Below are 51,084 nucleotides of genomic sequence, written 5' to 3' on the forward strand. Positions count from 1 at the left end.
AAACCAAGGAAAGATGGAAAGATAGGTATGCTATTTTGATTAACATTCAACTCGAATCAGGCGGATAATTGTACAAATCTCCCCTACATTACATAAGTGCATGGCGGAAATTGTAATCACACTTGTAGAATTAGATCAACATAAGTAAAGGACATCATGAAAAGAATATGAGAATTAGAAAAGCATATAGTAAAGATGGTATCTCCCAAGGTACTTGAAAATGTCATTTAGGGGCTGGATTAGAATACTTATCGAGCTACTTAATGCTATATTAAAAAGTGGAATGACTAATTTAGCGGCAAAAGAATACATTGACTCCAATATATAAGAACAAATGAGATATTTAAATTTTGTGAACTATCGTGTCATTAAATTTATCAGCCAATTATTATTAAAAATATCATTTTGAAATATATATCCTTGCACACACAGTATAATAATATATCATCCTTGTTGATAACTTTATTTTCCTTCCACACTTTTCCCCTTTGGTGTGAGTGGATGATCCTTATTAATTGTGAAACCCTTGCTAATTCATTACCAGGAATAGAATTGATCCAAATCCATTGATCCATCTAAATACAGTGTTCATTCCTATGGTTCAACACCTGCGATCAAAATCTTTACCTTTTTGGTAATTTGTCACAATAAATTGTGATGTCAATGAATCCTACTAAACGAACCGTATCAAATAGTTATTTAATCATTGCGACAATCCATTGTACATCCCAAATATTGAAGATACAATTCAAATTACCATTGAGACTTTCCATCATTCTAAATCTTGCAGATACACAATTCATAAGTTAACCTCCTCTGCTCCCCTTCTTTAAATCCCTTTGTTGAGCATATCTATTGCTTCTCTAAATTCCTTAAAAAAAGTTCAAGTAGTATACACTTTCATAGCAAGAATATAATGTCTTCATCAATAAATGTTTCAATTCTTGCAACATTTCTTTTGGCATCCTTGTTACTCTCACTACCACAAACCAATGCTACATTAGAGCCAATTTCTCCTAAACTTCTCAAGAATGCTTGTAGTAGTGGTTACAGAGAAGGTTGGAGTTCGTCTTTTTGTTTGCACATTTTAAAGTCAAATCCTAAAGTCGTATTAGCACAGGATCTGCTGCACCTAACACTATCAATCATCGAGACAGGACTTATAAACGCGACAAGAACACAAATATACATAGAAGAAAAGCTGAAGGGTAATATTCAAGACTCAAGGCCAGCTCTCAATCAATGTCGCAACTTGTATGATCAAATAATAGTTTTGTACAAAGGTGCTTTGATTCACGTTGAAAAACAAAAGTTATATGATATAGCGGGTGCGGAATTTTCAATGGCAGCTAATAATGCTGAGTATTGTGAAAATTGGCTAGCTCTTTCTGGGGTTAATGATACTGATATATCAAGTGGTAACAAAATTATCGAGTATCTTAGTTTATCTGGATTTAATGTTGTGACTCATCTTATGATCACAGATTGGGTTTCCAAGAGGAATTAGCTAGGTAATTCTTCTTGGTCCCTCTTGATATTTACCATTTTTGAAAAGAAATTGTTAGTTTTATCGAATATATTATTTTCTCTTCCCTCCTCTCTCTCTTTCTGTATATATACGGGCAAAAAAAATTAAAAATTATTTATTTCCACTTGTTCTTAGTTTTATCATATTTTTGAAATCCTTATAATTCATGTTATTCTCAGTATATTGTATGAGTACTAATGTCTATTTATGTAGTTGTGCGACAGAGTATTACTTGAATTGATCAATATTGCAGTGTTGACTTAGTTGTATATACAGAGGCCTGATGCAGATGCTGCTACTGCTTTTTTTTTTTTCTTCTTCTTCTTCTTCTCATTTCTAATGTAACGAAGGACAAATCTAAGAATTTCAGTTTTTCACTATAAAGAGATTCAAAAATAGGCAGCAAAGTGGTGCTAATAGGCCATGGAAAAAAAAAAAAAAAAAACCTTACACAAATCTTAAACCTTCCTGACAATTAATTTAATCCAGAAGCATTCCTGTAAAAAAAAAAAAAAAAAAACAACAACAACAACTTTTATGCATTGATCTTGATAGTCGTCACAAGGTCGATCCATGTGAATTCATACATGAACTTCCAATACTAAAAAAGGAATTTTTACTGTCAACTGATGAAATTGCTGAAAAAAATAATCCTTAACAAAGAAAGGTAACTAGGATGTCTCTTTAGATTAATGTATATCCTTTATGTGTTTTCTTAATTTTTTCTTTTGTGATGACTTTGATAGTCGCCACTAAACATAAAGGTTTTCGCCGTAACAAGCTTTGTGACAAGCAGAAACATCTTTGGCGATAATAACCAAACCGAAATTTGATAAACCGAAGGCCGAAAACCGAACGCCCACCCCTACTGTCAACTGATGAAATTGCTTAATTTTTTCTTTTGTGATGAAATTTCTTGACAAAGATCTAGCTGAAATTTCTTACAAGATCTCGCCAACAAAATCAATTGCTTAAAGTGTTCAAATTGGGATATAGTTAGGATTTTGCTAAAGGAATTACTAACACCTAAATTAATCCCTAGCTAATCTCTCCATCTTGTAGTTGTCTATAAAAATAAAGTAAATGGGAAGGGCCAAGTCAAAATGTTTAAGACTCAAGCATCTGGACACAGACTCAAAAGCAAAATCATTCTTTTTTGTTGCAAATATGGATTCATTGCACATATTCACAATTCAATATCACCTGTTTTGTGCTTTCCTTTTGCTTTCTCCTTTGTATTCAAATGCTGCTGCTCCAGTTCTAAAACCCAACAATACAAATAATGCAAATAACGCACTTTTCGACAAGGTTTGCTCAGGTACCGACAAACTATTCTGCATGAACTTCCTTAAAAGCAATCCAAAGGTAATGTCAGCTGCAACATCAAAGCCCTTAGACTTTGCACTTGCAATTATTCAGGCAGGTGCTGATGAAGCAAAAAAAGCACATGCATATCTGTTCCAACCCAAAGGAAAACTCAGCCCACAAGCTATTCAGGCTTATAATGATTGCAAAACCTTTTGGGCAAATTTGGCTAGTGGATTGGGAAGGAGTGTCAGGATTATTAAAGAAGAACAAGGCTATGCTTATGACACAACAGATTATGATCTTAAGGTGAATCTTGACAAAGCCAGTAATTGTGGAAGAGCGCTAGATTCTGCAAGGATTCAAGATAATGTTATTGCTGAAGGGGTTAAAAAGGTGACACTGGCTGTTATGGGTGCAGATGCCATTCTTGTTGGGGTAAAACCTCCCAAAAAGCTGGACTAGTACTTTTGAGTTCTAAGGATGATAACAAGTCACCAAGATAAAAATTAATAAACATAAGGATGATAACTGTCTTACTTAACAGAAGTGTGAGAGCTCTATAAGAAATCATTTTGAATATATTACACGCGCGGATTCGTGCATGAGTGCTTAAATATACGTATAGCGGTCAAAACGACCTGGCCTAACCCATCTAGGCTAGCCCATGCGGCTTTGATATTTGACGGGCCAGATCGGGATGGCTCTTTTTTTTTTTTTTGTCGGCCTTAAAACAGCCAGCCTAACCAAGCACTACGTGGGCCTGGCTGGGCCAACCCACCTTTTTAAAAAAAAATATTTTTGATAATTCTTTTAATTTAAATTCATGTTTAAAATGCTAACATAAATATTTACAACACAAAATCACTGATGTAACAAAGTCTTACACAGTCTTCTCAAAGGTGTTTTGGGGCGAGTCCCAAGCGAGTCTGGGGTGGGGCGCACCAAAATGTTCTAGGGCGCAAATGAAAGGCGTAGATCGATAGGGCGTACGTCCTAGAGTTTGAGGCATAAGTCCTGAGCTCAAAAGCATAAGCTTCGGGCATAAAAGTTTACGCCCCGGGCGTTAAATTTAATGTTATTGTTTTAAAAGTATTATGCTATAGATCATGTTTTTAATTATTGGTGTAATGTTATTTATACCCAGTGTCGCTCAAATCCACGAGCCATCGAGCTTTTTTAGGCCGGGCTAAAAAGCCTTGTTCTTAAATGGGCTCCAAAAATCTTAATCCAACCCTGCAAAATCGGGGGGGGGGGGATTGGCCTCGGCTAGGGCCTAGCCCCATATTGATGGCTCTGAGTCTATACGGGTGTATGAAGGATCTAGTATGGGTACGTCAAAGTTCTTGCTATTTTTACTGTACCTTGAAACATTTACATGAAGCGGGATATTTTTTGCACTAATTTAAATTTAATCGAGCCTCAATATGAATAACGAATGCTGAATACCAGATGAGAAACCAAATAATGAAGTGGTGGAGCATGCAGTGTGACCACATTTAGGTGGATTTTAGTGTTAACATATCATGGTAAAGGCAAAATTTTCTAGAAAAAACATTGCAGAAATCTTAAACCTTGAGTGACTTGACGATTATATATTATAGAGACATCCTTGGTGTCTAAAAATTCTCTTTTTATGAATGTTATTGTAAATAGATTCACATATGAACTTCCAATTATATCTCACAAGCCTAGCACTCCTTTTATTTAAGTGTATGACAAGCTGGATTCGTGCTTGTGAGAACATATATACTCCTAAACTCTTATTCAACCATGATAATTCTTACCATCAAAAAATCAAGTCAACCTAAATCTTTTAAATAGAAGAATGAACTAATACATAACAGACGAATGTTACAACATATGATCAAACTCCACACATGAATCTGACAAGAGAATTTGGAGTTAGATAATCATATTATGTCTAAAAATTCTCTTTTTATGAATGTTATTGTAAATAGATTCACATATGAACTTTCAATTATATCTCACAAGCCTAGCACTCCTTTTATTTTTGTTAAGTGTATGACAAGCATGATTCGTGATTTTGAGAACATATATACTCCTAAACTCTTATTCAACCATGATAATTCTTACCATCAAAGAATCAAGTCAACCTAAGTCTTTAAATAGAAGAATGAATTAATACACAACGCACGAATGTTACATATACACAACGCACGAATGTTACAACATATGATCAGACTCCACACATGAATCTGACAAGAGAATTTGGAGTTAGGTAATCATATTAGGATATAGCTAGGATTTGCTAAAGAAATTACTAAAACCTAAATTAATACCTAGCTAATCACTCCATCTTGTAGTTGTTGACTATAAATAAGGTAAATGGGCAGGGCCAAGTCAAAATGGTTAAGACTTTAGCATCTGGTCGCAATGACACAAACAAAATCAATTTCTCTTAATTCTACTATCTTTGAAAATATGCATTCTTTGCACTTGTCATTCTACAGTCAGCAGTAGGGGGATCTTACTTGAAATGAGCATACTAGATTAGTAAGTGTTCCATCTTTTAAATCCTAAAAAAACAGGTTTTATGAAACGTAATTGAACAACTTATCATTTTAATTGATTCTTCAAATAGGAGTAATACATCGAGCCTTTACATGTCTATCTTTCATTTTTTCACATTTAACACATAATACAGGACCAATAGTATAGCGCCCTAACTCATTATAAATACCATATTACCCTTTATTTTACATATTCAAACATCAATCTGATCTTCATTTTTTATAGTTTTACGATTTTGTATTTGTGTTCTGTTAACAAATAGGAAGTCTACTTAATTGGGATATGAACAGAATTCTCATCAACTAGAAAGAGAATATACTATGTTTCATAGTCATCAATCTGATATGTCAACTTTCTATTCCACTTGAAATTCTTAGTACATATGATGTCCTCTCTCAAGCAAAAACATTGCTGAATGTAAAAAAGGGATTTGTCACAATTTCTATGACTACTTTATCTGGGAAATCGTCTAATTTGCACTACCATTATGAACTTCTCCTCATCAATCAGTTCAAAGCGGCAAATATCTCCTACACGCACATCATTGTCGCACAAAAATTTGCTCATCCCTTTCCGAAAATCAAGTTTATCACCACTGCGAACTCTAACCTGCCAGCTATCACTACCAGTTCGGAGAGTAGCAAAATTCTCTTCCCCCCTTTTCATAAATCTGTTGCCAAATGCAGCTGGAATAGTCTGCATGAAGTATGCAACAGTCACTAAAATGCCCAAACAGAACACACATTTAAGAATCAAGTAATTGGCATCAAATGCTAAGAATTGAAAGAAAAAAACTACAACTAGCACACTGCTTTCCATCATGATTCGAAGTATATTTGACTACTTCAAAGAATACCATTTGACCAATCTGTACAATTCACTTAGCTGATGTATTGTGAACCCTAGCACGAAAAGTAGATAATGATGAAATGACAGTTATTTTCTGCAAATCATAATATATCTGCACTATGAGTGAAATATTTACTGCTTTTAGAGGTAAAACATTTTTCTCCTCATCAAATACCAAGGTCAAAGAAACAACGAATCGAAGAGGATATCTTTCACAAATTCTCATATATATTTTGATAATCGTGATGTTCGGCCAACATGCACACACCTCGACTAATTCCACAGAATACTTGCTACCTCCCACTAGCACAAGTACCAGATAACTCAAATATTACACTCCTCTAAACTCTAAAGTGCAGGATAATTAAAAATTGCACTACATTTCATACAATTCCATCTTCCTAAGAAATGACAATTTAAGGATTTATGTACAGATGCAAAATATTAGCAACTAATAAACTTACCAATTTCGTGAAGTAAGATTTCTTCATGACGAGTTCAAATGAAGCGGGAGGAGGAGCTGCACATATAGTTGTACCAGTTGCTTTTCGTAAGTAGACTAATTTGGATTTGACTCTAAACATTAAGCATGGAGACTGACATTTTGCATCAAACTAGCTAAAAATTGAATATGCTCAGTGTTGAAGAAACTTACCATGCACATTTTCTTGGTCCTGCTTTAAGCAGCCATCTTTTCCATATAATCTAACATAAAATTTTGAGTTTCCAGCATAGCAAAATGTTAGAAAATCTCCATACTCTAAATTATTCTTCTTCACAAAGTCTGGCCAACCTCTTCTGAAAAAGAAATCGCCCTCAATCTGTTCCACACCAACCTGCCAAGATATCCCTGCAGGACCTTCCAGCACAAAGTGCACAGGAGTCTGCCCATTGAAGACCTTGAGAAATCCTCGTGGAATTTTCTAAGCGAAGGAGACACAAAAGGAAAATGACTTGACTTGATTTCCGATGAAAGAAAGTTGTACAAAAGATAAAATAAGACTCCTAAAGTCTTCATCAACTGCTATTTCTTGAGTATATTGTTTGATATTGTCCAATAATCTTTGCGAATGTAGGACCATAACCACTCTCAGATCATTTTTTAATATCAATCCACTGTTTGGTCAATAAGAAAGTACATGTAGTAAATTGTTATCCCAATCACAGATGCAGCTTTAGCCCTTCTTTGAACATTTATGTAACATATCTATTCCTAGTTCCTCTGCAATCAGATGAGTAAATACTGCTAACACAAATTTAGGATAATAAAAACAACCTTACCTTACAAGAGTTGCAAGAACATAACAAGTGATAAATATTTTCAAGTTTTTACTATTATTTCCATTAACTATTAAAAGCAAAAAAAAACCAGATTCACATCAACCATCTCATCCCTAATAATAGTCATAATCTAAAAGCCCCCGTTATGAACTTTGATCATTTTCAGCCAAGAACCAAAATTATAAGAAAACATATCTTCATGAAATGGCTTTATCTCTCAAATAATTGATAGAGAACAGCAAGAAACTTGAATTAAGTAAAAAGTTTTATCAGTTTTAGGCTCTTTAGCTTCATCTAAACTATGTAAATGTTAATCTAACAGGACACACTAATACATATTATTCCATAAGAGCAAAAAATTAGGGAAAAAGCTGCAATATCATAGAAAAGAGTAAGACACGAGAAGAAAGACCCTTTCCATTTTGGGCCAAAGTTAAAACTTTGAAAATCTTTTTTCTGAAGATAATATGTAAAAAAGAAATTACCGTGTGTGGATAGCATAGAAAGAACTCAGGGAGAACATCAAGGATAAATGCTTCATCCATCTTTTTTTTTTTTTTTTTTTCCTTTCACCTTTTCTTCTATGGCTAAATCTCAATACCTTAAATAGTGGCTCAACTACAAAACAATGGAGACAAAACAGAGAAAAAGATCAGTACTTGAAACAAAACAAAAAAAAAAATCATATATGCACACAATATAAGAACTATAAGAAGAGATTTACAAACAAGCATTGAAGAAAAAATGAATCCCACCTTTAACTGCAGTACACTATTGTTGTCTTGTTCTTGATATGGGGAAAAAGACATCATTTTACTCTGTAGGACTGATGATTTTAAAAACATGATTTCATGTAAAAGGGAGGTGAGAGAGAAAGATGAAGAAAGAGAAGTAAACATGAATAGGGAAGCGTAGGTATCAGGTGGCAGTGTAGCAGCCGCCTGTGATGTGTACAGAGGAAGGCTGATGCATTTTTTTTGTGAAAGGGAAGAGTAAGAAAACAGGCTTGCGCAGAAGTCCCAATTTATAACCATTGCTTAAAATGAACCTTAATAAATAAGGTGGATAATTTATAGTCAAGTGGAGTAAATATTACTAGTACTCCTAAAGGTTACATTATTGGTCCTCATTTATGGATAAAGGGATCTATGTTATGAGACAATGAGAATTAAGCAATGATAAAAAAAAGAAGAACACATAATTTTAACGTGGAAATTGGAGAAAAAAATCACGATCGTCAATAACTCTTTTTTCTCAATGAAAGATGTATTTACATGATACATAATTATGAATGAAACCCATGTATATATAAGCTGTGAAAGATTCTAAACCCAGTAGAAATCGATGTCCTCCAAATCGGTTTCCAAGTAGGAAACGGACCACTTCAGCCTCTTGCCTAATCCATCGCAGGGGGCTGCACTCTCGCAGTTGATTAGGACCACAAACATAACAATCAAAAACACTTATTTCAATTAATTGAAGGTTAAATGGACTTTGTTGAGCATTATTAAGATAAACATCAGAATTACCAATAACCGAGAGACTAAGTACGGTTTGAATTAGCTGATTGTAAATGTAGCTAATAAGCTTTAAGTATTACAAAGCATTTTTAAATACTAAAATTAATTTATAAATAAACAGTTACATGGTTGGATAAAATAAACATAGTAATGTGTTGTTATGCCCTTGGAATATTTGAGTTGGAAAACAAAAATAGTTACGCTGAAGTTGAAAAAGATTGTGATAATATGTGGTTTCATATGATTTTAATATGTGGTTTCATATGATTTTTATGATGTAAAAAAGTTAATGAAAACTAAAAAATATGAGTGAAAATTAATATTTTACCTTAAATTCACATGGAAAGTTGAAACCAGTATGAAGTAGTATTTCATTTAAAATTCAATAATGTTAAATTGGTCACATTTGTTTGAATATTGCTAACTATTCATAACCGTGACTATACTGCACAAAAAGGTAACTGTACTTCTGCATTAAAAAGACAGACTGGATCAATATTGATTCTGGACTTTAAAGTTCAGATTTCCTTGCTTGGACAAATTTGGAAAAATATCTTTTGGAAAACTTTGAAGAAAAGGCTTGGGCAGAAGTATTAGAATAGTTATAGTAGCTTAATTTAAAAAGAACTGCAAGTGTAATACTTCTTAAAACCAGTTTTTAAAATATGAAAAGCAGTTTGTTGGAATTAAAAAATGCAACAATCTGATAGCTCATTAAAGAACAAAAGAAGTTACAGTAACACATAAAAGATTGTGTCTTGGAAATTGAGTTGAAAAAAAAAATCAAATGAAAAAAAGAAAAAAAAACTTGAAAAGAATGATAATATGGGTTTGATATGAGAAAGCCTTTAAAAAAAAGTTGAAACTAAAAAAGATGAGTGAAAATTAATATTTTACCTTAAATTCACATTGAAAGTTGAAACCAGTATGAAATAGTATTTCATTTAAAATTCAATAATGTTAAATTATCACATTTGTTTGAATATTGCTAACTATTCATAACCGTGACTATGAACTGCACAAAAAAAATGTAATTTGCATTAAAAAAGACACACTAGAGATCAATGTTGATTCTGGACTTTTAAAGTTCAACAAAACAGGTTTAAAATGTGCTTGGACAAATTTGGAAAAATATCTTTTGGATCCTTCAAGATAAGGATTGGGAGAACATGTCTAGAATAATTTAAAAAGAACTGCAAGTGTAATACCTTGAAACCAGTTTTTAAAATATGAAAAGCAGTTTGTTTCTTTAAAAAATTCAACATTAATCTGATATTCAATTATAATAGCGAAAAGTTATTATTTTTAACACATAAAAGATTGTGTCTTATAAGAATTAAAATGAATAAAAAATCAAATGAAAAAAAAAAGAAGAAGAGAGAATCATAACCTATGGAGTAGTTGATTGGAAAGAAAGCCTTTAAAGGCCAAGTTGAGTCACTACGCAAGACTTGAGACAAACAGGTTTTTACATTTACTCCCTCGGTCCCAAATTAACAGGCACTTTAGCTATATAAAAATGTATTAAAAACCATAACCAAACAAGTAAAATAATCACCGGTTTTATTATTGCAGCTTGGTCGGTTTAAATTTCGCTTTTTCACTTTGAATTGGAGAAAAAAAATTAATTTAAGAGTAAATGACAAGTTGAGCATACTAGAGATTAGTGAGTATTCCATCTTTTTAATCCTCAACAAAACAGGTTTAAAATGTAATTGAACAACTTATAATTTTAATTGATCCTTCAAATAATATTTCGAGACTTTACATGTCTATCTTTCATTTTTCACGTCTAAGCCATAATCCATAACCAATAGTATAGAACCCTAACTCATTATAAATACCATATTTCCCTTTCTTTTACATATTCAAGCATTAATCTGATAAAAATATTCAATTATATATAGTTTTACGATTTTGTAATTATTTTTCCTACCAAAAAGAAAGTCTAGTTAATTGGGATAAGAACGGAACTCTTATCTACTAATATATCACTTTCATCACTCCGTTCATCATTAGTGTTCTTTGTCATAGCCATCAATACCATTTATTCTAAGCCAAAAGGCATAAGTTAGTAATTATGGCTTTTGGCTTATTTTTGTTGTTTAGGCTTAAAAACAAGTGCTTAAGCACTTTTTATTTTAACTAAACACTATAAAAGTAGTTAAAAGCTATTTTAGCTTAAACACACCTAAAATAAGCTAATCCAAACAGGCTCATATGTTTCAAAAACAACAATCTGACACATCAACTTTCTATTCCACAGTGCAATGCTTAGTACTACATATATTATATTCTCTAAAGCAGAAACATTGCTAAACGTAACAAAAGGGATTTGCCACTATTTCTATGATTACTTTATCTGGGAAATCGTCTAATGTGAACCACCATTATGAACTCCTCCTCATCAATAAGTTCAAAGCGGCAAGCGTCTCCTACACGCAAATTGTTGTCGCACATAAATTTGCCAATCCCTTTCCGAAGTAAAAATCTATCATCACGGCAAACTTTAACCTGCCAGCTATCACTACCAGTTCGCAGAGTAGCAATTTTCTCTTCCCCCCTTTTCATAAATCTATTGCCAAATACAGCTGGTATAGTCTGCATAAAGAATACAATAGTCACAAATAGAACACACATTTAAGAATCAAGTGATTGGCATCAAATGCTATGAATAAAAAGAAATACAACTAGCAGGCTACTTTCCATCATGATTCGAAGTATAATTGACTACTTCAAAGAATACCATTTGACCAATACGATTCACTTAGCTGATGTTATTGTGAAACAACACATGCAGTTATTTTCTTCAAATCATATCATATCTGAACTATGAGTGAAAATTTACTGTTTTTGGAGGTACAACATCTTTCTCCTTATCAGATACCAAGGTCAAAGAAATAACAAATCAAAGAGGATATATCTTTCACATATTATCAGGTATATAATTTGATAATCGTGATATTTGACCAACTTGCCCACACCTCGACTAATTCCACGGAGTATTTGCTACCTCACACCATTACAAGTACCGGGTAACACATATATTACACTCCCCTAAACTCTAAAGTGAAAGGTAGTTAAAAGTTGCACGACATTTCATACAATTCCATCTTTCAAAGAAATGACAATTTAAGGATTTATGTATAGATGCAAAAATATTAATAGCAACTAATAAACTTACCAAACGCTTTCTCTTCAAACAATATTCATTCATGACGAGTTCGAATAAAGTGATTGAGACATTAGAGTTTCCTGACTCGTTAGCTGCTTGATCAGTGGGAGCAGGAGGAGAAGGAGCTGCACATATAGTTGTACCAGTTGCTTTTTGTAAGTGGACTAATTTTGATTTGACTCGCAGATTAAGCATGGAGACTGACATTATGCATCAAAGTAGCTAAAAATTGAAAATTTCGAAGTAACTTACCATGCACATTTTCTTGGTCTTGCTTTAAGCAGCCATCTTTTTCATATATTTTAACATATAATTTTGAGTTTCCAGCGTAGCAAAATGTTAGAAAATCTCCATACTCTAAATTATTCTCCTCCACAAAGTCTGGCCAACCTCTTTTGAAAAATAAATCGGACTCAATCTGTTCCACACCAACCTGCCAAGATCTTCCTGCAGGACCTTCAAGCACAAAGAGTGCAGGAGTCTCTCCATTGAAGAATTTGAGAAAGGCTGGAGGAATTCTCTAAGCAAAGGAGACACAAAAAAGAAAATGACTTGCCTTGCTTTCCGGTGAAATAAAGTTGTACAAAAAATAAAGACAGACTCCTAGGGTCTTCAACAAATGCTATTTCTTGAGAAAATTGTCTGATAATGTCTGCTCATTTTTTATTTTATCAATCCACTCTTTGGCCAGTAAGGAAATACATGTATTAAATTGTTATCCCTATTGTAGATGCATCTTTAGCCCTTCTTTGAACATTTATGTAACATATTCAGTCCTACTTCCTAGATGAGTAAATATTGCTAATGCGAACTTAGTATAATAAATACCCCTACCTTATAACTATCTCTATTAACATTTATAAGCAGCAAAAACCAGATTCACATCAAACATCCCATCTCTAATAATAGTCATAATCTAAAAGGACCAATTATGAACTGTGAAATAGCTTTCTCTCTTAAATTATTGATAGAGAACATCAAGAAACTTGGAATAAACAAAATTTTAATCAGTTTTATGCGCTTTATCTTCATCTAAACTATCTTAATCTTAATATAACAGGAAGCACTAATGCATATTATTCCACAAGAGCAAAAATTTAGGAAAAAAACTAAAATATCATAAGCAGCTCTCCCCAGATATCTTTTTCACTAATGCTTGCTAACATTTTGGTGCAAACTTAAACCATCCCGAAAGAAAATAGAACACAAAAAGAAAGACCCTTTTTATTTTGGGCCATAATATCCCTAATCCCTGCAATACTGAATCATCTTAATGCATCTAAATTTTTTACCGCATTATGAAAATAGCGTGTAAAGAAGAAATTACCGTCTGTGGAAAGCATAAAAAGAACTCAGGAAGAACATCAGGGATAAATGCTTCATCCATCTTTTTTCCTCTCTTAAAGTTAATACCTTATATATTGGCTCAACTACAAAACGATAGAGACAAAACAGAGAAAAGGATCAGTACTTGAAACAAAGAAAGGAACATATATACACATCATAAGAACTATAAGAAGAGACCATACAAATGAACCCTACTTCTTACAGTAGTGTATACTATTTGCTTTCTTGGTCTTGGTATGGTAAAAAAGACATCATTTTTGCTCTGATTTAAAGAGTGGAAATGAGAAAGGAGATGGGTATTCCGGGTCGACCCGTTTGGCGCCCGAATCAGCTTTGATGGTTTTAAAAAAGATGATGTCAAAAGTTTCACGAAAATGGGATGTAAGAGAGAAAGATGAAGAAAGAGGAGTAAAGCTGATGCATATTTCGTGTAAGGGGAGAAGCAGAGAAAGTAAAAGGGGCTTTGCACAAATATTGCAACTTACCTTTACTGAAAATGAACCTCAATAAATACAGTAAGGTGAAGCATTTATAGTCAAGAGGAGTAAAATTTTTTTTCTCCATATATATGGAAGCATTTGGAACATTTGAGTTGAAAAAAGGAAAATCGTTACGCTGAAGTTGAAAAGAATTGTGACAACATGTGGTTTTATATGATTTTCACGTAGCTAGAGTTTGACCATACATTCCCAAAAAAAGGTAACTGTGGTACTTCTCCATTAAAAAGACAGACTGGATGAATTTTGGTTCTGGACTTTAAGGTTCAAATGTCCTTGCTTGGATAAATTTGGAAAAATATCTTATGGAAAACTTTAAAGACAAAGATTGTGCAGAAGTACTAAAAAATTGCAACAATCTGCTAGCTCATTAAAGAACAAAAAAAGTTGTATTAACACATAGAGTAAATAGTTACGCTGAAGTCGAAAAGAATTGTGACAACATGTGGTTTTATATGATTCACGTAGCTAGAGTTTGACCATACATTCCCAAAAAAGTTTGAAAAACTTGATTTGGGCGAAATTTTCTAAATTTTGAAAAACTTGATTTGGGCGAAATTTTATAAATTTTGAAAATGTTTTGCCATAGTTTTTCAAAACATATGGCACTTTTTTTTATAAAAAGAAAACATAAAAACTATCAAGAATATCCAATCGCACCAAACAAACATACTTGTTAATCCCAAATTAATGCATAAATTTTTTAATAACAACCGCTGATAACACAATTACTAGCCATTAGAATTCAAATTACATTTACTTACAAAGATCCATCCGTGCAAGAAAAAGAAAAAAAACAACAATAGTAAGATTTAACTTATGGTGACAAATAAGTCTACTAATTAGAAATGGTGACAAGTTTGACCAGCCAAGGTCAAACTTGTCTTAAAAATATGATTAAGTTAAATGGGACTGAATTATAATTTTTAAAACTTCTTAATCTTTTACAAAATATAAAAAGACCCCAACTTAATCCCAAAAAACCCACCCCCTCTCTCCCCCCCACCCCGCAACCCCAAATTTTTTTATTTTTTTTTTAAGTTTTAAATTTTTTTATTTGCTTTATCACCCGGCCGCCACCCCTCCTCCGCCCTCCCCCAACCCCTCACCCCTCCCAACACTAATTTTTTTTTAAAAAAAATGTTTTAAATTTTTTTATTTGCTTTTCTGACCCCCTGCTCCCCCCCCTCCCCACTCCCCCCTCCGCTCCGCCCCCAACCCCAATTTTTTTTTTGTTAAAAAAAAAAGTTTTAAATTTTTTATTTGCTTTTTCACCCCCCCCCCCTCGACCTCCTCCCAACCCCCCCACCCCCTAAATGATTTTTTTTTAACTTTTGATTTTCTTTATTTTTTTCACCCCCCCCCCCCGCCTCCTCGTCCGCCCCCCACCCCCACCCCAATTTTTTTTAAAGTTTTTTTTTAACAGACCCCCACTCGGCCTCCTCCCACCCCTCAACCCCTCCCCCCACCCCAAAAAAAAAAAAAAAAAAAAAAGTTAGAAAAGTTTTTCTTTTTGTTTTTTTGCACCCACCACCCTCCAAAAAAAAATTATTTTAAAAAAAGAAGTTTAGCGAAGTTTTTTGCTTTTGTTTTTTTGCAACCCCCCCCCCCCCCCCCACCCAAAAAAAATAATTTATTTTGGAAAGAAGTTTTTGAATTTTTTTTTTTTTTTTTTTTTTGGTTTCTTACTTCCCCTACCCACCTCAAAAAAAAAAATTATTTTTAAAAAATGGTTTTGAAAAGTTTTTATTTTTGGTTTTTTGCACACCCCCACCCACTCCAAAAAAAAATCTTAAAAGGACGTTTTGAATTTTATTTTTTTTTGGGTTTAGGAAAAGTTTGGATAAAATCCAGGTTGTTGTTGTGTGTTTGTAGTGAAATAGATGGTTTTTCTGTTGTTGTCTGGTATGGTTCGGAGGTTTAGAAAAATATATCCAACATATAGTTTTTTGTTCTTGTCCTGGTATTTATCTGATTTGTTTGTGAAGATAACCAACAAATTTGTAGTTGTTGCAACAAGTTCTACACTTTTGCAACAAGTAGACAATCATTGCAATGACTCGCTAATTTGTTGGACATAGCTTCAGTTATTTGCTTCTGTTTGTAGAAGATATCCAACAAATTTGTAGTTATTGCAACAAGCTCTACACTTGTTGTAACAAGTAGACAATATGTTGCAACAACTACAAATCTGTTGGACATAGCTTCAGTTATTTGGTTTTGTTTGTAGAAGATATCCTACAGATTTGTAGTTGTTGCAACAAGTGTACTTGTTGCAACAAGTAGACAATCTGTTGTAACAACTACAAATCTGTTGGACATAACTTCGGTTATTTGGTTACATTTGTTGAAGATATCAACAGTTGTAGTTGTTGCAACAAGTGTAGTGCAACAAGTTCTACACTTGTTGCAACAAGTAGACAACCTATTTATGAATTAGCAAATGTTGAGGCAAGATATAGTCAAATTGACAGCCAAATTAACAATCAATCCTCAGAAGGAGATGAAGAACAGAGCCAAGAACCAGTAGATACAAATGAAGAAAGTGAAGAAAAACTAGAAGATGAAGAAACTAATGATGGAAACGAAGGAGATGGAGTAGATCAAGGAAATCTGCTACACCCAGAAGGCAGTTGCTAAACAAATTATTACTTAAGTTGTGATATTTGGAGCCAAGGTGTCTATTGAACAATTTCTGTTTATGAACTTATTTATTTTGCTTACTAATTGTTGCAATAGATGCATACAGTTATTGAAGAAGTTGCAACAAGTTACTAATTTATTTCAACAAGTTACTAATCTGTTTCAACAAGTTACTAATCTTTTTAAATAAGTTGCTTAGTTGTTGCAACAAATTACTCACCTTGTTGGAAAAAATCAAACAATTGCTTAAATTATTGCAAAAACTAAAAAATATGTCCTTGAGATGAGTTAATTGTTGCAACAGATCATACATTTGTTGAAGAAATTGCAACAAGTTATTAACTGTTTCAAATGATGGATCAGATGTTTAGCAGTGTCGTAGTTGTTACAACAGATTAATTACCTTGTTTGAATTATTGCAACAACTTACTCACATGTTGCGTAAAGAGGTATCTCATATGTTGCAACAACTTACTCTGTTATGTTCTGCATGATATCTCATATGTTGCAATAACTCCTCTATTATTGCAACATATTCACGATATTGATCACATTGAACTCCTTAGTTTATACTGAATAACATTGAATTCATTTTTTTATCACTAAATATGGTCGAATTAAGTACTTCACATCAAATCACTCTAATGATCACTCGATTTAGGAAGAATATACTTAGAATTGTCAATCTAATTCATGAAATTACTATCTAATCCATTAAGGATGTTAGTAGATATATATATATATATATATATATATATATATATAAACCATTTATTTTCTTTGTTTAACACTAAATATGGGTGAATCAAGTAGTTTGTATCAAATCACTCTAATGATCACTCGATTTAGTGCATCTTGATTCGATAGATCATCTCTTGACTCAAAATACATCAAATTGATTAAGTATTATACATTGATCACTAAATATCATTGATTTCCGTTGTTTATCACTAAATATGGGTGAATCAAGTAGTTCACATCAATTTACTCTAATGATCACTCGATTTAGTGCATACTGACTTAGTGGATCATCTTTCCTGACTCAAAATATATCAAATTGTTAAGTATTATACATTAATCATTAAATGTCGTTGATTTCCTTTGTTTATCACTAAATATGGGTGAATCAAGTAGTTCACATCAATTCACTCTAATGGCCACTCGATTTAGTGCATACTGACTTAGTAAATCATCTTTCACTCAAAAATACATCAAATTGATTAAGTATTATACATTGATCACTACATATCGTTGATTTCCTTTGTTTATCACTAAATATCATTAATTCCCTTAGTTGATCACTAAATATGGGTGAATCAAGTAGTATCTGTTGCAACAACTGTAATATTTGTTGCAGCAAGTGTAGTATCTGTTGCAACAACCTTAGTATCATTTAAAAAGTAGAGATCTTGTTCAACAAGACACTGAATTAGTTTCATGACAAGTCTTGTTACTTGTTGGATAAAACCCAACAAGTTTATCCAACAAGTTACGGAAAGTTGCAATTCATTACTTGTTGAAAACTATTCAGCAATTTATTAACAAGAATACACACATTTGTGATTTGAACACGATCAACATATCATATAAATTAAGTTCACAAACACCAAGAACATAAATTATTATTCTAAAAAAGAACAATATTAAAATGTCATAAAGTTCCAAAAAATAACTATTTTTGTGCCAAGCTTTTGCATAAGGAGCATTTATTTTTCCTCGTTTGCAATGATTCCCCGATTCCACGCCTCCTCTTTATGCTCTTCCGAGGTTTGCTAGGATCAACATATGGAGGAAGTATCTCTCTCTCTAATTCAAAACTTCTTTTCAAGAATTTTTTTGGGGGTAGGTGATGCAAAAAACAAAAAACAAAAAATAAAAACTTTTCAAAACTTTTTTTTAAAACAATTTTTTTTTTTGGGTGGTGAGTGGAGTAAGAAACCAAAGAAAAGAAAAAAATTACTTTTCAAGATTTGTTTTTGCGGGGGAGGGGGGGGGGGGTTGGTGGATGGGGGTGGGGTGGTGCAAAAAATCAAAAACAAAAACTTTTCAAAACTTTTTTTTAAAAATAAAATTAATTTTTTTGGGATGGTAGGGGGTGGTGCAAAAAAAAAAAAAAAAAAAAAAAAAAAACTTTTCAAAATCTTTTTTAAAAAAACATTTTTTTTGTGGGGTTTGGGGGGGGGGAAAGGGCGGGGAGAGGGTGGATGGGGTGGGGGTGGTGCAAAAAATCAAAAAATAAAAAAATTTCAAATTTTTTTTTAAAAATAAAATTAATTTTTTTGGGAGGGTGGGGGTGGTGGGGCGGGGGCGGGGGTGGGTGGTATAAAAAACAAATAAAAAAACTTTTCAAACTCTTTTTTAAAAAAACATTTTTTTTGGGGTTTGGGGGTGGGGGGTGGGGGGAGGGTGGATGGGATGGGGGTGGGGGGGCGGTGCAAAAAACCAAAAATAAAAACTTTTCAAAACTTCTTTTTAAAATAAAATTAATTTTTTTGGGAGGGTGGGGGGTGGTGGGGCGGGGGGTGGGTGATACAAAAAACAAACAAAAAAAACTTTTCAAACTCTTTTTTTAAAAATATTTTTTTTTCATGGGGCGTGGGGATGGGGGCAAGGGCAGGGGGAGGGGTGGATGGGGAGGGGGTGGTGCAAAAAATCAAAAACAAAAACCTTTCAAAACTTTTTTTTTTAAAAATAAAATTAATTTTTTTTTGGGAGGGTAGGGGTGGTGCGGTGGGGATGGGTGATACAAAAAACAAACAAATAAAACTTTTCAAAATCTTTTTAATTTTTTTTTTCATGGGGGGTGGGGGCAAGGGGTGGATGGGTTGGGGTGGTGCAAAAAACCAAAAACAAAATCTTTTCAAAACATTTTTTTAAAATAAAATTAATTTTTTTGGGAGGGTGGGGGTGGTGGGGCGTGGGGTGGGTGGTACAAAAAAAAAAAAAAGGGAAAGGGTCAAAATACCCCTCTATTTTGGAAAAAATTTAAAAATATCCTTCAAACTTATTTTGGGTAAAAAATACCCTCCATCCTAAAGTTTTCAAATATACCCACAATGTGACGGAAATTATCCCCCAAAATAACTGAAATCATTTTTGAAACCCGCTCCATCATTTAAACCCCAACTAAATAATAACCCATAAAATCCACTTATTCCCCAATCGTAGGTTTGAAATTTGAGGGAATTAGGGGAATAAAGGGATCTTATGGGTTATTATTTAGTTGGATTTCGAGTTTAAATGATGGAACAGTTTAAATAATGATTTCGGGTTATTTTGGAGGATAATTTCGTCAAACTTGAGGTATATTTGAAAACTTTAAGGATGAGAGGGTATTTTGACCCAAAATAAATTTGGAGGATATTTTAGCCATTTTTCCAAAGTGAAGGAGGGGTATTTTTGATCCTTTTCCCAAAAAAAAAAATAACTTTTCAAAATCTTTTTTAAAAAAATATTTTTTTTGTGGGGGGTGGGGTGGGGGGCAAGGCGGGCGGGGGGCGGGGTGGGCGGGGGGGTATTTTATGATTTATATGGGGAGGGCGTGGTGGCGGGGGCAGGGGGTATTTTATGATTTATATGAGTTGGGTCAAAGTGTTAAAAATAAAACTTGAAGGCAAAATGTAAAAAACAAAGCTTGGGGTCAAAGTGTTAAAAATATAACTTTAGGGCAAGTCAAAATTCTCTAATCACTAATTAAAGGGAAAATAACACTCTATGGCATTTTGGGTAAAGTATTTACCCGAAATGGCCATAGTTTTTTTTTTCTTACATTTTTAAGCCTTCATCCCATTTTCAAAAAAAAGTTATTACCCGAGATAGCCGCCCCCCCCCCCCCTTCCCCACCATATCAAACTCCAAGAAGCTATTTTTTCCTTCCAAATCTCTTTCTAATGTTGGTGTTTTTTCAAGGGTAAAGTGTATATAAAACACATACACTATGTTACACTTTTAACCATTGATAAACATCGCATAACACGCATAACAACTTGTAAAATGTGTATAAACACCTCTTTTACGTTATTATACATTTTTATACAAAGGTTTATACATTGTACGGTAGGTGTATAAAAGTTGTACATTGATGTATAATCTTGTATATACAATTTCATGGTCATAATTTGTTGGGTCATAGGTTTGTAATTTAAAAATATGGCTACCCAAACGTAATTTTGTGTGCTAAATTATACATTACTGAAATTTCTCCTTAATTAAAAGCCCCAACTAACTATTCTTTGATAGAATCTTCCCGTATTTCTGGGCAACCGGATTTTGAATGTATGCAACCCGAAAGAATCCTTCAGGGCAGACGGAAGCTAATGGGCATAGAATAATACCACTCAACGTAGACCTTTTTGTTTGTTTTGGAACAGGATATTTTAGCCACTAATGATCAGACAAGTTTTCTTCATAAACCGTAAAGTAAAAGGGTAATAATTTGTATTGCTGAAATGTAACTTTTTAATTAGCTGTGGGCAAAATCAAGTTTTGGTCTATTTAAAGATGGGGACATTTTTTTATAAAATAAAAAAGTTTGGGGTAAGTTTTAAAAAATTTAAATAGGCCAATGGATAGATCTTAACCCCAAAACAGATTTTGAAATTTGAATATTGTTTTCAAAATCTCTCAAAATTCTATAGCAAAACAAAGATTTGAAGGCCATATGCTTCTAAGTTAAAAAAGGCCATATGCTTTTAAGTTATAACACTTGTAAAACTAGGACATTTGATCGTATTTATCTGCGTCTTTTCAAAGGAAATTATATGTGCAATAGATTTTTATAGGATGGAGCAAGAAGTGAAAGCAAAGCAAAGCAATTTTAAGACCTGCTGCTTCGTCAAATAGTGGAATTTATTTTTAACTAGTTAATTAGTTCGCGCTTTGCGCGATCATAAGAATTTTTAAATCTGCTTTAGTCTTCAAATTCAAAATAGATTAGATTTTAAGTTTACGAGCTAATTTATTATTGTCACTTATTTTCCCTTTTCTTTAATTGTTTCATTACGAATTTTTACTTTTTAATCATCTAGAAATAATTGAATTTTTAATAATAATAAAAGTAATAATAATAATAATCTATATAGGTGAAACTATAGTTTATATCCTCTCTTAAATAATTATGAAAGAAAGAGATGAAATTTAAGAAAATTAATCTCTTTATGTCGATATGTGCGTAAAATTCAAACATAATTTTCCTTTGTTTATTTAATATATCAAGTATTTATCTAACTCTCTTCTCTATCTTTCAAGAGCAACATTTTAATGCTTTCTCTTTTTAAAATCTTAAAAAGTGCATCAACAACAACGCCAACTACAAAAATAATAAGGAAAGGGGGTAAACACACAAATGAAATCTCGTTGCTTTAATTTTTTCCTCCTCTTCCTCCTCCTCCACCTCATCCTCCTTCTTCTTCTTTCTTGCTTCCTTGCCCATTCATTCTAAGAAAAAATTGTCTATGTTTTATGCTCTTTTATCATTGGAATATCACATTTTTATAACCGACTACCCCGCTCTAAAGCTACTCTTTTTCCGTCCTAAAAATATCGATGCTACACTAAAAATTTATAAAATCTTAAAAAAACTGCTCATTTCTTTTTTAAAAAGTTCCTATGAATTCAATACACGACATCGTTAAAAAGAAGAGAGAATTCAAAAAACAATTAAATTTTCAAGTTTAATTTCATTGACAATCCTTCTTTCGACTACTGAGAAATTTATCATTAACTCATTCTTTTTTATTGAAATACGTAAAATTATTTTGTAAAAATTATTCTAAAATAACTTCTTCACTTACTATTGTCGATATCTTACCTAGCAGCTAACCAACAAAACACATGCTTATGTTATTTATAGAAATACAAGATAGAGGAATGAGAAGACAAATTGTTTAAACTTTAGCACCTAGAAAAACCTGCATTTGATTTAAGAAAGTTCATACACATTAGAGATCAAAATAGGAAGAAAATGAAGAAAATAATATAAGAAAATCATATCAATTCGCCAACAAAAACATACCGATAGCTTACCAAACAAAAATAGGGTAAAATTATATCCACATATAACCAGGGGCGGAGCTAGGCCTTCGGGCGTGAGTTCGGCCGAACCCAGTAGCTTTTGTCCGAATCATATATTTGTATTAAATTTTTTGTCAAATATGTACAAATTATTAATTAAGAACCCAATAACTTTAAAAAAATTAGAACACCGAACCCACAAGCTTCGAATCCTCCGCCTCTGCATATAACCCCATTACTCACCTATTTTCAACTTGCAAAATATCACAAACATTTAAGAAGTAACAGTATAATATTATATAAATATTTCAAAAAGAAAAAGAAAACAGAAACAAAAAATCTGGCACCAAAAGAAATGATGAACACGATTGGTGGGAAAGTAACAATAAAATGTGTTACTTATCACAAGGTGGATAGAAAAAATTGATGAGAACTTTTGGCTGCTATATATATTTGATATAAGTCTTATAACTATTTGATGATGGGTGACGAAGGTCTTAAAACATAGGGTAATAATAATAGGTAACAATAGGTTTAAAAACTGAAAATTTAAAGTACCCATTTATGGGCTAGCATTTAAGAGCAACAATTAGTTTTTATTCAATTGATGGATCGTGGGAGCAATATTAAGAGAGTTAAAGAGATGATTCATTTAAATTTTGACATTGCATATTTAATTTAAGTAAGAGGGTTAAAAGAATGACTTTGAGCTTATTTAACATAGCACATAAATGATAAAAAAAAAAAAAAGAATAGAGAAAAGCCCAAAAAGAGGAGAAAAAAGATAATTGTGTTTCTTGGTTAAAGAGAGTGTGTGTATATATATATATATATATATATATATATATATATATATATATATATATATATATATAATTACAACAATTATTAGGGAAGTAATGGCATATAATGCTATTAACTGGTGAGTGATTCTTTATTATATGTGGGGGATAAGCCTTTAATATTTTATTTTATTTAGTAAAATAGATAATGAAGAGAAAATGTCAAAAAATTGAGAAAAAAGATAACTATTAATGGATAAGTCATATATGAAGTCTTATCAATTCTATAATATGCCTCGTTTTATATTATATATAGATATAGATTTAAATGCTAGCATACAACTTAAACTGAACAAGATTGATAAGAGCAGAGCACACTACAAAAAAAAGGAATTCAATTGCGGACAAATTTCATAGCTAAACAACAAAATTCGTCACTAATTTTATTTAGTGACTGATTACTATAATATTCTGTTAGCTACGAAAAATTTAGCAATGAAATTTATAGCTAATTTTAGTTTTTATTTTTATTTTCTATCCCCAGGGCACCTCCTCTTTCTAGAACCAAATGGCAATATTGTGAAGTTTTGACCTTTTATGTATATGTTATTTTCTATTTTTCCTTGAACCTTTCTGGAATGAACTCTTCTGGCCTATCGCAATGCTTTGGATTGATAGCCAAAAAAGAAAAAAAAGTATTAACAACAAAGAAAATGGTCGATCTATCTTCTTTGATACTGGAGTCAATTCCTTAAAAAGGTCGCTCAAGTTAAGAATATTGTCTACTAAAATTATTTTTATTTAGTTTAAGACAATAAAATCACTCGAGTTAAGAAAATTCTCTACCAAAATAATCACCTTTCTTTAATTTAGGAAAACGAATTTACTCAATTAATTCTTTATTCCTCAAAATATAATGCCAACCGGGCAACCATTTTCAAGTACCGAAAATGTGACATGACAGCTCATATTTCTTTTTATTTCTATTATATATAAGCACCTAACAGGGACGAAGACAGCATCACCACATTGTAGAAGAAGTAATTTGAGTTGTACATCAAACTAGGCTTATTTCCCGTTGACACGCGTATTGATGATTTTCCCCAGCATAGCACGTGGACATAAAAAAGAACAGATTATTTCAAAACTCAGAATTAGTGAGACTTGTAGCCTGTTTTGCCAAACTTTTAAAAAATATTTTTTAAAGTATTTTTGACTAAAAATAATTTATATTTGATCAATTAATTTAAAAAATACTTTTATTTATATTTTTCTCAAAAATACTTTTTAAAAAATACTTTTAAGCAAAAATTATTTTTTTAACTTTTAAAAAACTGCTTTCACTACTCCCAAAAATACTTATTTTCTCTAAAAAAAAAATTTAACCAAACACTTCACTTTTTTAAAGAATAAACATTTGTTGAAAAAATAAGTACGAAAAAAATAAGCTTCGCCAAATGGTTCTCTTTCTTCTTCAATTCCGGTGGTCTCTTCTTCTTCTTCACTATTTCTGTGGTCTCTAACACTTTCTTCCACTTCTCTGGTCTTCATTCCTTCAAAGGTGAGACTTACTTCTGCTGATATTTCCAGTAGGTTATTATATCTTAAGCTTGTCCTATGGTACTTTCTAATTTTCTTTTTATGGTTCTACTTAAGCTTCTTGACTATAAAAATCTATACTATTATAAATGATTTTAAAAGCGATCGTCAGATTTGACTGGGTTTTAGGCAAATTTCCGGAAATGCCTCTGTCCTTGTGCTTGCTTCTCAATTCTCTTTAACTGGGTTTTTGGGCAAATTATCTGAGATTCTTTTTCCTTTCATTTTTTCTGTTAAAATTACACTTTTGCTATTTGTTTTGGTGAGTTTATTCTACAAATTTCTTTGTTAATTTAGATCTTATTCCTAATTGTTGCATGTTGGGTATTGTTTTTCCGCTTCTTTTGATGAAAGATTTGTTAGTTTGCTATTAGTTTTGCTGATTTTATTCTACTGGGTATTGTTTTTCCTCTTCCTTTGATGAAAAAACTGTTTGTTTGCTGTTAGTTTTGGTGATTTTTTACTGAATTTTTACATGTATGTCAATAATTTGATCTGATTCACTCTTGCATGCTTCAAAATAGACTCATAGGTGATCTTTTTGAGCGGCTGGTGAATGTCAATCCCAATTTTTTTGGGCACTGAAAGCATCTCAGTGACAAAGCCCTTCTATCATTGTCGTTTTGATGGGTTAAATTGCCTTTGCTTCAACCAATTAATGCTTTGTTTAAGCTCTTTAAGTGTTTTTATTATGTGCTTAACTAATATTTGGAACAGAGAATGTCCTCAAACGAAGATATTGCGGTGCGTAGAGCTGAAGAGATTAAGGAACAATGACGATCTGAAAGAAAGATTATTCAGCTGGTCCTTAACTGATCTTGAGCACTTAAGTTATTCATATGCTTTATAAGTTGTGCTGATATAACTTTACTTTTCGTTCCTTTTTTTTCCTTCCTCATAATTGTATCCTAATTGCTATGAGTTGTTGCAATTTTTGGACACTCATTGCTAATATGGTGTTCTTGAATTTGTAGGCCACTGCGGTATGATCTACGCAAGGTTAGTGAGTATCAATTTAATCACTTCCTACACTTTTTATATCTATTTGAAGCATCAGATGGTAACATTATATTTGGCTCAACTTTATGTTTACATTCAGCATACGTAACTTTGCACTTAACTTTATATGTTATTATCACCAGCTCATGATACAAATAAGTGCTAAGCATAAATGTGAAAAATTGCTCTCTGAAGCATCTGCATATACCATCTAGCCCGTCTATTCTCCCACCCCCACATAGTATTACCTAGGGAATTTTCAAAGTCTGAGCGGCTATATGCTTTTCTAGGTCCTTTTTAAAGTTAATCCTGTTTCTGGTTTGAGTTTTAAAAATGTGTTCAATGTTCAAGCCAATGCCTCAGACTTTGTAGCCTAAATACTAAGTTAACAGATGTTTTATAACACCAGAAAAAGACTAATAAAAACGGCTGGAAAAGAAGAATAATTCCATCACAGCCGTACTATATGGGAAAACACCGAGAACAAATTAATAATCTCCTTCCTCAATTTAGCAGAATAGCACGTCTACCTTGAAAGAAAACCAAATTAAGGAAAAGAGAATAAAACTCATAACCCAAAAGAATGGAAGCACATAGATCAAAGAATTGCTGGAAAAGAGAACAAATGAAATAATTGCTGGAAAAGAGAAGACAAAGAGACAACGATTGATCAACAGCATCTAAAACTCGAGCTAGCTAGAAGTAGGCTAATTATGTAATCTTATCATTTAGGTGTATAATTTGTTAAAAAATATACCACTTTAATGTCCTTTTCGCGCAAAGCATGTTATGCTTTCGCTGTTTGCTCTTTGTTAGCTTGATTTGACACCTATTGCCATATTTCTCTTGATAAGAATTGAATGTTTGCAAGTACAACTGCTTGCAATAGAATTATCAGGTAAAAGTGCTTCAACGCCTTTGAAAATAATGATTCCAACATTTTCAACCAGCATCAACGTTGTTGGTGATCAGCCATGACAATAACTTGCTTTGACTGCTGATTACTTTTTTGTATAGAAATATTTGCCTTTAGATGTGAATTCCTTTTTAATGAATCTTTCTTTCACAATGGGAAGTAGGAATAGTTTTAATTTGTATGATTCTTTGTAGCTGGAATTTAATTTTAGAAGCCTTATTATAGTGACTTCAAACTACATAATTTCCTGCATTCACTTTGCTGACAAACAGAGAAAATGTAAATCAAACAGTAAGATCTTTTTCATTTGGGAGCAGGAAAGACTGCAGAAGAACTGATTTGCTGCTTTTTCTTTCAAGTGTCTACAGTTTTATATCTAATCCGCCTCGATCTTAAATCGAAACTTGAAATATTCAAGCTTCCTTTCCATGAATCTAACCAGTCAACTACAATGATCATTTACAATCATTTTATTACATAATATAAGTTGCTCTCTTGAGATGTCCAAATGTGTTAGTGCTAAGGGATTAGGAGAATTTTAGTGTTAAATGAATATGTCCACTCACTTATCAGCAATCAGTTCTGCTAATTTTAGGGAATGTGGCTGCGACTAAGTTATTGACAATTTTTTTTCAAAATTTTACAAAGAAAATTAGTTCTCTTTCTTATAAAGGAATCATAACGCCTAAGCATCTTTTTAATATGTCTATCAAAACTTCAATTTGTTGCTTATTATCGTCCTCCACACATTAAATATGTAACGTATCAGTATTTATTAGTACTTGTTATTGATACAATGAAATTTGGAGTGTTGTTTGCTGTTCATTAATACTGAATATTTTTACTCATGGTGTTTGATAGACTATTCTACTTTTTATTTGAATTGAGGAGTTGTAAGACTCCAAGAATCATCCACTGTAGGATGATTTTCTGCCTTTAAAACTCTTGGATGATTCAAAGCTTTAGTGTGAACACCAAAAGAATAGTAGTATGTCTTCTATGGAGTTTACATTGAAGTCTTGATATCACTGCTTTTTCTTGCAGCAAAATGAAAAGCCATTTTCGTCGAGGACAATGGATGATGATGAGGTGCTTTGACACAGAGGGAGTATCCTACATCCTGTAGAATAATCTATGTAATGGTTAATGGCATATGCTGATAAATCTGTTTACATGTTCTTACTTCTCATGTCGGACCAGCCGCCACCAAGCTTTGAGGAAATGTGGAGGTTACAAGACAAGAATGTTGAAACAAACTCAGTGTAATCTGATAGGTATAAATTATTAATGTAATTTCAATATAAAAATATAATATTTTAAAAATAAAACATGAATAATCTATATCATATATATATATATATATATATATATATATAAAAGAAAGCGAAAGCGCCCGCCGACGCGCGCTTTATATTACATAAAACCTATTTATCTTTTTCCTCAGCTTTTTGCCATTTAAAATTACAAAAAAAAAAACAACAACAATTATTTAGTAAACTAAAAGTCAAAAGGAATCTCTTCGGCCTTCAGTTATAGAAACCCAAACGCCACTACTGTTTTCAATTCAACAAAACTCAAAAGGCACTTCCTTTTGCTTATACGCCCTTTCTTCCTGTTCTTCCTTCCATTCTCTTCGATTCATCAAGTTAATCTTTAGGATTTTTTGGGTCAGTCGTTTCCCAACAAAATCTGCAACTTTTCGCTGTGTCAAACAAAACCCTGCGTCGCCAACTTTCACAAAACATAAGTTAGTCAATAGAGGAGAAAACTTCCGCCCATCTGTCGCGCCATTTCAAACCAAAACTTCAAGATCTTCAATTCCATAGCAGCAAAGGCACAGAAGAAATCACTAGAGGAGAAGAAGTTTATGGTCTGTGAGAAAAATGAGAAGGTAAAAAAGCTTCAAGTTAATTGTTTTTTTTTTAATTTCATGTATTTTTGTATTAAATTCCTGCCTCTTTTGTGTTCTTGAAGGGTTTATATGTTCCTATCAAAATACAGGTCAGTCTCCTAATCTCCGTCTTCTATGCTTTAGTTTTATTCACCACTAACCACTCTCTTAGAAAATTTCTGAACTAAATCATAGTGCCAGAAACACCATATATTATATGGCACTGTTGCGAGGAACTTCTTCCCATAGTTGCAACTTTCTGGAGTAACTTTTTCCCCCCCTGTTTTTGTTATCTTTGATTTATTATTATTTAATGTCTGACAAATCAAAGTGTTGGGTCACAGTCTACTCTCTACAATTCTCTTCTTTTCATCTATCCAATTGAAATATTGTTCATACGCCAACCCGGGTTTGACCCAAAAAAAAACAATGCGGCATGCTTATTTTGAAACCCATCGAGTGTTCGACGAAATGCCCTATAGAGATGCAGCTTCAGAAAATGGCTCCAAAATCCACTCAACAGATGCAACTCGGTTATTATTTTAGGCCCTTAAAGTTCAGTATATATTTTCAACACCCTCATCTACTTCCAACTAAATAATTTTGTTCAATATACATATTTTCACAGCAGTTTACCACCCTAATCCAATTGTATAGCTGTGATAAAAATGGAACAAACTGCCTTGAATAATTGTGATCGTTCAATTGTAAAATCTACATTTACAAAGTTCGACATTAATATCTATAAATACTGATTATAGTTTTGTAATTTCGAGTTTAGCCTATATTACATTTTCAACTTTTTTAGTAATTTGTCGTGCTCTATTATTATTTCCTGCTCTACTCTTTCACGTTTTGAATTGCGATTGACTTATGCATTTAACATGCCACCAACACTGTAATAATCAAAAAACGACTTTTTCTGGCGACATTATAATTATCAGAAGATCTATATTTCAATTTTCTCGTAACATTACTTTTTTCCTCAGTGCTCTTTCTCTTCCTTGATTATGATGTGTTGCTACCTTTTTGGGGGTTGCCATTCATATCTATGTTTATATATTTATATAAAATTGATCATAGACGAATTGAGGTGACAGATCTCTTTGGCCAACATTCACATGTATCTTTTTCTTTTTATACTGGAGCTACCAGTTGTGGGTAGCAATATTTTTTATTTGTCTTAGCAAGTTTAAGCTTGAATTAAGTATCTTTAACAATTGTTTGATACTCAACTCTGTAAGTAAGAGTACTACTAGGATGATTCAGGGCATTAGCCTTGATTTCTCAAGGATGTCCTCAAGAAAGAGAGTAATTCCTGCCCCGTTAATGGTTGAACTTGAGTTTAGTGTTGCAGGGTGACATGATACAAAAGAGAAGTTGTATTTTCTTCTCTGTAAAGAGATGAGGGTGGTGTCCAACTGGAGACAAGGCAGCAAGGGATGGAGAAGAGTATCGAGTAATTACAGTAATTTGACATGTTTGATGATTAAAGCAATTGGTAAGCTGAAAACAAGAACTGGTATGATATTCCTCTTTGCAAGTTTTATAGCTTTATAGTACTTGTGCAGAAATTGAATTTGAAGCATCTTTAAATAAAAAAAATCAATTGATTGGGTCAAATTGAAACATTACTTAAATATTCAGAGAAAACAAAGAATAGTTAATCAATCTATCTTATATCGATAAGAGAGTTGATGTGGCATCTTTCTTAGGCCATGATCTCCATTTATCGTTTTCCTCAAGTTTTTAAAATTTACCTTTGTTTCATGTCTAGAAAAGTCTGCAGGAATTTAAAAATACCCTTCTTATGTCATGAGACCTTGCAGATTTTACCAATACTATTTTTGTATCTTTCAATCGTTTTCTTTTCTATTTTAATTCTACACTTCACATGGTTTAATATTTTATCTGTTGAAATGTATGTTGTGTTGTTTGTTAACGGAACCATCTTATTTTAACTTACCCTTGATTTTAATCGGTGGTGGTTTTAATAAACCTTCACACCATGAAGTTTATTTAGAGTGAGTATATCTGTACGCCCTAAAATTGAATTTTTACACATTTCGTGTACACAAAAATAGAGAAAACGATACTTGATTGAGAATGCCCACTGTGTACAACTTAATGGAAAGCATAGCTCACTTATTTTTGAAATGTGAATTTTCTGCACAGGATGGAGTAAACTGCTACATTGATTGCAGGGACTAACAGAGCGGATTATGTCTTGGCCTGAGGCACTGAGATGGGCTGAAGTTCATGCTAGAGGAAACCGCTCAAGTGCGGCAATTTGTTTAATTACTATTGTTGCTTGTGTCTATCACCTTTGAATTGAGAGGAAAGAGTTTTTTCAACCAAAGCAGATGGACCCAAGGAGAATAGTCACGAAAGTCATTCAGGAGGTCTTCTACAAAGGATCCATGAAGAACAGATTAAGTAGGAGTCGTCAGAGCTAAAACTTTTTCTTTTGATAGATCAGTTGTAGTAGAATTGCTAAGAGTATCCGGTTGCAGTTTTGGAATTGTCTAGCTGTGGTTTTTTCATGTACGTAGCGTTACTGGTAATTAAAAGAGTTATTTACCAGAAAAAACAATGAGAAGCCAATTAAATCAAAGAATATTGTAATCATTAGTTACTGGTTCTTAAGATATGCGATGTCAAAATCTTCTAATTTATATTAGAACGATCTTGATATCTTTTTTTTAATGTCATTTTTAATACTTCAATTATTAGAAAAGGGTTATTTCTAAGCTTAATGGGGTGATTATTATCGCGCGTAGCGCGGGCAATTTACCTAGTATCTATATAAAAGCAGGACATGAGGCCGCTGACGTGGCACGCTCTTAAGCCAGGATTTAGATTTATCTTTTCCCTCATTTATTCGATTTTTCTCCCAACATTCTTTTAATCCAAATGACACCCATTTAAACAATGGACCGTTTTGCCTCACTAAGGAAGCGATGCATCCGGTCCGTTTGCTATTTCAGATTTCCCGCTTCCTAATTCCCGTGTAACTGCTAACTTACGGCTCCATTTAACATTCATTTCTAAGTCAAAGCAAATTTTATCCTTCTCTCCTTAAAATTCAGGTAACACATATTCCTTCATGTCACTCTCTTCTTAACATCTTCGCATATACACTTGTATGTTAATTTTTATACATATATCATTGCATTCACGGATTGAAATTGCCGCCAATTAATTCAGGTTTGAAATGGAGATTAGCTTTGTAATATTTGCCTCTCGAAGTCACACTTCAATCTTCAAGGTTGTTGATTACCATTACATGAATGATACCAAGTTTGATTTTAATTTTCATGTACGCTTTACTTCTTACTAATTAATCTTAAATTGAAATTTGTTACCCTTTATTTCTTTCTTTAAAATAATAAGAAAAAGAATTAAATGAAATCTAAAGACATGACCTTTATATTTTGTTAGGGCCTTCAACAGGGCAGTGTGCAGCGAACTCTTGCAAGTCGATGAAACCACCGCAGTCAGTGTCAACCTCTAGCACCATCGTCGTTTGGGTGACACATCATGTAAGTTTCTCTATATATGATACCCGAGAATCAAGAAATTGATAAGACAAGCGTTTTTGTGTTTGATAGAATTTTGGAACGACACCTTTCACCCCTTTTCCTTATTTATTTTGGAGTAGCAGTTAAAAGCTTATCAATATGGGATTTGTAAGCGGGTTTTTTCCTATTTTTCCCGGGGAAATTTCCAAAAATTGTGGTAAAAGATAAGTTAGGCTTCAGACGGTGGCTATGTATATCTGTAGCAAAAGAATTATCGGTGGTTGAATGATGGAACAGGAGTGTTTGAACGGTGATCAAAGATGAAGAGTAGTACTCAGTTTATTGCAGAAACTTAATACATGCCTAATTTATGAACTTCAACATTTAAAAACGAAGCGAAGATGAGAAAATTTATATTACGTAAATTTTCCCTATAAAGTAAGTGTAACTTCTATTCCCCAATTGAGAGAATTATCTGAGAACTTTATAAAATTATAAATGCTGAGCAATGCATTATATATATGTATGTATTTGTTTTCTTCTGTTTTACTTCTTCACGATGTATATTTTCAAATACATTTGATTATAATTTTTTTCATATATATATATATAACTTTTTCCCCCATCTTTGTCAACTAAATTTACACAAACAAATGTTTGACCGCGCGAAGCGCGGATTGATTAACTAGTTTATATTATATTCTCGCACTTTTCTAACAAATCTTGCAGGAAAAGAATACATGGAAAAGAGAAGAAGCAAAAACTAAAAGCCAAGAAAGGAGGATGCATCCGTGACAACTTCACCAAAGACTATACAAAGTCAAGAGAAACAAAGTTATGACAAATTCTCACCAAAATTTCATGATAAATTATCATGCCAAATTCTCAAGATTGCATGATAATTTGCCATGCCAATTTCTCAAGATTGCATGATAATTTGCCATGCCAATTTCTCATCAAGGAAATATTATTATATTGAATTTCTCTTGCAATGTCTCTCCAAGACTTCTAGGAATTTTTCTATAAATAGGCATATGTTTGTAGAAGAAAAAAAACTAATCTTTCATCTTATTTGCATCCAAGAGTGAAGAGGACACAAGAACTAGTCTTGGTGTCTCTCTTGGCTCTTTCTTGTAGAAAAAAAATATTCTCTTAGTCTTTATTTGCATTTAGTTTTCTACTCCATAATGGAGTAAGTTTCCTTGGTTGGGATACTAGATGAAGTTTGACGAAGCTATTATAATAAATATCTTTATTTTATTATCTTCTTATGTTGAGATTTTCTCTTTATCATCTTTATACACCAAGGTATTATTATATCTATTATTGGATATAATTATATCTCTTTACAAAAATCTTTATCTTGTTATTTTATTTCTTATTCGGGAGAAGAGAACGACTTAAACAAGTTTATTGATTTAAATGATCTTTATCTTATTTCTTTTAGTCCTAATTCTCGCGGAGGGATTAACTCGAATAAGTTATTGATTTAAATGATCTTTATCTTATTTCTTTCAGTCCTAATTCTCACGGAGGGATTGACTCAAATAAATTTATTGATTTAAGGAATATTTGTCTTATTTCTTTCAGTCCTAATTCTCACGAAGGGATTGACTCAAATAAGTTTATTGATTTAGCAAAAGCTAATCGAAAGAGGCTTTTGTTCACTTAGTGCACTTAACTAAGATAATTCTTGTTTGAAGCCATTACTTTAATTGGTTAACTACACTAATCGAAAGAGGTGTTATTAATTAATTATTGTTTAATGTCACTAATTAATTGTCAATAAATTAATAGTATAAGCGAGAGTGGTGCTATTAACATATTGTCGTTATGTGGAGTGATTGTATTAGAAATAAACAATCATTCTTTAAACAGAGAAATAAGTAATAAACTTTTGATTTTATTATTGTTGCCGATTCAAAATATCCCAACCTCCTATCTTTTATTAGAAAAATCCAAAAATATTTCTTATTTTATTATTATAATTTTCAATACTTTTGAACAACTCTCTTTTCATCAGTTTGATCAAATAGTAACAAAAATAATATAAATCTGTAGCCTAGGTGGTTCCAATCTCTGTGGGACGATATCTTAAACTTTACTATAATTTGACAGAGTACGAGCAAAAAATACCTATGCACATTGGTCTCGTCAAATTTTTGGCGCCGTTGCCGGGGATTGGTAAACATCTACTTTAGATTAATTATTTTATTACTACTTTGAGATTTTTTTACTATATATTCAAGTATTTATTTCCTAGTACTTGACAAGTGTTAGGGGACTAAAACTTGAAGCCATTATTTACTATTATTATATTGATATTAATAATATTATAGTATTATTATATTATTATTTTAATATTATTATTATATTATATTATTATTTTAATATTATTATATTATTGAAGTTATATTATATTATATTATATTATATTATATTATATTACTATATATTTTATCATTATTTAACTATCTTCTATTTTTTTTTTCTAATACATAACAAGTGTTGGGGCAAGACTTGAAAAAAATATACTCATTCCATGCACCTTCAAAATGAATCTTAATCAACCACGTAGAAATCTGGTTGAAAGTTATTGTCAGGTGATTATCACTTGAAATCTTTGTGGTGGGAACCATCACACATTGAATTGTCAATCAGTCATTTATGAATATGAAGATGATTGTGAACTCTTTGACGAGTTCTCATATGGTGATTCCGAGAAATCAAAAGACATTGAAAATTACCAATTAGAATCAACCAAAGGTCAGTCAGGTAACACTCTCTCATATGGTGGTTCTCGGAGGCTGAAAGACCTTGAAGAATTAATTGATAGAATAAGTCAGAGGTCAGTCACATGTGATTTTTGTGGAGGCAACCACCAAAGCTTTGAATGCCAAACAGAATGCTGTCAATACCTAAATTCTATGTGGAATCAAAGCAACATGAGTCAACCACCTCTAGAGGAGAACACAAGGTTTGAAGAGACTTTGTATAGCTATATGAAAAGACGAGAGAAAGAAAAACATGTGTAATCAAATAGCCATGATGCACTTAATAATGCAAGTAAATCACTTGGTAAGTATTGTAAACTCCTTAAATTTTGGTGGTGAACAAATAAATGACATAACATCATGTGAGAATGGATCAACTCAAGAAGACGAGCCTTGTGAGAAAAAGGTTATCACTCAAGAAGAAGGTTTAGATCTAATGGAGATTGCTTACAATGAAGATTTGGTTGAATTTAATTCAACAAATGATGAGTGCATATCCGATTTTTCTTATCCACTTAAATTGATTAATTTTGAACAAAATAAGAATGCAGAGGTCACAAGCACAAATGAAATATCCTTTGATCGTAATTCTTCAATTTCTTCTAAACGTTATAATTTTGTGGATTTTGTTATTGGAGATTTTCAAGAAAAACGCATGGAATGATCTTTGTAAAAAATGCAAAATAGAGTTAAGGAAGGAAGATCATAAGCAATTATTTTACTCCTCAAGACAAGGACAAAAAAGAGCGCTATGTGCGAAAAAGAAAAATGTTTTATGATGTTCTTAGCCAAATGAACTCCACGAGGAACCAGAAAAAGCGAAAAAGAAAACTTGATTCACAATTAGGAGTGGAGTACACAAGTTCTCGGAGGAAAAAAAAAAGATTTAAGGGAAATTCTTTACCCCTCTTGTTTTTAACGTATGTGTCATGAGGACATGGCACAATTTAAGTGTGGGGGTAGAAGAAAACACTTTTATATATGATTTTTTTTCTTTCTTTTATTCTTTTTTCTAGTTATATATTTGATTTTTATGATTATTATTTTTCGTGAGTTTTTATTTTTATTTTTTTTATCTTTGCAATTTTTTTTTCCTTCAGTTTTTTTTTATCTTCCCCGTAGCCATTGAGGGTGAAGCAGTGGAGCCTTGTAAGTCCAGTAAGAAGGAGTGATAGTGCACTTGATTAATTGAGTTGGTTAATATTCATATCAATGTACAACTAGAATACAAAATGATGGCCTTTCCAAAAACAATGTCACTTATGCAGGAGTAACTCCATAGCGATTGGCATGCCCGAATGACTGGTTATCAACCGCATTTGAACAATTTCATTATTGGAATAATTTAATTTTATTATATACGTAAAATGGTAATTTTCTAGTTTATACTTAAGCTAGGCTCTGAAAGTTAGTAGAGTTAACAAATGAACTTATTGCACACAGAAGGTGTGTGGTTGCAGTTTCTTTCAAGCTTTCTTCTGCAGTTGTATATTTGAAAGCCAAAAAGATTTTCACTTTATTTTAATATTGAATAATTTAATTTATTATATATGCCTCTTGTAAAATGCTAATATATCAAAATAAAAATATGAGTGCGGAAGCGTCGAAAGGCTAGGAGCAAAAATTGGAATTTCGGAAATTAGTTTCGGGAATTACAAAATGCGATCCATAAGTCATTGGGCTCAAAAAAAATTGGAAGGAAATTAAGGCCCAAAGAGAGGGGTTGGCCGGCAAGCTAGGGCCCAAGCCCATGTCTTAATTAATTTTTCCATGTGTTGATATGTAGTATTAATAGAAGGTTCAAGATTAGTCAAGAGAAAGAGAGCAAACCAAAAACAAGAAAAAGAAGAACAAAGCTCAAGCCATTCGGCCAAGAGCTAGGGATTTTACCCCCTTGAAATATTGCTTCAAAAATTATTTTCTTGTGGTAATTCTACTAATTGAAGGACCCTCTACAACGTGGTATAGTTATTTTGGAAGATAAGCCGTTCGTTTCATCGTTCCCGCACCTTGACCAAGTGAAGAAACTAAAGGAAAGAGGTAAGAATTAATCTCCTTTTTATGATATGGATGGTTTGTACATGTTATAGAGTGTGAGAAAGATGAGGTTCCATGAAAATAGGGTGTTGGGTTGAGGCATTGGATGGTTGTTTGTGTAGTGATGAGTTAATTTTATTTGAAATTCTAGTTGTTGTTATTGTAGATCCTATGGTGCAAATATGAAGGATTAAATGTATAAGTTAACGTATGTAATTGTTTGAGGGTTGTTGTGGAAGTTAATACAATTTTAATGTGATTTCTTATGTGGCATGAATGATGTTAGTAACATGCGGTTGCGATATTTCATGAATTTGGAAGGAAAGGTATAATTGATGTTGTTGTTTTGCGGGCTTGAGGACCATTTCGGGTGCGATGGAATAATGTTTGGATTATTTGAAAAATTGTATGAATTGCTTAAAGTGTTCTTGTTCATTGTGTGAATGGTTTTGAGTTAATAATTGAACGTATAAACGTCGATATTGATTGGAATGTAAGTAGTATGTTGGAATGTTGGGAAAGTTGTGGAAATTATGTAAAAGAAAGACTATAGTGTTATTATGTATTTTGAATTGATGATCGATATTGAATCCTAAATTGTTGGTTTGGTTGTTGTTGCTTGTTTGAGCCGAGTTTAATTCTCGGGGTGTTGTATTTTATAGGGGAGGTGCCGCCGAATTCCGGTAGACAAGTATTAGTTTAAGATTGAAATTTCAAGTCTTATGAATAGTAATTGGTAAAGCGACCATTTTGCGATTTCGACGAAACGGGATTCGAGTTTAAGCGAGCGCAAATCGTCGTAAGGTATGTAGGCTTACTTCTCCTTTCTTTGGCATGTCTTAGACGTGTAGGCTTGAATTCGCGCCTCGGGGACTTTCCTAATCCAAGAAATCCGAGATTGAAAATGGCTACTATTCCTTCAATAGAATTGAAGTAAATCTTTATGTATAGTTGCAAGAATTGTCTAAGTGCTTAGAAATTGCATGAATAGGATCCGATAACCCTAAAAACCCTCATAAGTAATGTCATGAGACGTATTATACGTAAATCGTGTACGCCGCCTCATCTAACTTAGGTGGGCCCCTAGTTCCGAGATTTTCGTTATGTCGACTTAATTGAATTATTTTAAGTAGTATGCAAGTACGGCGATTGTTTTGATTATCTCATTAAATATTGCATATTATTTGGATATAGTTAACTCGTAGAACGACTCCGAAGTTAGTAACTTTTTTGTATACAATTTTGATTAACTCGGAATTTGTTTTCATTTTCGGAGAACGGCAAAGGTAATTGTCAGATCGAGTTTTGAAAAGTAATTTGTTTCTTGATTGGTTTACATGCATATGGTTATCTCGCTACTACTGCTCGTGCGGACTATTATGACATCTTTCAGCACGTCCGGGCCGGGGCATGTATTCGTGCGGTTCCTCTGCATTATTCACCGCGCCCCTCACTAGAGGGCGGGGCATGTTATATGTATATGTACTTATGTATGATGATGATGTGATGACGGGGAGGCGGCCGGGACGGCATATCATGATTCCTTTCACCGCGTCCCACACAGAGGGCGGGGCACGTTATCGTGCATGCACGCGATGATTTTACTTACCGCGTCCCTCGGTATAGGGCGGGCATGTATGTTTGCATTTGTTCACGATGATTTCTTTAATTATGATACTCGAGTCTATTATGATTTGGGAAAAGCACGTTTTAGGTCCAAAGTAAGTTTTATGAGATCCGATTATTGTACTAATTTTCCGTCCTCTTTATTTACGTATAATTCGGTTATTGTGTTTCTTGCTTTACATACTCGGTACATATTTCGTGCGACCCCCTTTTATTCGAAGTGCGTTCGTACGCGCGAGTGCGGATATACGTTCGGGTGAGCGCCGGCTTAGGGTCCACGATTCGGTTTGTTTGAAGAGCTCCTTGTCCGGAGCCTAGATTTTGGTACGCGTCTTTTACACGTTCATGTATCTTTGTTCGGGGTACGGCGGGGCCACAATCCGTCATATGTTTGTATGTTACGTTTATAGTAGCACAATAGACATAAAGTGTGGGTTATGGTCCCGTCACGTACGGTATGTGTATGTGATATATGTACGGGCGGTTATCTACGCGGCGGCTTGCGGCTCGCCTATGTATGTGTTTATATAATATGATGGCGAGAGTGGCCTGTGCAGTATTTTACGAGTGCGGGTAATTTTGGTTGGTAGGAAAAACGAGGAAACGCCGAATTTTTCTAAAATATTTGAGTTATTACCTTATTGACTTTCTCTTATTAACGTATGCGATCTGTGGGTTAGCACGTACGGGTGCCCGGTTCGGGCGCGTCGCGGCCGCGGGGTTGGGTCGTGACAAAAGTGGTATCGGAGCGGTCGGTCCTCGGAATGTCGCAGGGGCAGGTGTCTAGTAGAGTCTTGTTTATCGGTGTGTTGTGCACCACGTCTATAAACGGGAGGCTACGAGACATTTAGGATGTTACCTTTCCTTCGATCTTAGATCGTGCGATAGAGCGGTATTATCGGGATGACTCCCTCTGTGAACGTATGTTTTCGGCGATGCCGAGAAAAGCGACGGTTGCCCGGAAGGGCAAGTCCACGAGGCGGGAGAGACCGATGGGGCCCCGAGAGAGTTACTAGGGCCCATGCCCGGCCGGCGGAGATTGTGCCCCCGGTCGGGCTGGATTACACCAACTCCGTCACCGTCAGGAGCACGAGCGGCGGCGGTGCGGCACGGGAGGCGGCCCCACGCCGCCCCGAAGGTCGAGTGCCCGGAGCCTCCGGCTCCTCGGGGCCGGCGGAGGCCGGGGCCATGAGGGACGCTGTTCGATTGTTGACCGAGGCGGCGCGGGACGGGTCCGGAGACAGAGGCTGGAGATGATTTTGCGGTGGACGTGACGACGGAGGGCTCGATATTTCTTGACACTGCCAATCACTTGAGTTCTTCGGGTCAAAGCTTGAGGAAGACCCTCGAGGAGTTTGTCGAGAGATGCGACGCACGTTGCGACTTGTTAAGGCCTCCGAGACCGAGTCTATTGAGTTCGCGTCGTATCGAGTGCACGACATTGCGACGATTGGTATGAGTCTTGGGAGCTATCTAGAGGTGAGGGGCTCCGACAGTGTGTGGGATGAGTTCGTGGAGGCTTTTCTCGCCCATTTTCTACCCCGAGAGATTAGACGCGCCAGGATTCACGGGTTTATACATTTGAGCGGGGTGGTAGGAGCGTCAGTACGGTTTGGGAGTTCGACTCCTTGGCCGGATACTGTTTCCTCGTGTTGTAGCAATATGGGCGATAGAGTACACCGGTATGTCATGGGGGCTGGACGACTATTTGATTGATAATTGTATGTCGATGGCTGCTCGGCGGGCGCCGCGGTGTGCGCGAGTGCGGGCGTACGCTCGGGGCATGGAGGAGCGGCACGGGGACGCCGGCCGATGGGACGATGATCGGGCGCCAACCCCGAGGCTAGGTCGGCGGGGGGTATTCGGGGGATTCACGGGCGGACGGCCTCGGCGAGTACGGGATATTCGGCCCGGCCGGCACGGAGTGCACCCGCGATTTCGGGCGGGAGGTTTTGACGGTGCGGGGTATTCGGGAGCGGTTCGAGCTCCCGAGCTTCGGGGCCACGGATGGATAGATGTTCGGTCGGACGAGGCCATCGCACATGCCCCGGTGCCCGGTGCGGCGGCGCCATTTGGGGGAATGCGCGTCGCGTCACGGGCGCTTGCTTTTCTTGCGGCCGTTACGGCCGTATTTATGAGGGATTGCCCACGTCGGGATGGTTCGGGTGGTATGGCCCGGCCCTGCGGGTCGGTCGGCCAGTTGCGTCCTCCTCCGGCGGTATGCGCCACATGGGGCGAGGTACCGGCACCGGCGGGACGTGGTAGAGGTCGCGGCGGAGCCCCCGGTTCCGGCGGTCCATCGACCGCTTATATGCAACCAGCCGGTAGACATGATCGGGAGGCATTACCGGATGCGGCTACGGTACATAAATCCTCGCTAGAATTTATTTTCTTATATATGTGTGTTTGTGATGTAATTGTGCGTAATGGTGGTGGATGGGAAACTTATAACGGTATTTATAAACAACGGTAATTAAGGCGTGTCCATTGTTATTACGGACCGGAGACTAAGACGAAGAATGGTTTTACCCGTGAGGTGACGGTGAATAGGTAGAAGCGAGTGAAGGGCAAAATAGTAATTATGCTCGAAATTGTCCCGGAAACTGTCAAGACCGTATTTCACTCCAAAATTACGTGATAAAGGTCTTATAGTGAAATTTGAACGCGATTATACTTAACATTAAGAGCCTCGTATGCCATCGAGATTCCGAAGTTAAGCGTGCTAGAAATTTTAAGATGGGTGAGGGGAAATTCTAGGATGGGTGACCCACTTGAATAGATGAAGTTTACGATAAAGGAGAAGTTTCACAACTTTAGTCATGAGAAGCGAGTAGTGTTTGGGGGAAAAGCTAGAGTAATCTATATTGTTCTTACTATATGTAATCTAGAATATCTGAGACAATGATGTTGCAAGAGAAAAAGCGGTGGCAAGTGAGATTGTATGTGGTGTCAATAAAGGAAGACCTTCCCTCGACGCCCTATAAGACTAGTTGAACATTCGAGGACGAATGTTCTAAAGAGGAAGAATGTTATATCATTTTGAACAACGGGACAACCTGTGTTGGTTATGAGAAGTTAGGGGCGAGGCTATCCCGAGAGACTTTCGATTGTCTTAAAGGCTTAAATTGTGTGTGATTTTAATGACTTGGAAATGCTAAGGAAGCATTTGGAGGCAATTTCCATTTTTAGTAAGTGTGCTAGTTTTGGAAAATTGGAAATATTTTTGGGTTGCAAGAAATAAGGTAATGATTGATTGTTATTTAGCACGAGTTGTTCATGGAAAAATATGAGTGCGGAAGCGTCGAGAAAGGCTAGGAGCAAAAATTGGGATTTCGGAAATTAGTTTCGGGAATTACAAAATGCGATCCATAAGTCATTGGGCTCAAAAAAAAATTGGAAGGAAATTAAGGCCCAAAGAGAGGGGTTGACGGCCAAGCTAGGGCCCAAGCCCATGTTTTAATTAATTTTTCCATGTGTTGATATGTGGTATTAATAGAAGGTTCAAGATTAATCAAGAGAAAGAGAGCAAACCAAAAACAAGAAAAAGAAGAACAAAGCTCAAGCCATTCGGCCAAGAGTGGGATTTTACCCCCTTGAAATATTGCTTCAAAAATTATTTTCTTGTGGTAATTCTACTAATTGAAGGACCCACAACGTGGTATAGTTATTTTTGGAAGATAAGCCGTTCGTTTCATCGTTCCCGCACCTTGACCAAGTGAAGGAACTAAAGGAAAAGAGGTAAGAATTAATCTCCTTTTTATGATATGGATGGTTTGTACATGTTATAGAGTGTAGAAAGGAATGAAGTTCATGAAAATAGGGGTGTTGGGTTGAGGCCGTGTGGATGGTTGTTTGTGTAGAAGTGATGAGTTAATTTTATTTAGAATTCTAGTTGTTGTTATTGTAGATCCTATAGTGCAAATGAAGGATTAAATGTATAAGTTAGCATTGTAATTGTTTGAGGGTTGTTGTGGAAGTTAATACAATTTTAATGTGATTTCTTATGTGGCATGAATGATATTATTAACATGCGGTTGCGATATTTCATGAATTTGGAAGGAAAGAGTATAATTGATGTTGTTTTGCGGGCTTGAGGACCATTTCGGGTGCAATGGAATAATGTTTGGATTATTTGAAAAATTGTATGAATTGCTTAAAGTGTTTTTGATTATTTTTTAAATGGTTTTGAGTTAATACATGAATATGAAAATGTTGATAATAGTTGGAAGTATGAAGTTGGAGTAGAAGTTGTGACATTTGTGGAAAGAAAGACTATATGTGTTATTATGTGTTTATGGCGATCATTGGTGTTGTTGAGGATTGTTGATGTTGTTGTTGGTTTGTTGTTGCTTGTTTGAGCCGAGTTTAATTCTCGGGGTGTTGTATTTATAGGGGAGGTGCCGCCGGAATTCCGGTAGACAAGTATTAGTTTAAGATTGAAATTTCAAGTCTTATGAATAGTAATTGGTAAAAGCGACCATTTGCGGTATTACGACGAAAAGGGATTCGAGTTTAAGCGAGCGCAAATCGTCCGTAAGGTATGTAAGGCTTACTTCTCCTTTCTTTGGCATGTCTTAGACGTGTAGGCTTGAATTCGCTACTCGGGGACTTTCCTAATCCAAGAAATCCGAGATTGAAAATGGCTACTATTCCTTGATAGAATTGAAGTAAATGCTTATGTATAGTTGCAGAATTGTCTAAGTGCTTAGAAATTGCATGAATAGGATCCGATAACCCTAAAAACCCTCATAAGTAATGTCATGAGACGTATTATACGTAAATCGTGTACGCCGCCTCATCTAACCCGAGGTGGGCCCCTAGTTCCCGAGATTTTCGTTATGTCGATTTAATTGAATTATTTTAAGTAGTATGCAAGTACGACGATTGTTTTGATTATCTCATTAAATATTGCATATTATTTGGATATAGTTAACTCGTAAGAACGACTCCGAAGTTAGTAACTTTTGTATACAATTTTGATTAACTCCTTTAATTTGTTTCTACATTTTCGGAGAACGGCAAAAGTAATTGTCCGTCGAGTTTTGAAAAGTAATTTGTTTACTGATTGGTTTACATGCATATGGTTATCTCACTACTCGCTCGTGCGGACTATTATGACATCTTTCACCGCGTCCCGGGCCGGGCATGTATTCGTGCGGTTCTCTTCCGCATTATTCACCGCGCCCTCACTAGAGGGCCGGGGCATGTTATATATGTATATGTACTTATGTATGATGATGATGTGATGACGGGGAGGCGGCCAGGACGGCATATGATGATTCCTTTCACCGCGTCCCTCCCTAGAGGGCCGGGGCACGTTACATGCATGCACATGATGATTTTACTTACCGCGTCCCTCAGTATAGGGCCGGGGCATGTTATGTTTGCATTTGTTCACGATGATTTCTTTAATTATGATATTCAGTCTATTATGATTTGGGAAAGCACGTTTTAGGTTCAAGGTAAGTTTTATGAGGTCCGATTATTGGTACTACTTTTCCGTCCTCTTTATTCCCGTATAATTCGATTATTGTGTTTATCGCTTTACATACTCAAGTACATATTTCGTGCGCCGACCCCCTTTATTCGGGGGGGGGCCGCGTTCATGCCGCGCGGTGCGGATATACGTTCGGGTGAGCCGCCACCTTAGGGTCCTCGTTCCTACGCGAGGAGCTCCCTTGTCCGGAGCCCGTATTTTGGTACACTTTTGACACGTTCATGTATCTTTGATCGGGGTACGGCGGGGCCTTGTCCCGTCATATGTTTGTATGTCTTTCGGGCGTTTATAGAGGCTCCGTAGACATAAAGTGTGGGTTATGGTTCGTTCGTACGCATGTGTGTACGTGATATATGTCCGGGCGGTTATCTACCGCGGTTCGGCCTTGCGGCTCGCCTATGTATGTGTTTATATAATATGATGGCCGAGAGTGGCCTTTTGCGGTATTTTCCGAGGTGTAATTTTGGTTGGTAGGAAAACGAGAGAAACTACGCCCGAATTTTTCTAAAATATTTGAGTTATTACCTTATTGACTTTCTGTTAACATATGCGATCCGTGGGTTAGCACGTACGGGTGCCCGAGCTCGGGCGCTAGTCGCGGCCCACGGGGTTGGGTCGTGACGAGACTATGAAAGGAGCCATCCAGCACGCAAAGCGAGATTAGAGAAGAGACGAGCAAGTACGCTACGCTTTGGAATTAGGATAGGCTTGAACTACGTTTGGAAGCATTTTGTGGATTAGTTGATAATGACTATGTATACACATATAAATGCGTATGATGCCTCATTGTGATTAAATTAGTGAACACGTGTATCCCAACGCGAGGACCGTTGGCGTAAAGGGAGCCCGCGGGGGGGAGAATATATCATGTCGGACTTAACAAGAATGAGCATGAAGAAAAAGGACGACTATAAGAAAGGATCCTCTCGGAGTATCATACCACCCCGGAGATCGCTGAACATTCGAGGACGAATGTTCTAAATGGGAGGATGTTACATCCGTGTTTTTGCACGTTCGGGGAAATTTGGACATAAGTGTGATTTGTAAGAAATAGGCCATATTTGGATCTTGTTAGTATGAATATGTCGATTATGGAAACATTAGTGCGGAATTATCGAGGAAGGTTAAGGGTAAAAAGGGGAATTAAATGTAAAGTGGTCAATGGAAATAATGCGGAAGGTTAGGGGCAAAATGGTAATATTGAGAAAAGTCGAAGGGTAAAACGGTAAATTCACACGAGTCTCTGAAAGCTCCAAAAAGGCCATATAGGCCATGTGACAAAAAAAAAGGAGAAAAGAAAAGAATGGAAAATGGATGAGAAATGATGACTAATAAGTCATCTTTTTAATCAAATTTCAAGAAAATTCTAGAGAGGCATGTGCCCCTCACATGCTTGGAAGATATACTTATATATAGGAGAGAGAATTAAAACAAGAGAAAAGAAAAGAAGGAGAAAACAAAAGAAACAAGAAGAGTGAAGACTTGGCCATTCGGCCAAGTCCTAAGAAATTTGCCCCTTAAATTCTTTCTCCAAAAATTTATTTCTTGCGGTTTTCCTACTAAAGTAAGGTCCCTCTACGACGTGGTGCAATTGGTTTGGAAGAATAAGCATTGGTTTCCTCAATTCAACACTTAAAGAAGTGAAGAAGTTTGAAGAAAAGGTAAGGTTCATCCCATTTATTTATGTTATGAAGGTTGGTTTGTGTTGTGGAATATGTAAATGAGTAGAAAAGATAGAAATATGGAAATATTGATGTTTGGCCATGTGATATGATGATTGGTAGGATGGAAATGAATTAAGTTTGTTTAGTACGTTAATTGTGATATTGTGATCCTTATAATATAAATGGAGATAAAATGGTTTAGGTTGGTATTGAAATGGAATGTGGGAACTTATGCCGTATTGTTATGATTTTAGGACATTATGGAAATTGAGATGTTAAGTGTGTGAATTAGGATGGTTGTTGATGAATTTGGAAGATGGAAATATGTGATGAATGTGTATGTTAAAGATTAGATGATTTGGATAAATTATGATCTTGGCGGAAAGTTGTATATTTTGTATAGTTTGTGTTATATTGTGTTTGGTTGTGATTGGTGATGTTGTTGTGGGTTGTGTTGATTGTTTTGAGCTTGAGTGGAGTCTCGGGGGTGATGTATTTATAGGGGAAGTGCTGAAATTTCGGTAGCCAAATAGAAACCAAAGATTGAAATGTCAACTTGCATGAATAGTAATTGGTAAAGATGACCATTTGCATTTTTTTGGCGAAACGGGATTGGAGTTTTGATGAGCTTGGCAAGCGAGAAAGGTATGTGAAGCTATCCCTCTCCTTCCTTTGGCATGTCCTAGGTATACTAGGCTTGAATTTGAGTCTCGGGGGTTATTCGTTCATCGAAGTCGATTCTGAAATGGAGCACTATTCATTCAGTGCGATTGAACTTGAATCTTTATATTTTGTTGGGAAAATGTTCAAACGTCCGTAACTTGCAGGAATGTGATCGAATTGCCTTGAAACTTCATAGATGCCTCCATTAAGTGATATTTTATAAAACCTTTCAAAACCACTCCGAAGGGAGTGTGATATTTTATAAAACTTTCCAAAACCACTCCGAAGGGGGTGTGATATATTATTTTCTAAAGCTTTCTTAAACCACTCCCGAAGGGGTGTGATATATTATTTTCTAAGGCTTTTCTAAAACCACTCGAAGGGGTGCGTACAAAACCACTCCGAAGGGAGTGTGATATTTTATAAAACTTTTAAAAACCACTCGAAGCGGGGTGCGATATTTTATTATTATTACTTTTATTAATATGCCCGGCGGGGCTAGGATTAGTATTATGTCGCGAGTGGCATGCCCGATGGGGCCGGTGGATAGCCGTATGCGCGAGTGACATGCCCGAAGAGGGGCTAGGATGCGGGACCGAAGATGTCCGGAGTGGGGCCAGGATAGACGTATATTGACCACGGCATGCCGAAGGGCCATCATTGTACGTCGGGGCCGGCATGTCCGATGGGGCCGGGATAGACGTGTGCGGACCGGCGCACCGAAAGGGGGATTAATATTATTACTATTACTATTATTATTATTATTATTATTATTATTATTATTATTATTATTATTATTATTATTATTATTATCATCATTATCATTATGCGGAAGCGCAACGCCCGGCGGGCCACCATTATTGTTGTTAGGCGGAAGCGCCGTCCGAAGGGACTATTTTATTTACATATTTAATTCATGTCGGGTAACCTAAACTTGCTTTCGTTGTATTTTCGATTTACGCTTCGGTAATGCTTTACATACTCGGTACATATTAAAACCGACCCTCCTTCTTCGGGGCTGCGTTTCATGCCACGCGGTACACCCGGATGAAGAGGAGACTTACTAGAAGTTGTTCCGTGAATTGGCGAGCTCCACCTCGGTTCGGAGTGTTGCCGAGTCAAAGTGTTCGTGTCATGATTTTTAGCATATGTTAGAGGCTTTGCAGACAGTGTCCTGTGGATAGCGCGTCGGGAAGTGCGAATGATTTGTAAATGTTAAAAGAGTATGCGTTTTCAGATAATGTTTATTGATTGAAAAGTTTCATGTTTCTTAAAAAATTTTATTTGCAGATTTTAGTAACGCGAACGTTAAGGGTTCGCTCGACTCGAGGAGGGTCGGGTGCCCATCACACACCTGCGTAAGGTCGGGGTGTGACAGTATATGATATCAATATGAGTACGAGTATGCTAAGCATATGCAATATATGTGATATATATATGATATGAACATGAGTATGAATAGAAATATGACTACAAGTACGAGAATGGATGTATGTACATGGATACGCAATAGAAATGGAATGTCCCTATGAAAGGCAAGTAAGTGCTATGATGATGACACTACTATCTCCCATCCTATGATATTTAACATGTTGTCTATTATGCTTTCTTATTGATGTTAATCATGCTTTACATACTCTGTACATTTTTCGTACCGACGTCCTTTTTTTTTTTTGTTTGTGGACGGCGGCTCGCGTCATGCCGCGTGGTGGCCAGGGAGACAGGCTTGATCCATAGCCTCATTATTCAGGGACTACATAGCGAAGCTCCATTTCATTCGTAGCTACAGATTTTGGTATAGATTCTTTTGTGTACATATTTATGGGCCCGACGGGGTCCTGTCCCGCCTATATGATATGACATATTCTTCTTAGTGGCTCGTAGACATGTGTGTATGATTTGATGTGTTTGGCCTTGTCGGCCTATATTTTTGGATATTATTTTGTTAAGCCTCGTCGGCTTATGTACATTTATTTGGGCATAGTTGTTAATGTTGATATAAATGAATTATTGCCTAATGAGATTAGAATGATGATGAAGGAAAGGTATGGTTTAGATATGTGGCTCACCTAGATGTAATGTGAAATTATGTCAAGAGGTGCCCGGGTGGGTTACCACCAGGTGCCCGTCGCGGCCCTCCAGTTGGGTCGTGACACTTGCGAGCTCGGATGAATAAGTGTAGATAATTGGAGGCTAAACAGGTATGTTAAGGCTCGTCCCTTTTGTTTCAAAGGCATGATTCCTATGTTACAATTTCATAAATGCTTCCATAACTTCTTTGTTGTCAAAAGTTAAAAGTCTATGATTCCCTTCCTGATAACCCGTAAATGTTTTCCAAAATATCCGTATTTTTCCAAAACAAATGTTTATGATTTTGTAAGCTTTTATGACTACAATGATGGACATGTTTTTGTAATGACAATGATGATGCCAAAGATGAGAATATGTCTATGATGATTGTGATGAGAATGGTTTCATGTTTGAAAGTCTCAAGTTGTGGATTCAATATGAATATGAGAATATTGAGCTATTTCTTGATCCTCAATTTTATTCCTTGATAATGACTCTATTTTCTAAAGACTTCAAAGTCTATGAATTGACGACTTATGAGATTTATGACCTTATTCTATGTTTTCTCTTGATGTTATTCTTCATTGATAGTCTCACCTTATAATAATTGTTCCTTCAAGGTGAGACATGACGATCATGATTATTCCATAATATAATCGGAGGTTACCGACCTTACGTCACTCCGATAGAGACATAGTTTTTCCTTGGGCTCTCATGCATGCTGCTTATATGATATATGTGTATATGATATATGTATATGTATATGGGGAATATGGAAAAAAGGGCGAGGCGCTATAGACGCATGGCCACCTGATCAGCTGGTATAATATGACATGATATCATCCCGGATGCGGGATGCCCGGACGCGGGACATATGTGGTTAAATGGATCGGAGCCGATGCCTCGGCAATATGATATGTTCTATTTTATGTATACACGAACAAGAAATGTTTTTCAAAGAAAGCTTAGCATGCATGGCATCCGCCCTAAGAGGCACTCATATGTACAGGTTACTCTTTTATCTTACGATACGCTCTATATTTCCGTTCTGTTATTATTCATACTTTACATCCCTTACTATGTTATTATTCATACCTTACATACTCGGTACATTACTCGTATTGATGTCCCTTCCGTGGACATTGCGTTCATGCCCGGGGATCGGGTAGCCACGACGATCCATCGTAGTAGTGGCCTTCCCTCGGTGTGATCGGCACGCTCCATTGATCCGGGAGCTGACCTTTTGGCATGCTATTCGGTTATGTACATATATGGGTACGAAAGGCGGGGCCTTGTCTGTAATTTTTTACGGTTGTACTCTATAGAGGTCGTAGACAATGATATGTAGTCGTGATGTTATGCGACCTCGTCGGCGTTTATTTTGTTGTACGGTATATATGCAGTCGGCCCCGTATCGGCTCGCGCCGTTACTCTCAGGGCTTATGTTTATATGTATGTGTTGGTCGTGAGTTCCCGGTGCAGCGTCTCTTATGTTGATTGTCGGGAAATAGTACAGCTCAGTTATAGATTATGTATGGGCCCAGGATAGTCAGTGAGCAGTAAATGCAAGCATAGGAGTGCTTGGCTAGTAGTGGTCGGGCACTTGTTACGGCCCATCAGTTTGGGTCGTGAAAGAAAGGATTAGCCTTACATACCTCTTTCGTTTGGCTATTCTATCGTTTGATCGTTCTCCTTCGATGCTCGCGTTTCAACCTTCAAGAAAGTTCGTATTAACATTAGCTAATCGATTATAAGAACATCCTTACTAAATCTAGAGAAAATTAAGATTTCCTTTGTTTATACAACTTTCCCCATATCCCATATCAACTCCCAAACATCCATAACAATATTCACAATATTATAAGCAACAATCATCATTCATCTATATTATCCACATTTCACAATTTCACTTCAATTCCTCCATAATCATGGTCATAGTTAACTATTACGTTCTCTCACATATAATGCTTATCCCATGCTCTAAATGTCATTCATAACATACTTACAATCACAACATATCTGTTATATCCCGCATTTTTTGTACATCGAGACAATTCGGTTTAACTATGATAAGTTAGGGCCAAAACCATTCCGGGATACAAAGTCGGGATTTTTGACCTTCGATTTTATTTTGAATCATAAGTTGTGCATGAATTTGTTAGCATGGAACAATTAGGAAAATTTGGGACCAAAATTGGAATTTATGGAACTTGAAAATCATGCATTTTTCTATGTATTGGCCGTGGTGGTGTAGATTTGGCCCACACAAATTGTGGACAATTTTAATTGGTCCAACATAAGTGTGGGCTAAGGGACACATGTATGATTCACTTAGGGGCTTAAAAGATGATTC

At 35.1% G+C, this 51,084-nt stretch overlaps 3 protein-coding genes and 1 long non-coding RNA gene across 15 annotated transcripts; 2 read left to right on the top strand and 2 right to left on the bottom strand.

The window, feature by feature from the left end:
• The first annotated feature begins 2,611 nt into the window (after nt 1-2,611).
• On the top strand, nt 2,612-3,298 carry LOC132034902 (uncharacterized). Its single transcript, XM_059425240.1, has one exon. It carries the CDS (start codon nt 2,612-2,614, stop codon nt 3,296-3,298), a length of 687 nt encoding a protein of 228 aa, XP_059281223.1.
• Nucleotides 3,299-5,691: 2,393 nt separating this feature from the next.
• On the bottom strand, nt 5,692-8,816 carry LOC132033871 (B3 domain-containing protein At3g18960-like). 4 transcript variants are annotated; one of them, XM_059424001.1, is made up of 5 exons: nt 8,254-8,705; nt 7,984-8,116; nt 6,873-7,140; nt 6,682-6,776; nt 5,692-6,064 (listed from the first exon to the last, which is right to left on the bottom strand). In XM_059424001.1, the coding sequence occupies exons 2-5, from the start codon at nt 8,041-8,043 to the stop codon at nt 5,822-5,824; spliced, it is 666 nt and encodes a 221-aa protein (XP_059279984.1). In that variant the 5' UTR covers nt 8,044-8,116; nt 8,254-8,705; the 3' UTR covers nt 5,692-5,821. The 4 variants fall into 4 exon arrangements, with proteins under 4 accessions (XP_059279984.1, XP_059279982.1, XP_059279983.1 ...); XM_059423999.1 differs by lacking the exon at nt 7,984-8,116 and having other exon boundaries at nt 8,254-8,816; XM_059424000.1 differs by lacking the exon at nt 7,984-8,116 and having other exon boundaries at nt 6,682-6,737; nt 8,254-8,808.
• A 2,402-nt stretch (nt 8,817-11,218) lies between these two features.
• Nucleotides 11,219-14,454, bottom strand: LOC132033872 (B3 domain-containing protein At3g06220-like). Of its 6 annotated transcripts, none has more exons than XM_059424006.1 (5): nt 13,723-14,454; nt 13,521-13,623; nt 12,446-12,713; nt 12,203-12,318; nt 11,219-11,619 (listed from the first exon to the last, which is right to left on the bottom strand). In XM_059424006.1, exons 2-5 carry the CDS (start codon nt 13,578-13,580, stop codon nt 11,377-11,379), a joined length of 687 nt encoding a protein of 228 aa, XP_059279989.1. In that variant the 5' UTR covers nt 13,581-13,623; nt 13,723-14,454; the 3' UTR covers nt 11,219-11,376. The 6 variants fall into 6 exon arrangements, with proteins under 6 accessions (XP_059279989.1, XP_059279990.1, XP_059279988.1 ...); XM_059424007.1 differs by having other exon boundaries at nt 11,220-11,619; nt 14,026-14,454; XM_059424005.1 differs by having other exon boundaries at nt 11,220-11,619; nt 13,743-14,454.
• Nucleotides 14,455-24,932: 10,478 nt separating this feature from the next.
• Nucleotides 24,933-33,614, top strand: LOC132033874 (uncharacterized). Of its 4 annotated transcripts, none has more exons than XR_009408893.1 (6): nt 24,933-25,035; nt 25,606-25,877; nt 26,048-26,076; nt 28,033-28,262; nt 32,087-32,147; nt 32,321-33,614. It is a non-coding gene; the product is annotated as an uncharacterized LOC132033874 (long non-coding RNA). The 4 variants fall into 4 exon arrangements; XR_009408894.1 differs by lacking the exon at nt 24,933-25,035 and adding an exon at nt 25,046-25,470 and having other exon boundaries at nt 25,598-25,877; XR_009408892.1 differs by lacking the exon at nt 24,933-25,035 and having other exon boundaries at nt 25,046-25,877.
• Nucleotides 33,615-51,084: the final 17,470 nt, after the last annotated feature.

This window comes from Lycium ferocissimum, chromosome 10 (genome assembly GCF_029784015.1).
Source record: "Lycium ferocissimum isolate CSIRO_LF1 chromosome 10, AGI_CSIRO_Lferr_CH_V1, whole genome shotgun sequence".
NCBI lineage: Eukaryota > Viridiplantae > Streptophyta > Magnoliopsida > Solanales > Solanaceae > Lycium > Lycium ferocissimum.

What these genes read in the sequence shown, in the direction of transcription:
- LOC132034902 (XM_059425240.1), top strand. Translation starts at nt 2,612, where the DNA reads ATGGGAAGGGCCAAGTCAAAATGTTTAAGACTCAAGCATCTGGACACA.
- LOC132033871 (XM_059423999.1), bottom strand. Translation starts at nt 8,532, where the DNA reads ATGGTTATAAATTGGGACTTCTGCGCAAGCCTGTTTTCTTACTCTTCC. An exon ending in ATAGTGTACTGCAGTTAAAG is followed by an intron (nt 7,141 to 8,253) that starts GTGGGATTCATT and finishes TCCTTCGCTTAG; the next exon opens with AAAATTCCACGAGGATTTCT. An exon ending in AATCTTACTTCACGAAATTG is followed by an intron (nt 6,065 to 6,681) that starts GTAAGTTTATTA and finishes TACTTCATGCAG; the next exon opens with ACTATTCCAGCTGCATTTGG.
- LOC132033872 (XM_059424006.1), bottom strand. Translation starts at nt 13,580, where the DNA reads ATGGATGAAGCATTTATCCCTGATGTTCTTCCTGAGTTCTTTTTATGC. An exon ending in AGACCAAGAAAATGTGCATG is followed by an intron (nt 12,319 to 12,445) that starts GTAAGTTACTTC and finishes CTATATGTGCAG; the next exon opens with CTCCTTCTCCTCCTGCTCCC. An exon ending in GTTTGAAGAGAAAGCGTTTG is followed by an intron (nt 11,620 to 12,202) that starts GTAAGTTTATTA and finishes TTCTTTATGCAG; the next exon opens with ACTATACCAGCTGTATTTGG.